Below are 72,089 nucleotides of genomic sequence, written 5' to 3' on the forward strand. Positions count from 1 at the left end.
ATGGAAAAAGTTTTACCATGCAAACAGAAAAGAAAAACGAGCTGGAGTAGTTATTCTTATATCTGACAAAATAGACTTTAAACTAAAAACCATAAAAAGAGACGATGAGGGACACTACTTAATGATAAAAGGACTGATCCATCAAGAAGACATAACAATCATAAATATGTACGCACCCAATGTTGGAGCAGCCAGATTTATAAAACAAACTCTATTAGACCTAAAGAAGGAAATAGACATTAATACCATTTTAGCAGGGGACCTGAAGACCCCACTATCAATATTAGACAGATCATCTAGGCAAAGAATCAGTAGAGAAACAGAAGATCTAAACAAGACTCTAGACCAATTGGAATTGGCAGATATCTACAGAACATTCCACCCAACAACCTCAGAATATTAATTCTTCTCAGCAGCACATGGATCATTCTCCAGGATAGATCACATATTAGGTCACAAATCAAGTCTCAATAAATTCAAAAAAATTGCAATTATCCCATGTATCTTCTCAGACCACAATGGATTAAAACTAGAAATTAATAATAAACGAAACTCTGGAAACTATACAAACACATGGAAATTAAACAGCATTCTACTTAATGACATATGGGTCCAAGACGAAATCAAGCAGGAAATCAAAAAATTTATTGAAACTAATGAAAACAATGATACATCATACCAAAACCTGTGGGATACTGCAAAAGCAGTATTGAGGGGAAAATTTATCGCATTAAACGCTCACTTCAGAAGAATGGAAAGATGGCAAGTGAACAACCTAACACTTCACCTTAAAGAACTAGAAAAACAAGAACAATCCAAACCTAAAGTTAGCAGACGGAAAGAAATCATTAAGATCAGAGCAGAACTGAATGAAATTGAAAACCAAAAAACAATTCAAAAGATCAACGAATCAAAAAGTTGGTTTTTTGAAAAGATAAATAAAATTGACAAACCATTAGCATGGCTAACAAAAAAAAGAAGAGAGAAGACTCAAATAACAAAAATTAGAAATGAAAAAGGCAATATTACAACTGATTCATCTGAAATACAAGGAATCATTCGAGACTACTATAAACAACTATACGCCAACAAATTTGAAAATCTGGAGGAAATGGATAAATTTCTGGACACACACAAGCTCCCAAAAATGAACCATGGAGACGTAGAAAATTTGAACAGACCAATAACAATAAAGGAGGTTGAAGCTGTTATCAGAAGGCTCCCAACAAAGAAAAGCCCAGGACCAGATGGATTCACAGCACAATTTTACCAAACATTCAAAGAGGAATTGACACCGATTCTTTACAAACTATTCCAAAAGATTGAAACGGACACAAATCTCCCAAACTCATTCTATGAAGCAAACATCATCCTGATACCAAAACCAGGTAAAGATATAACAAAAAAAAAAAACAAACTACAGGCCGATATCCTTGATGAATATAGATGCAAAAATCCTCACTACAATACTAGCAAACAGAATACAGCAACACATACGTAAAATTATTTATCACGATCAAGTGGGATTCATCCCAGGGATGCAAGGTTGGTTCAACATACGCCAATCAATAAATGTGATACACCATATTAATAAACTCAAACACAAGGACCATATGATCATCTCTATAGATGCTGAAAAAGCATTTGATAAAGTTCAGCACTCATTCATGACAAAGACCCTCTATAAGTTAGGTATACGGGGAAAATATCTCAACATAATTAAAGCCATATATGCCAAACCCACTGCCAATATCATCCTGAATGGGGAAAAGCTGAAAGCTTTTCCTTTAAGAAGAGGAACTAGACAAGGATGCCCACTCTCAGCACAGTAGCAGGGTACAAAATCAACACACAAAAATCAGTAGCATTTCTTTTCTCCAATAGTGAACATGCAGAACGAGAAATCAAGAAAGCCTGCCACCAAAAATACAATAGCCACCAAAAAAATAAAATACTTAGGAATTGGGTTAACCAAGGAGGTGAAAAATCTCTATAATGAGAACTACAAACCACTGCTGAGAGAAATTAGAGAGGATACAAGAAGATGGAAAGATATCCCATGCTCTTGGATTGGAAGAATCAACATAGTGAAAATGTCCATACTACCCAAAGTGATATACAAATTCAATGCAATCCCCATCAAAATTCCAAAGACATTTTTCTCAGAAATGGAAAAAACTATCCAGACATTTATATGGAACAATAAAAGACCACGCATAGCCAAAGCAATGCTGAGCAAAAAAAATAAAGCTGGAGGCATAACACTACCTGACTTTAAGCTATACTACAAAGCTATAATAACCAAAACAGTATGGTACTGGCATAAAAACAGACACACTGACCAATGGAAGAGAATAGAGAATCCAGAAATCAACCCACACACTTACTGCCATCTGATCTTTGACAAAGGCACCAAGCCTATTCACTGGGGAAGGGACTGCCTCTTCAGCAAATGGTGCTGGGATAACTGGATATCCATATGCAAGAGAATGAAACTAGAACCATACCTCTCACCGTATACTAAAATCAACTCAAAATGGATTAAGGATTTAAATATACACCCTGAAACAATAAAACTTCTTAAAGAAAACATAGGAGAAACACTTCAGGAAATAGGACTGGGCACAGACTTCATGAATACGACCTCAAAAGCACAGGCAACCAAAGGAAAAATAAACAAATGGGATTATATCAAACTAAAGAGCTTCTGCACAGCAAAAGAAGCAATTAACAGAGTTAAAAGACAACCAACAGAGTGGGAGAAATTATTTGCAAAATATACATCTGACAAAGGATTAATATCCAGAATATATAAGGAACTCAAACAACTTTACACGAAGAAAACAAGCAACCCAATTAAAAAATGGGCAAAAGAGCTAAGTAGGCATTTCTCTAAGGAAGATATCCAAATGGCCAACAGACATATGAAAAAATGCTCAACATCACTCAGCATCCGGGAAATGCAAATCAAAACCACATTGAGATACCATCTAACCCCAGTTAGGACGGCTAAAATCCAAAAGACTCTGAACGATAAATGCTGGCGAGGTTGCGGAGAAAAAGGAACTCTCATACATTGTTGGTGGGACTGCAAAATGGTGCAGCCTCTATGGAAAATGGTATGGAGGTTCCTCAAACAATTGCAGATAGATCTACCATACAACCCAGCTATCCCACTGTTGGGAATATACCCAGAGGAATGGAAATCATCAAGTCGAAGGTATACCTGTTCCCCAATGTTCATCGCAGCACTCTTTACAATAGCCAAGAGTTGGAACCAGCCCAAATGCCCATCATCAGATGAGTGGATACGGAAAATGTGGTACATCTACACAATGGAATACTACTCAGCTATAAAAACGAATGAAATACTGCCATTTGCAACAACATGGATGGACCTTGAGAGAATTATATTAAGTGAAACAAGTCAGGCACAGAAAGAGAAATACCACATGTTCTCTCTTATTGGAGGGAGCTAAAAATTAATATATAAATTCACACACACACACACACACACACACACACAAAAACGGGTTGGGGGAAGAAGATATAACAACCACAACTACTTGAAGTTGATATGACAAGCAAACAGAAAGGACATTGTTGGGGGGGGGAGGGAGAAGGGAGGGAGGTTTTGGTGATGGGGAGCAATAATCAGCCACAATGTATATCGACAAAATATAACTTTAAAAAAAAAAAGAAAAAAGAAACTCAGCACTCCAGGCAGGAGGTGATATTTAACAATTGTCCGCCCTTATTCTGACTCTACAGGATGACAGTGTTTACTGTCTCCAGTAACATAGTCATTGTAGTTGTGAAACGTTGTTATTAAAAACGCTGTGGCAAAAAAAAAAAAAAAAAAAAGAACACCATTTTAAAAATGTAAATGCTAGTCAAAAACTGAGGAAGAATATTTGTAATACGTATGTCTGACAAAAGGCTATTTCCAATTTATTATAGAGAAGACAACCTAATTTTTTAAGGACAAAACTTTTAACAGACACTTTGCAAAAAATTATATACAAATGGCCAGTAAATACAATCAAAAGAGAAAGAGAAATACCACATGTTCTCACTTATTGGAGGGAGCTAAAAATTAATATATAAATTCACACACACATACACACATACACACACAAACCGGGGGGGGGGGGGGGAAGAAGATATAACAACCACAATTATTTGAAGTTGATACAACAAACAAACAGAAAGGACATGGTTGGGGGGGAGGGGGGGAGGGAGAAGGGAGGGAGGTTTTGGTGATGGGGAGCATTAATCAGCTACAATGTATATCGACAAAATAAAATTTAAAAAAATAAAATAAAATAAATAAAAAAATTTAAAAAAATAAAAATAAAAAAAAAAGACATGGGTTGTTAGACTGAATATGAAAACTAGATTCAACTATGTGCTGTCTATAGAAGACACAATTTTGATTAAAAAATAAAAACGGGTTAAAAGTAAAAGTATGGAAAAGTATATATCATGCAAACAGCAACCAGACCGGTTGTACAAATATCAGAGAACTTTTTAAAATGTTTCTTTTAAACAATGACAACTTTTTTAATGAATATTCATGAGATACAAAGCTGACTGTCAACCCTCGTGGCATGATGTGAGAGCCAGATTCATACTGGCAGCATACCTATTACCAGAAATTGCTTTTGCACCTCGTGTCTGCCACACAATTATCCCCAACCTCCCTCCCCCTCCTCCTCCTCCTCCTTCCCCTCCCCTCCACTTTGTAGCCCAAGGAATGTTCTCTCCTTCTGCAAGTTCAATGCACTATTGTGGTCTTTCTTTCCTTCCTTCTTTCTCTCTTAGTTCCCACATATGAGTGAGTACATGCAGTATTTATCCCTCTGTGCTTTGCTTATTTCACTCAACAGAAGTTTCTCCAGGCTCATCCATGTTGTTGCAAATGGAAGTATTTCATTCTTTTTTATGGCAGAGTAGTATTCCATGGTGTTTATATACCACAGTTTCCTTATCCAATCATCCATCGATGGACATTTAGATTGGTTCCATGTCTTGGCTATTGTAAACAGAGCTGTGATGAACATGGGAGTGCAGGTATCCCTTCGACATGATGATTTCCATTCTTCTGGGTATATATCCAGAAGTGGGATTGCTGGATCGTATGGAATATCTATCTGTAGTTGTTTGAGAAACCACCATACTGTTTTCCATAGTGGTTGTACTAATTTACAGTCCCACCAACAGTGTAGGAGTGTTCCCTTCTCTCCACACCCTCTCCAGCATTTGTTATTCACTGTCTTTTTGATTATAGCCAGTCTAACTGGGGTCAGGTGATATATCTCAAGGTGGTTTTAATTTGCATTTCCCTGATGACTAGTGATGTTGAACATTTTTTCATTTACCTGTTGGCCATTTGTATGTCTTCCTTTGAAAAATGTCTCTTCAACAATTTTGCTGAAAAATGGGAAGTTGCAATGTGAAAGCAATGAGTGTAGACCACTTTTTTTAAAAGTCTAGCTGCAAAGGGAAAAATGCACAGTGTCATTTAGAGGGGTTTGTGCTAAAGGGGTGAGGCAATAGGAGGTAAAAGGAAAAGATACAGAAGAGTGTGGGTGGGAAGAGAGTTGATTGAGAAAGGTGTGTGAGCACATACTCTTAAGGATGAAGTTATAATTCCTTTCCGCAAAGAAATATAAACAAGAAAATGGGCCAGGCAGGGCCTATGGTAAACAGAAGAGCACCTGACTACACTGGAAGAGAGCAGCCATTACTTAATTGCAAGATTGTGGGCCCAGTGTTCCCAGATCATGCAGATTTATTCTCGAAGGAGAAGCTGAAATTTGAACTTGTAAATAAAATGTCACAATTTGTAAACATTGGCAATTTATTTTTAAGTGTTTAAATATTGCATGTATAAGCCAGTGTGCAACCTCTACTTTAAAGAGATTTATAGGCTGCTAAGGTGTCTAGAGCAAGAGAAAAGAGGTTTATATATTCAAAATATGAGGCTTGATGACTTCACAAGTTTGATATGTGTAAAAAGGCATTCTAAACGCACAATGTAAAGGGTAAAAGTACACATTTTAAGAAACAAGTAATCCAACAAATATGTTTCAAGAAGAAAAATTGATAATACCAGCCCAATGCAAAGAGAAGAGAACATACATTTTAGAATAACAAACAACAACAAAAATGCTGAGTGACTGCTGTTGCCAAGGACAATTGGAATGAACCATCATTCAACAAAGATAAATAAATTTTGGATGATTTATTTCTACTGTAATGTGTTTTTCATATTTTCTCCAACAAATGTGTATCATTTTTTAATCTCACACCTTATCTAATATGAAACCTGAAATGTCATCATTAGAAATTCATTTCTTTAGATCTTGAAGAATTTCATAACAAGACCTGTGTAAAGATGGTTTGGTGATAAAAAGATGGATTTCTGAGTCATGTAGATCATAAGTGGAAAGTGGTAGGAAGTAGGGAAGTAGTAGAAATTTTGTCTTAGATTTGTATCAATTAAGGATCCTATTTGCAATAGAGAGTAACACTCTCTATTTTAAACATAAACTAGGTTTATTAAAAGATATTGAACTCACTAAATCTTCAGGAGAACCCGAGTATAAAGATGGAAAGTGACGCTCCAAAAACCAATGCTGCAAATCATTCTAAATCCCTGGTGAAGACACCAGTGCTGCTGCAAGAAAAGGCTTAGACCACAGCTTTGCTGCATCTTGGCAGAAGAACTACGATTCTCCAGGAATACGATGGGATGGAAGGTCTCTAAGAAACAGCAATGAGGCCATCTACCACTTGCCTTCCTATCTTCTCCTTGTCTTTTTTGGATTTCTGATGAAGTATAGGGGTTTTGTCCCACCTTCCCCAGAACAGAGGTGCAGAATATAAAACTTCTCAGCTGACATCTACAATTGGTTCCTCAGCTTGCTTGCTGAGGAACCAATTCACAACTTGCGTTTCATTCATCTGGATTTTTTTTTTTTTTTGATATCTATTTTTTGTATCATAAATTTTATTTTGTTTTATTTTTTATAAATTTTTGACATAGAAAAAAACTGTACATAGTTTGTACAACCTGATGAGTTGGGAGATAAGTATACACCCACTAAACTATCACCATGTTCTATGCCATAAATCTATCCACCTCTCGGTGTGTAGAGAGCTGGCACCTTTGACTTACTCTTCTTTTTGCTCTCTATAAAAGTAATAAACTGTCTAAATCTAAAAGTGGCTTATTGTGTCTTTATCAGTCAAATCCACTAGGCCTTGATTTTGGCCTTGTCCCATCCTGTGTGTGTGTCCAACCCAAATTAGCTCAAACACAAGGAAATTTACTGAACCATGTAACTGAAAACTGGATCCAGAAGCTCAAATCAAATTATCATGACAAAGTTTCTCTCCTCATTACAGACTCTGCTTACTTCTATGTTTGGTGTTTCTTTCCAGAATGGTTAGCTCCACAAGATAGTCCCTGGAATATCTAGGTTCAAGAAATACTTAGAGCAACAATCCAGCAGAAACAGAGTTTATCTTTCCCAAACATTCCAATAGGAACCACGGGATTTGATTTCACAGGACTGATTTGAATTATCAATGGAACATGAAGATTGGTCAGGGCTATACCACATTCTTACCCTTTGAGGCAAAAATGGAATTTTCCCCACCCTAGCAGCATGGATTGAGATGGGGGAGGTGTGACTCATTAAAGACAATGTGAAATCTTATTACCAGATGGGTAAAATAGATGCTAAACAAGCAAACACTGGTGTTCACCTCAGAACATAACTCCTGAAGTTGTTACCAGCTCACATCACATTCAGGCGTACTTGAAAGGGAGATTGTAGTGAACTTCACAGAAAAGAGAAATGGTAAATAATGGACAAGGGTGAATATCAGAGCACAAGGAGGAGAGAGAAGAGGGCTGCTGGAGAAATAGAAAACCAGAGAACACTGACTTTGTGAACATTCCCAATACCTGCTTGGCTGACTTTGCCTGACAGAAGAGGCTAAGGTACCACATATTCCATAATGCACATATCAGAGCCTACCCTAATGCAGTTAAATAGGTAGACATCTGAGAAGTAAGAAAAAAACATATGCACCAGGTAAACAGTTGTGACAGATGCATTATATTATCATGTATAGGCATGTTATGGATTGAATTGTGTCCCCCCAAAGTTTAATGTGTTAGAGGCTTGGTCCCCACTGTGACAAATGTTAAGAGGGTGGAAAATACTATCATATTAGTTGAAAGATGGGGCCTTAAGGAGGTGATTGGATTGTGAGGACCATGCCTTGGTGAATGTATTAATCCATTGATAGTTTAATGGTGGTCATGGGAGTGGTTCTGATGACTTTAATAGGAGAGCACATGAGAACTTCTCTCTCTGTGTGCTCAGCCATCTGCCATGTGACATCCTGCTTTGCTGTGAAGAGTCACTACCCACCAACAAGGTTCTCAATTTGGATTTCCTACCCTCCAAAACTGTTTGCAATATCTTTACAAATTACCCAGTTCCAGTTATTTCTGTTATGATCAACAGAAATTGACTGATACACAGAATTAACTGGGATCTTGGTTAAATTCTGAGGCTGCTGGCCCACACTGGTAGCAAGGATCTAGGTTGCAAAAACTTATGATGGTCTATTCACAGCTTCACAGGTGGTGTGAATAAAATCTGGCTTTTTGTTGATGCTGTTTTTGACCTTTCTGCTTGGGACTCACACATCAGGAAGCACATATCTGATTAGCCATACTTGGGTCATATGGTCACCCCTTGGCCACATAACATTAAGTGATGTACCAATGAGAAAAATTTATTTCCCCAATGTCAAAATTAAACACCTGGTACCATGAGAAGAAACAGTGGATGCTGAGTGGTTCTGCAGTGACTAGGCACTAAGGTGCACTCTGGAATCTGAAAATAGATTGCAAATCAGAGCTCTTCCACAGCTGCCAGGTATACCATACCCACAGTGATGTAGCTAAAACAGTGCTGCACAAGCTATTCTCAGCCCATTTTTAAACATTTCTGTCTGCACTGAAAAGATTAAAAGGCACAAACCAACTTAAAGTATTCAGCAATAATTACAATGCAGTCATGACAACAGGACCAAAGATATCAGCATCCACAAAAGTGCCCAGTGTTATCATACTCTTCACTGAGTTGCCCTTCGGGCCTCGGTCCCTGTCCAGGAGAAACTGTTTATTGCCCCAAGAGAGCTCTGTTTTTTACTGACAGGGCAAAGTTGTCTCTTGTTCCAGTAAAGAATTACTTTTTCTTAGTTGCCAGCTTAATCATATGCTATACTTCCTACCTCTTACTCACAACTCTTCATTGACTCCCATGACCTTCTCAGCCCAAGGTTCTATCTGACAGAACTGCTAGAACCACAAAAACAACAAAACAACAGCAACATTAAAGAATGACTACTTCATGAATTAACTGTATTAGACTAGTCTCTAAAATTTCACATGTACTACCTCATTTACTACACAGTGTGTGATTTAGTACTGGTCAATTTAGCTAAGCTGGAACTTCATTTCCCACACTCCCTTACCCGTGAAAGTTCAAGGTTAAGTGCGGCCACAGAAAAAGATTTGGGTGAAATTTGTTGAGATGGAAGTGAAGTGGCAGCCATTATGCTCTGGTCATCATTAGTTAGAGGTGGTGAAGGACAAAGGAAGAGGTGCTGGTGGGTTCCAGTCTATTCTTGATTTTCCCTGCCACATGCCTGGTTTTCTGTCCCAGAAACTGTCTGGCTCTGCTCACAAAAAGTGGCCACAAGATAGGGCTGTCAGATTTAGCAAATAAAAATACAAGGACACACAGCTAAATGTTACTTTCAGATAAGCAGCAATTTTTTAAAAAGCATAAGTATATCCCATGCAACATTTGGAATATACTTATACCAAAAGATCATTTACTGTTTATCCAAAATTCAAATTTAACAGAGCATCCTGTAGCTTGTCTGGTAAACTACCCAAGGCCCATCTCAAGGTGCTTTACAGAGGCAGCAGCCACAAGGAGCCAGTCACCTTCTACAGACTTCTACAGCAGCTGGATGTACCTATATTCTGGAAACCTCTTACTTATTCACCCATGCAAGGGCTGGTTAACAACTTTTTTGTTATCTTTTTCAGAACTTTACTTCCCCTCAGTTGTATAAGGTTAATTCCCACAATGCATTCTCCATTTGATAATATTCATGAGGTTTCCATTTCTCTGATTAAATGTTAACTAATCCTCACTATGACTTTAAGAAGAAGGTGGTATTATTATTCCTATTTCACAGGAAAAGAAACTGCAGCACAAAGTGGTAAATTGACTTGCCCAAAGTCACATGCCTGATAAGTATTAGAACTAGGATTCGAACCCAGCAAGTCTGATTTAATAACTGGGTGAACTAGCATAGCATAGCATATTGCTATGATAGTGTATATATTATATGTATATGAGAGGTATTATATAACAGTATATACAGAAATATAATATATATTATGCAGATCTAGTATATGTCATATATAACATATAGCATGCATTTTAAGTATTATAAATCATATAAAGTATATAACTAATTAGGTATAGATATAGAAATAAATATTTACCCTATATATAAAATTTAGCTACAAAATTCATAGAAACTGATTTTTCAACTATTGCTACTAGTGGATACCAAAATACCAACTGTGCGCAATTGACAATATAAATACACACGTATTCTCAATTGTATACATGAATTTCTATATCCATTATGGACAAGAGTTGAAAAACCAGTTTCTATAAAATACTGAAGCTAAATTGTCATATAAACAAAAAGAATGGATGGAAATGGTTTTTTGGATAATATGGGTTACTCAAAAAAAAAAAGAAAGAAAAAGAAAAGGACTGAGCTCATTAATGTTCAAATGAGGATACATTTGAATAGAGAAGGTTAATGAGTACTCAGCAGCATGGGAGGAGCCCTGAGACAGTTTAAGGCTGTGAAACAAATGCAATGTTTAGGAGAAAATGATAGATAATTCCACTTAATGAGTACACAGCAGACCAATTATTGTACTGAAATATATTTAATTAAAAAGAAGACTACTTTCTAATGATTATACTGACTGTAAGCCAGTTTGGAAAATCTCAAAGATAGCTACAGACAATATGTATGAAGGCTGCAGGGAATGTTTACACAAGGGAAATAAGTATATTTGTTTATTGTTATGGTTTAAAATTAGTATTCTAGCAATCCTAGCCTCTTTTAATATAATTTTTTTTATTTCTTAAGGCGATGCTCAGATGAACAGGAGAGAGGAGAGTATCTGGAAATAAAAGAAAGTCATAGGAGAATCATTATGATGCATTTTAATATTAATTTGGGGAAAATACATTTTAATACAAATTTGTTTTAAAAATGTGAAGTTATAACAAGTTTCTTTCAGGTAATCAGTGATAAAATTCGTTCATGGAATCAAAATATCAACCAAGCCTGCACAGCTCCAGTTTGTGCTGGGACTTGAGAATGATATATAAAGCTTATTTTCACAGTCTACTCCACTCCAAAAGCCACTAATACCTCAGTGGACAGGGACCACTGTCCCTGAGCAACTGGAGGAGAGTAGAACTGGGGGTTTCAATACAGGGATACCAAAATGTGATTCTTTCTACCTGTGATTCCTATGTGTGCATAATTGTGTGTGTGTGTGTTTATGTGTGTGTGTTGGGATATGGGTAGTGTTATCAGATGTATCTTCAAGAAAATTTCAGTCTGGGGGGAAATCCATAAATACTCTTCTTCTGGGCCTAGTCTTCCCTTGATCCACCCTCTTCTCTTGCTTCCTCCCAGACAAATGGTGGGATGGGAGCAGCAGTGTGCAGGGGACAGCCTGTACCAGCTCATGAGAGCCAGATGTCAAATTTTTAAGTAACTTACAGGCTTCACATTACACAAACATAGCAGTTATTAACATTTAAATTATAAAAACTACAAGTACATAAATAATATTAGAAATAAATATAATAAATATCCAAACACTTTTTAAGGGGGCTGGCCAGTTAGCTCAGTTGGTTACAGCATGGTGTTATAACACCAAGGTCAAGGGTTTGGGTCCCTATACCAGCCAGCCGTGGGAAAAAAAAATCAAAAATTTTTAATTATTTTATTATATTTTTATTATCTATGCTCTCAAGGTTATCCACATCTATTGTATCTGTAGTGTGAATATACTACGTACTACTGCACACCTCTTCATAATTCCACTTTCAGTGGCTTCACATCGTAGCATGAAATTGACAATGGTAGAAATATTTACACCACAGAAATCAGCATGTGCTACAAATTACAGCTCCTCTCTACCTGAGATGGTTGTTAAACATCAGCACATCACTGGATGGATATTATTATGGAGAACTGAACCATGGTGTGTGGATCCTACATCTGGAGGGTGGCACTTGAGGTCTGGTTGCTGTTGAAGCAGAGGAAAGTTATAAGATGTGAGTTTGCAGAAGGAACCAAAGAGATGTGATCTCAATGGGTTAATATTCTGAGGAAGCTGGACAGAGACAAATCAAGACTCTAGCTAGGAGTTATTGAAATGAGAATTTAGAAAGCCAACTAAAGCAGGAAAGTATAAAGTAGTAAATAGTGAAACCACAGAAAAATTATTCAACCAAGAGGGTCAGAAGATTTTATCAGGTGGGTATCACGCATAGACAGGGAAGAAGCATTTAAAAACAGGGATACTGATTTCCATATTTACCTATATCACTTCAAACAAAACTCTGTTTTTCTGAAATTCTCCCTCTATACAAAACTCTTCAACCTTCATTATCTGATCTACATTAAAAAAGGAAGGAAACTAGATTAAAACAATTTACACTGAGGTATGATTAACATTCCTGAATACTAGGATGAATGTTCACACACACACACACACACACACACAAACACACACACACACACACATCCCTTGGCTAAAATAGCATTCATTGGTAACAACTACTGGAAATACAATTAGTAGCAGATCTGTAAGTTGCCATGATTAGAGACACATTGGCCCCTCCCCTGATGTGATTCCCTGCTATGATATGGCAGAAATTTGGCTCCATCTGTATCCTGCCAGTGAAGTATTCATGGGTGATTGGAAGTAGTAGTCTCTGCCCTGGGTGCTGGGCTCTAACTAAGCCTTGTAGTTTCAGTTATATTATACATCAAACTAGCAATAGGAGTTGCAACATCAAGATTTATTGTTGGGGACACATCACTCTTTTCCCTGGCATGATTAAGGTTTGGAACCCAAGCCTTGCATTCAACTAGGATCATCCTAAGAGCTGGGACATAGCCAGCTACCATGGCGTTTGCAAAAGGCCAGCTCCTTTTCTAGGAGACCAGTTTGCCCAGAATCATTCTTGGACAAGTTTATCCTTATTTCTCCTTGACGTATTACCTAGATTCCCCAAGAGACTCTTGGAATGTAATAGATGAATTAGTCAACATAGATTAATTAGTGTCTATTAAGTGGACAGTCCAAGGAGTTTCCTTTTCTTTAAGAAAATAGGTCTTGCCTTGACCACTGTCTCATAGAATTCCTCATGCCCCTACCAGAAGAACAGTTCTTGACAACTTAAAATCTCTTGCATGAACACCTAAGACAGGGATAACAGACTTTTTTTCCCAAGTGCCAACTGCTCCAAGCAAAGGAGTGTGGTAACTGATTACTAATGTCTGTCATGAATATGGGAGTAATAGGTAGAATGACATGTGCAATATATTTGTCATTTTAAGTATTTGACAAATTATTTTTCCTATTTTAAAACCTGTATATTTTTAGACATCTGTTTGCAAAATCACAAGCTAGACAATAGAATATTATTCAGTACTAAAAAGAAATGAGATATGAAAACTTAAAAAATCATGAAGGAAACAAATGCATGCTACTAAGTGAAAGAAGCCAATCTTAAAAAGGATGCATATTGTATAATTTCAACTATATGACATTCTGGAAAAAGCAAAACTGTGAAGACAATATAAAGATCAGTTGCTATGAGCTGGAGAGAAGAAGGGTGAGTAGGCAGAACACAGAGGACTTTGGGGGGAGTGAAAATACTCTGTATGACACCATAATGATAAATACATGTCATTATACATTTCTCCAAACACACAGAATATGCAATACCACAAGTAAACCTTCTTGTAGACTATGGACTTTGGGTGATAATGATGTGTGAATGCAAGTTCATTTGTCATAAATGCATCACTTTGATGAGGGATGTTGATAACGGGGGAGGCTATGCATATGTGGGGCCATGGGGTATACGAGAAATCTCTGTGCCTTTTACTCAGTTTTGCTGTAAAACTAAAACTGCTCTAAAAAAAAAATAGTCTTTTAAAAAGGAAACCCCACAGGCTACTGACCTCTGCTATAATCTTTCCAAGGGGTATGACTTCATATATGATACAATTAGAGGAAAATTAGATTAATAGGCTATATTTACTCTTGAATAATTTTTTAGTAAGGTCAAATTTGATTATGTCTAAGGTTTGAAGAACATCAATAATACAAATTCCTTAGGAAGAGGTTTATTTCTCTCTTTTACTGTGACAAAGTGCTCAGCGTAAAACTGGACATCTGAAATGTGTTTTCTTCTGTAAAACTAATGGTAACATCTGTTCTCTCTTGCCTTCATAGACACAAACACATTTCTTTATTTTATGGATTCTAAAGTCATTTTCTATAAGGTAAATTTAAACAATCACCAAAATGAAGAGCCAACATTATATATATTTCAGTAATAATTTCTATGATGCATGCATTATTACTAATGATGTTTAGCACTTATTAGGTGCTTGCTATGTGGTAGGTACTGGGATAAGTCCTCTACAGCTATCAATCTGCAGAATAACACTGCCTTCTTACAGAAGTGTGGTTAAAATATAAAGGCCAGGAGCCCATTAGAATAAGTGACATTCTGTGAAATGTGAAATTAGAATATTTTCCCACAAGTTTAATAATTTTTTTACCCTCCACCATGCTTGGCAAAATAATTGAGCATTCACTAAGTATTTGTTACAACATCATATGTGAAAGTATCCTACAATTAAAATCACAACTATTTCATTCTGCCTCGAAGGTGGATAAAGACAGGAAAATAACCTCCATTTTACAGATAAGAAATGTGCCTCAGGGAGGTTAAATGATTTGTTCAAGCTAAGCAAGTCTGTTCCCTCCAAAGTTTGTATATTTAGCCCCTCACTATACTGTTTTCCCAATTGTTGTTGGATGATTTCAACATCTGAGTGACAATTTATTCTGCACATAGCACCTGAGTTACCTCTAAAGTGTGTGCCTCATAAGTTTACTCCCCTACTATAGTTCACACTGTTCTTATAGAGTTCTTAGGATAAATTCTATACTCTTAAGCATGAACTGTAAAGCTCTGGAAGACCAAATCTTCTTGACTTTCTTCATCTCAAAGTACATGGATTTCACTCCATTTCTCACTACCAAGCTTCTTTTTGAATAAGGGCCTTCACATATGCTTTTGCCTTTGTTTATAACACCCCCTTCCTCCTCCACCCTTCAATCAAACTAGCTTTTATTCATCCTTCAGGTCTACAATTAAGCCACTTACTCATCAAAGTTTTCCCCAGCTTCCCACATTAAGGGAGGATTTTCTGTTATTCACTCATACACTCATATAACTCTCCATATAAAAAGAAGATTTGTTAAGGTTTTTTTTTTTTTTTTTTTGGCTGCCCAGCATACGGACCAAATCTTTATTTGCTCAGTTTTTTAAAGTACAAGTTATGGTGGCAAATAGAGCCCACCTCTCATTACGGAAGTCTGAAAGTAGATACCCATGCTCCTAGCTTTCCTTTCAGCTAGACCACAGATGCATGAGCTGGGTTTAGCTCGTTAGATGCAACTGCTTCCAGCTTTAAAGGAGAAGCTAGTGAGTGGCTCATAGAAGCATGGGCATAAGAGGATTGATTCTCAAGGTGGTTAAAACAGTTACATCCAGTTTTTCTGAGGGATTACTGAGGTAGCAAGGGCACTGGTGTTGATGGTAGAATCTTTGATCCAGTTCTGACAATGCAAGGACCGCAAGTCATAGATTCTGGTGACTAGTGGAGTAGCAAGCAGTGTCCTCACTAGACGAGTTTTGTAGCTTAGTTTTGGGCATGACTTTGGCTATGCATCTGTGTTTATTCTTGTCCACTTTCTGAATTTAGTTTCTCAACCTTCCTGCTAAGTCTGTAAACTACAACATGTCTTTTCAATAAATTATATTTCTGTTTAAATCATCCAGATTCAGTTTAGAACCCTGACTGATAAAAAACATTCTTTCCCTTTACAACACTTACCACAATTTTTAAAAAATACTTATTTTACTGATGACTGCTTCCCCAGCTGAGCTATCAGTTTGATGTAGACTAGACCTCTGTCTATTTTATGCACCACCCATATCTCTAGTGCCTGGACAGACTTGTCACATAATAGATACAGAATAAATTTGCTGAAAAAAATGAATTAATATGTGAAAAGCACTGTGCTTAAATGATCAATAGGAAAGAGATGTTTATAATGAATTAATGCATGTGTACATATATATATAGATGTGCGTGTGTGAGTATGTATGTGTGTGTGTATGAACTAATGAATGATCATTACATTATACTTTCTATTACATAACAATAGAAAGGTCAAAAGGGAGAAGAACAGAGGGCATTGTGAAAGAGGTGGCTTTCGGGCCGAACCCGTGGCTCACTCGGGAGAGTGGGGCGCTGGGAGCACAGCGCGCTGGGAGTGCCGAGGCCGCAGGTTCGGATCCTATATAAGGTTGGCTGGTGCGCTCACTGGCTGAGCACGGTGCAGACGACACCAAGCCGGGGGTTACGATCCCCTTACCAGTCACAAAAAAAAAAAAAAGAAAAAAAGAGGTGGCTTTCTGGCAGGATCTCAAAGCATTTATCAAATTTGAATATTCAAAGACTGAAGAAGGGATTGTTCATGTGAGTCAGGACAAATGGAGGCATGAACTGGGACACAGAGGTTGGAATGTGTAAAGTTATGAGGTATGGTAAGTTGTTCAGTTTGCCAGTTACTTAGGATGCATTGGACAGCCATCAAAAGCTATTAGGAAGGAAAATGACACGTCTAGGCTGTGCTTTGATAAAGTCAGTTTGATAGAACTATCTAAAATTTACCAGAGGACAGAAAAACTAAACACAACAAAAATCAGCTATTTGAAACAAATGAGAGGTACTAGCAAATTTTTCTGAGTGATGGAAATGAATGAATGGGATATCAGAGATATATGAGGTATCAAAGCGGTGGGATTGCAAAGATTTGGAAACTGCTTATAGAAAGTACAATAGAAGAAAGGTGTTTTCATTTTTCAAGTGGTATTAAAGACTGGGTAACTGGAAGTATAGTAATAGCAAAAACAGAAGGAAGAAACCCAGGAGAAAGGTAAAGTTTAATAGAGAGGGATAAAGTTTCTTATAGGACATGTTGAGCTTAAAGTGCATTGCATTCCAGCAGACAACTGGAAGTAGAGGTCTAAAGCTTGAGAGAGAAACCAGTTAGGGATGCAGATTAGAGAGTGAAGCAAATGATGTCATCGCTCTCCCAAGTCCCTTCGAATCCCTTTACACCATTTCTGTGTGCCCTTGTTCCCACTTTGGTGTGGGTTTCATCATCGGCACGTGTGGCTCATTTTTTGAAAGACAACCTTGAGCTAAAAAAAGGCGCATTGCCTGCATGCACAGAGAGCTGGAGGAGTTTGGAGTTTATGCTCCCTCCTCTCTTTCCTCCTTAGCCTGTCTCAGTGACAGTTAGGTGAAGAGGTAGGAAAGCTTTGCCTGCATTGCACAACGTTGAGCTATAACTTACATTCCTGTTTTTCTACAGGATCAGGTTGACTTTTGCCTGAGACCATACCTTTGCCTGGCTTCCTCTCCTCCCTTGTCCTGCTTTGTTTACTACTTTCCCAGGCTCCCCTAAGAGTACTTCATTAATGCATCACTCAGGTAGGAATCCATATCTCAGAGGCTTCCTCTGGGGAGCCAGATTGAAGACAGGGAGTTGTTAAATGGTGTTGATCAGTCTTCTGTATTGCCACTGACTTTCTGTTTACTTCCTTTATCAATTATTGAGAGAGAGGTAAAGAGATCTCTGATTCCAATTGTGGATTTCTGTATTTCTCCTTGCATTTTATTATTTTTGTACCATTTATTTTAAAACTGTTATTATTCTTCTCGTGCTATACCTATTTACATCCTTTTACTTCTAATATATTTGTGCCTTTATATTTAAAGTAAGCTTTTTCATAGGTGATAGTATATAGTTGGATCTTGCTTTTTATCAAACCTGATAGTCCCTACCTTTGAATTAAGGATTTCAGGGAATTTACATTGAACATGATTATTGGATTTAATTCTACCCTCTTTCTATTTGTTTTCTGTTTGTTCCATATATTCTTTGTTCCCCTTTTTTCCTTTTTAATGACTTCTTTTGGGTTAATTGTGTATCTTTTGTGATTCCCCTATACTCCTTTGTTGGCTTATTTGCTGTGACTCTTTCTTTTTTGTGATTTCTGTAGGTTTATACTATACATCTTTAATTTTTCACAATCTAACTTCACGTACTATTATACCACTCCAAGTGGAGTATAAGAACTTTGGAAAACTCTATGTGGCATTTCACTCTCAAGACCTTTATACTACTGTAGTCATACATTTTATTTTTACATACATTATAAATCTTAAAATACATTGTTATAATTTTTGCACAATGATTTTTTGTTTTAATTTTTAAAAAAGAATTTTAAAGTATCTTGTATTTACCAACATACTTACCCTTTCTGGCCATTTTCTTTCTTTGTGTTGATGCAGATTTCCACTGGCAATGGGCTGGCTGGTTAGCTTAGTTGCTTAGAGCACAGCCAGCATCAATTTCCTTGTGCCTGAAAGACTTCCTTTACTAATTCCTGCAGTGCATTTCCTGCTACCATCAATTTTTTCCAGCTTTTCCATATCTAAAAAATTCTATTTTTCACCTTCATTTTTGAAAGATATTTTTTCTATGTATAAAACTTTAGATTGAGAGCGTTTATTTTCTTTCTTTAGTAACTGAAAGATGTTGTTCTACTCTCTTCTTGCCTAAATTATTTCCTATGAGAAGTTTGTCCCTATTCTTATCTTTGTTGCTCTATATGTAAAGTGTCTTTTTTGATGGTTACTTTAAACATTTTCTCTTTATCATTGCTTTAAAGCAATTTGGTTATGATGTGCCTTGGCTTAGATTTCTTTATGTTTCCAATTCCTAGGGTTCATTGAGTTTATTAGATCTGTGGGTATAATTTACAAAAAAAAAAACCTTTCAACCATTATTTCTTTAATATTATTCCTGTCTTTCTCTCCCTTTTCTTCTGAGACTCTAATTACAAATACATTAAAACACTTGAAATTATCCCACTGCTCTCTAATGCTCTGTTCATTCTTTTTTTCATTTTTTCTGGTTTTTTTAAATAGTTTCCATTCCTATGTTTTCAAGTTAACTAATCTTTTCTTCTGAAGTGTTTAACCTGTTGTTAATCCTCTGCAGAGAATCTTTCATCTCAGACACTGTAGTCTCCACATCTAGAAATTCAATTTGGTTTTTTTTTAATCTTCTAGGTTTCTGAATGATGTGTTCAACCTTTACTGTATTTATTTTAGCATATGAAATACATTTATAATAACTGTCTTAATACTCTCTCTGCTAACACAATCATTTGTGGGATTTCTGGGTCTGTTTATAGTTAAAGATTATATCCTCATTATGTATCATATTTCCTGCTTCTTTATATGGCTGGTAATATTCATTGGATCCCAGACATTGTGGATCTTATCTTGTTGGTTGCTGCACATCTTTGTATTCCCATAATATTTTTGGGCATTGCTCTGTGATTCAGTTGAATTACTGAACCTTCTGATACTTTTCATAAAGCTCTGTAAGGCAGGATCAGATCAGCCATTTGTGAAAGGCTGACTGTGTGCCAGTACTGAGGCAATACCTTTCTGAATACTCTATCCAATGCTCCATTAATTAGGAGATTTGCCACTCTAGATGGTGGAAACATAAACTATTCCTGGTCCTGTATAAACTCCCATGATTTTTCGCCTGCTCCTTAGGAATGTTTCTTCCCTGGCTTTGAGTAAGTTACTTACTTTCATGTATTGAGCAGCACTCAGCTGAAGATTTAAGGGGAACCCTTTGCTGACCTCCCAATATCTATCTTTCCTCTCTAGTACTCTATGCACTGTAGTTCCCTTGACCCCCTCAAATTCCCAGCTTCACCACCTCAACTCATGGTGACTGCTTACCTCTATCAGCATCTCTCCTCCCTGTGCTCTGGAAACTCTCTCCAAGCTGGGAAAATCATAGGACTCACATTGTTTCTTTCCCATCTCCAAGGTATTACTGTCTGGTGTGCATTATTGCAGAGCCTGATGCTCAATGTCTGAAAACTATTGTTTCCCATAATTTCTCTGGAATTTCAGTTGTTTTGTGCAAGGAAGGAAGGTAAACCCAGTGTTTCTTATTCTATTTTGGGCAGAAAACAGGTGTTGCTGTGTTTGATTATAAGGGAAATGTGTACATGTTAACAGAGGGAGAAAGATTGAGTGTAAAGTGGAAATGGAAAACTGAAGAGAGAGAAGGAAAAATTAATGAGTTAGTTTCTCAAAGAAGGTTGTTCTGGTTCACAACTCCTACGTTCCAACTTCCACAAAGTCCTAGGGCATGGACACAATGCAGCCACACTCTTTGCCAGTTCACAGCAAGGGTGATCTTTGCCCAAGTTTCCAAAACAAAACTCCTTCTTATTTCTATCTGAGACCTCCTCAGAATGGTCTTTACAGTCCATATTTCCATAAGCATTCTGGTCACCACCATTTAACCAATCTCTAAAACTTTCCCTGGTTTTCTTATCTTCTAAACTTTCACTAGCACCTAGGCTTTTTCTAGCGTGTGCCTCCAAATTTCTCCAGCCTCTCGTCAACACTCAATTCCAAAGCTGGTTCCACATTTTCAAGTATTTGTTACAAGCAAAACCCCACTTCTATGGTACCAATTTTCTATATAAGTCTGTTTTGTGTTAATCTTTTTAGCATCATTGAATTTTTCTTCTGAAAATACTCTCTTCTTCTCTACCACTTGTCCAGGCTGTACAATTTCCAAATCTTTACATTCTGCTTACCTTTTAAATTCTGGCTTTATGTTGTGCTTTTGCCACCATATCTCAGCATAGGCTGTTGCAAGTAGCCAGGAAGCTTCCTTAATGCTTTGCTGCTTAGAAATTTCTTCCACCAAACCTTCTGGTTCACAACTCTGATGAGGTCTCACACTGCAAGATGGTGGAAGCAGAGAACGCAGAGAGAAAAAGACAGACTCTCCTCTTCTTCTAAAGCTCTCAGAACCACACCTCTGGCCATCATTTTTAATCCGTTGACTACTGCACAGTCCTACAATCCAATCACCTCTTCAAGGCCTCACCTTTCAATTACCATAATAGGATTTCCCACCCTCTGAACAGTTACAGTGGGGGCTAAGTTTCTAATACATAAAACTTGGGGACACAATTCAAGCTTCAAGGAATTGGGGGGGCATAATTTAATCTACTACATAGGTACAAAGGGGAAATAATAAAAAAACTAAGGTAGAGCCCAACTTTGCATATAAAAAGAAATACTTCTTATAAAACAGGAAAAAAGGAGGACAGTAATAGCAACAAAGCAGACAAATTTACATGCAGAATTCATCTGGTCAGCTGATATGACTTGAGCTCCTGTTATGTAATTTGAATAAAGCTCAGCTACTTCCTGAAACGAAGGAGGGGGATGGAGGGAGAAAATGAAGTGTGATTCCCAGCACAGCCTCCCCTCCACCAAAAAACCCCAAACAATCCTCCTTCCAAATCCTCTCATTCCTGAACTTTTCATATTCTTGATAGAAGTGAGGAGCTTACAGATTATCTAATGAGTTTTCAATTAGTCCACTTTAAAACCTCTGGTGGTTGGGTTCACAGATCACATTGGTTTGGTGTCTGATATCTACCATCTTTTGGTGCCTCCACTGGTTTTTAATTTAATATCCTGTTACACAACACTAGCTAAGGGATATGAGACAAGTAAAAGTATAATTTCAATTCAGTGAGGTAAATGTTCTGTGTAGTGTAAGCACAGAAGGTTATGGAAATATGCTGGGTGGAAGGGGGCCCTACACAATCTTGAGTGAGCAGAGAAAGGCTGCCAGAAAGAACTGTCCTTATGAGCCCCCAAATTACACAGGAAATAGTTTGGGAGTACGGGAATGGTAAGAAGAAAGGATGTGGAGGAAAGGGAGGAGAATGTAAAGGTTGGAACAGAGAGAGTTATTGGAAATGGAGGTGGATCAATAGAGCTGGTGGGGTGGGACAGCTTATCAGAAGCCACACCAAGAAATACCTTGACTGTATTCCAGGGTGTTTGGAACTGATCCTTTGAAAAGTAGGAAATCCTACTAGATTTCCTAGAGGGAAATTGTAAGTAGAGGAGTGACTATGGTTAATTCTTCATTTAGAAGTCATTCTGATGACAGTGTGGCGAACACAGAGGAGGCAAAGAAGATTGCTAGAGTATTCATTATGAGAAGAGATAATGTTCTGTGATAAGGTGAGAACAGTGGAAATGGAGAGGAGTGGATATATCCCAGAGAATAAAATGGCAGAACTACCAGAACCTGGTAACTAATTAAATATGTGCCATGAGAAAGAGGTGCAAGGGAAACACCCAGGAGTTTGTCTTGGATAGCTGGATTGATGGCCATGTTTTCAATGAAACAGGTATTACTGGTTAGATGTTCCAAAACTTCTTGTAAAGTAAGAGAAAATAGGAATGGTTGGAACAGTCTTGTTTTCATTCATTGAACATATTTTTTACTTGTGCCAGCCACAAAGACTGGAAAAGTGAAAGAAGCTATGGAAAAGTAACAGAAAGAAATGGGGAGCTTAGAGGAAAAAGACAACTGGGAATCTCTAAGGCCCAGCCAAGGTTAGATAACATGAATTAGTAGTGGAACCAATACAAAGAGTGCAGATGTAGATGGCTGGTAGAACTCAAGAGGAAGAACATGGAGCAGTGCAGGTAAGTTTATAGTAAAGTACAAGATGGGAAACAATATGTGGGACTAATTAATACGAGCACCACTAAAATGCCTTTCCATAAGCCAGGACAGATAGGGAAGCCAGAAAATCCAGAATGGGGCCAATGACAGAAGAAGAAGGAGGTGAATGGCTGGAGGCCAATGCCTTGGGAATAAAGGAGAGGAAGATGAATAGGAGACAGTCATCAGAAAGAATGTCAACAATGTCAGCATTCATGGGAAAGGAGGAAGCAAAATTCCAAGTAGTAATATGGGTCCAGATGTGTTTCACCTCATTGGAGGTAGCAAGTGGTTGTGAGGCAAGATTGTTTGAAAGTTTAAAGATCAACACTGACATTCCAATAAATGGGGTCCAAAGGAAATCTATGAGCAAGGTTAGTCATGCTGGAGGTTGGCAAATCACAGAAACAGCATGCGGAAAGAGCAGAAAGGTGAAGCTGTTAAGAGCTCATGGTCAATTTTGTAAAGGAAGAGACAGAGGGTTGAGGTGGGGATGGGAACAAATGCTTTTTCTTCCTTGGATTCCAGAGGTGTTTCCTTCATTAGAAGAGAAAACAGGTGTAGGTAGTAATAATGAGAGGAGAAAACCATTCTAGGAAAGGGTTCATTTTCAATCAAATAATATGTTACAATAGAAGAGGGCTCAATGACAATCTTTTTCATTCTATTGATCATTGTAGAAACAGGTAGGAGAGGCAAAGCAGGAATGACCGCGGATCCATGGTAGAGAGAGAAGGGTGCTGGAAAGGACACAGTGAAAACTTTCTCCTTGGTGGCAATTTTTAAAATAAACCCACTTGAGGATCTTCCGAGACATTAGCCCTTCTGAAAACTCCAAGGTCATTTCAAGTTTATTCACTAGAATATTTTGGGCACATCATAGTTGCCGAGCATTTCCACAATTAATTCTTTGAAGTGGTCTTCCCTTTCAACATTCTTTAAGTGGTTATTGAGAAGTCTCAGGTGAAAAATAAGATAAAATAAAACAGATCATTCCCTGCCAATCAGGGTCTAAACACAGAAAGGGTTCATTGATCAAACAATCAAGGTGGAAAACTTTAAATTTCCATGCCACACATTAAATGCCAGACGGTGATGACTAAGAGGTAGAGATGATAGGAAGTACATACCAAAGGTTTCACCCACACCCTGTTTTGTGGCTTTTACCATAAAGCCACTACCACACCTATGAGTTTCGCTTATTAAAATAATAAAGAGGTAGAGTAACTAATACCTTCTCATCAGTGTATAGAGCTAAAAACAGTTTTTCAAAGGCTAACCCTGATAGACAAGATCAGGATTCAATCTGAAGAATGTCTGATGATGTTAGTTAATATTTTCTCCCACCTGGTCTACGTGTGTATGCTGATATGTGTAGTTTTGCTCATCTTCAGGTGATCTTTGAGAAATTAATCTTATCTCCTTTATTTCACTTACAAAATGCTGAAATTAAAACTGAGGTTAAAATGCGGACACCTTAGGATAAATAGGACAGAGGATCCAAACCATACATAGAATCTATTTTTTAAATCCTTTTAAGTATTTAAAAGTCAATAGCAAAGAGTAAGTTTCAGACAGTTGATATCAAGACCTGAAGTTCCACGTGGAAAATATAACCTATGCAACATCGTGTGTCCATCCAGCAGTAGTAAATGCTCATGTGAGAACTAGAAAAAATAGCTGTCAATCTGTCAGCTGCCATTTAAGGCGCGCTGACTACGCGCTAAACTCTCCCCCCGTGACATCATCTAATCCGCACATCCATCCGAGGTAGAGACCCTCATCCCCACTTCACAGAAGGGGACACCGCGGGCTCACAAAGCAGTCGGTTACGGTGACCTGCCCGGCAACCAGCGCCTTTGGGTGCTGGAGCTGAGCCACTGACTCCAACGCGCGACACACCGCTCGAGTGGCATTTGAAGAATCCCTCTAGCGTCCCATTTAATACGAACCCCACTTTTTAGGTGTGACTGTTTTTACCTTCTGAGTCACAGTCAAGACCTGTCTTCCTGTCAGTTGAGGAAAGTGAGCGAGGGCGGGCTGTGAGCGCTGGGGAGAGACAGGTGAGAACAGGTGGAAACTAAGAGGAGGGGCGGAAGGTCGGGATGCAGCCGGGCTGCGGGGCCGGGCGTTGACAGGCTCGGGAGAGGAGGGGGCGCGGCCGCACCTGTGCACCACGTCGCCGGCGCGGGCGCCAGGGCGGAGGCGCGCTCACCTGGGTCACGTGACGGGGCGGGGCCTCGCCGGCGCAGGGCCGCGTGGCCACGCCCCCTCCGCGCGGCGCGCCGGGACCCGCGGACCCGAACGGCGGCGACGGCGGCGGCGGCGGCGGGAGCCCGGGTGGCGGGGGTGGGAGGAGGGAGGCGGTGGTGGCGCGCGGAGACGCAGCAGCGGCAGCGACAGCATGTCGGCGGGCGGAGCGGCAGTCCCGCCGCCCCCGAACCCCGCCGTGTCCTTCCCGGCGCCCCGGGTCACCCTGCCCGCCGGCCCCGACATCCTGCGGACCTACTCGGGCGCCTTCGTCTGCCTGGAGATCGTAAGTGGGGCAGCCTTGGAAGCGAGGACAGTCAGCGGCATCCTCACCCCGGGGGTCTCCTTCTGCGTCCGCCCCCAGCCTCCTTCCCTCCGACGTGGCCTTTTCCCGCGCCCCTTCCCGCAGTCCTCTCCGTGCCCGGCGCGGCCGCCCGGGCCCTTTCGCCTGGCACCTGTTACGCTGGCACCTGCTCCCTCGCTGGCGACGGAAATGGCCCCGAGAGAACGAGCAGGTGGCCCGGCAGGGCAGAGGACCGGGGACTCTGCGGGGAAAAGGGTGTTTGGGTACTGGAGGCGCCTTCCGAGACTCAGGGCTTGGCCGGGGGCCGCGCTTGGCTGGAGCAAGAGCCGGCGCTCCGGGCCTCGCCTGTTGCTAACCTGCCATCTTGTTGGGCGGTGTAAAGGTGTCGCCGAGGACTGGGTGACCAGGAGGCTGCCACCATGCGGAAAGCGGGGGCGGGAGGCAGCAGGAAGAGGAAGAGGGCGGAAGACCTGGGCATGTTTCCCACTCCCGTCACCCTTGCCATCATTAGTGCCCTTTGGATTGGGGAGAGAAGCAGGGCTCGGGAGGCAGGGCAGGGGAAAGGTGAGGTATGTATAGTGAGAGCCTTTGGCAGATTCTAACCAGTGGGTGTAAGAACGGTAGGGGAAAGGTGGAAACGTTGTCACGTTCTTCTCTGCCTGTCTTCGCATGCTCTCCCTAGTCTACCTGCACAACTCCAAACCTTCTCAGCACATTTTGTTGGACCCAAGTAAAGGTAGGGTCACCTGACCTGTTGTTCAACCTTCTTAGGCTAGATACTTGAACTTTTTGAAAGGAATTTTATGGAGTTGGCAGCTTCCGAAGTTCGTGGTGGACAAGGGGAAAATGTGCAAATATAAATTGGGCAACCCGAGGTTGCATCATGCCCTGAGAATGTCAAATAAAGAGCGAAATGTTAGCGAGTTGTGCCTTTCCTGCAGGCCGGTTTTGTTTGCTTAGTTTGGGGCTTTCATCTCTTCCCTCACTCCTTTGAGTTTGCATAACCTGGATTTGGGTTGCTTGGGTTTCATTTTTGTGCTTGTGGGGCTGGAACGCCTTGTGAGCATTGGTTTTCTGCCCTATTATGCTAAGGTGGCCAAGCGACCCTAAGTTTAGCTCAGATTTGAATCTGAAAGAGGAGACACAAATGAGTTACAGGCTGTGACATCAGTAATCAGATGGTGACTGAGAGGCTAGAGGAGGCTGGTTTGAGTTTGAGCCCAGTGGAAAAGCATCTTAATGTTTGTGATGAGGCTGGGCATCCATATGAGAAGCGCAGAGAAGATGGCATTGGGCTGGCTGTATTGCCGTGGGAGACATGTTTGTTTAGCACAGTAAGATCTGGGAAGAAAGATTTCGTTGGTTCTGCACTATGTTAGTTCTGTGTTCCCCAAGCTCCAGTTGTTTACCTGCTTCTTTACGAAGTTTTTTGCCATATCCATATCCGTGTTCCACCTGTACTAGAATTTACAGAATGTTCACTTAGACTTACTTTCTAAACTTCAGTACCTACGTTAGCCTCATTCTAAGCAATAATATAAATGAAATCTCAAATTTGATATTCTAGTTATATTTTTTTAATATTTATTCAAATATATATTTACAAGTGTATGTGTAAATATATATCTTTACAATATATCTTTACCCATTTGTATTTACATATCTGTGTAAATACAAGCATATTTACACATACATGTATATGTATGCAAAAAAGACTTATCTCTGTGTGTGATCAAATCAAGTACCATCTCAAGAGCCACCTGTGGTCATGTCATACTTTTGGAAAACACTGCCTAATTCTGAAGGAAAAAAAAGTAGAAGGTGACTTACTCAATTTTCCCCTCTTCCTCCCCCATATCTCTCTCTCTCTCTCTCTCTTTTAAAATCTAGCCCAGTGGTTACTTCTCGACTCTTTCTGAACTTAATAAACTTGGGGAGCTTTTAAAACTGCTGTTGCCAATGGGCTGGCCATTTAGCTCAGTTGGTTAGAGTGCAGCGTTACAACACCAAGTCAAGGGTTTGGATCCCTGTACTAGCTAACTGCAAAAAAAATAATTAATTAAATTAAATACTGTTGCCAGCCCAGGCTAATTAAATCAGAATCTCTGGTGGAGCTCCCAGAGTCAGCAATTTTTGTACTTTTATTTTTTCATTTTAAAGCTTCCCTGGAGATTCTAATATACAGTCCTAGCTGGGAACCACTGTCAATAAGACAACTCTTCTCTTGCAAATGTGAATCTGCTAAAAAAAATTCTGAAAATTCTACCAATTCCCTATCTGAGGAGGGATCCCAGACTTGCAGAAGTGTCCAGTTCATCTCTCTTATCTCTTCATTTCCTCTGGCTTCTTACCCGCTGAAACATGTCTTGTACTCTTACCTGGATACAACAGCATCACTTCCAAAAGTCATTTTAGTTTGCTTTTCACTTTTTATGTGCAAACATCTTAATAGGCTTAAATTTTAGGCCCCCGTTACCTTTTTTACTTGAAAATCACCTCTCTCTTCCTCCCCCCTTAAAAAAAAAATGACCAAAATGATCCAGTGATCATAGTGACCTTAGAGAAACTAGAGATCACTTTGGAGCCAAACTGTAGCTCCTTCTTGGCTCTCATCCTTCTGAATTGTTCAGAGATATCAGACTATATGCTTTAAGAGAGCAGAGATCAAAGCTGCCTTGTTACCCCTCTATCTAAAATGCCTACCTTGAGTGGATGTACAGATGGGAGCTAAGTAAACACTTTTAAGCCCTCTTTGCTCCCAGATTTCTCAGTTTCCCTCTAATTTTCCAATTCCTTTAAAATGTTTGGTCTCCCATGGCTCCTCTTCAGGAACTCTTCACTCTGTAAATTAAATGTGAGAATTCCCCAGGCACAGTCCTAAATGCTAGGTGATCTCCATTCTGGGGACCCATTATTTTAGCCTCTGTCAGTGTTTCTGGATATCCCCAAACTCCTTCTTAATTTCGACCTTCTATTCAAGTCTATTTGTCTTCAAGACTTCTTTATTTATGTATTTATGTATGTATTCTCTGCTATTGACTTCTGAAACTTAACATGTGAAAACTGTATCTGATGAAGATGGACAGGGCTACCAATAGTTGACTAAGCTAATGAGACCTTGATCGTAGAGTTCAGTTCTCACACTAACCAGTTAACTTTGCTCAAAAAACTCAATTCCAATCCCCCTTATTGTACTCCATTCACAATCTCTCCGGTATAAGCCATTTTGAAGGGAGATAATGTAAAATATATAAATAGTGTCAACCTAACAGCACCAGGTAAAGTAATTTATAGCACTGGCTTCACAGGTGGAAAATATTACAACCTCACATACATGGTGTGGCTTTTGACATAGGTGTGTTCCGCTCCTGGATACCTAAATTGTCAACCCTTTGCTTTATGGTCTGACCTATACTTACTAATGTGTGCTTGCCTTAAAGAGTTTAATACTAAGTTAGTATTGCAAAGCAAAGACTTTTAGTTCAGAATAGAAAACATAACCTTCAGAAGTTATCACTTTCAGAATCTCTCGCTATTTCCTGAATGAATATTTTCTAAATCATTCATCAAGTGTTTATTGAATACCTACCATGTACAAGACACTCTTTTAGGAAGAAAGGTGTTTACACTCTTCCTCACCTGAAGTACCTTATAACCTAGTTGAAGTGATATTCACAAAAATAACTACCATTCAGGGAAGAGAGAGTTAAATATGGTAAGTAAATGATAAAGCATTTTCCAGGCAGGTCTATAAGAAAATGACATTGGATCATCTGTCCTATTGGGCTGAACAAGATATTTAGAGTCCCTGTTCCCAATGAGATTATCTCATAAAACACACAGGAGAGATTGAATGTAACAGTGTTAATCATTAAAAAGAATAACAGTCATTGTTGAATTCAGTGTGTTTCATAGTTTGTGTTTAGGAAACTGTCTATATTACCCAAGTTATTCATTCACATTTCTCTTTATGGGAGATGTTCTAGGACTCTTTTTCACATGCTTCCAATTGCAGTGTGTTGGATGCCACAATAATTTTCACTTATTTAACATATAATTAAGAACATAATATACATCAGACATTTTTTATGCCTTGGGAACAAGATAATGAATATAGCTATTGCCCTTAGAAGAAATTACTGTATGGTAGAGTATAAAGTCAAGAAAGAATTATGATGCTGTGTTTGAAGTGCTAAAATAGATTTCTAAAAAAGTACTGTGGAAAAGCAGGGTAGAATACGTCTTGCTACTGGAAAAACCAAGAATGTCAGCTTTAATGGGGTGCGACATTTGAGTTTAGCTTTCAATGATGAGCAGGAGTCCAGTAGACAGAAAAAAGTGGGAAAGAGATTTTCAGGTAGAAACAAGGGCATGTGCAAATATCAGAGACAGGAAAGATCATGGCATGAAGGTTCTGATAATTGTTAGTTTTTTGGCATGATAGGTGGGAAGATGGCAGAAGAAGGAAAAACAGCAGGTAGGTTTCAGGTTGTGGTTTGCTGAGAAATGCTAGGCCGAGGCACTGAATTTATTCTGTTTTTGATGGGGAGCTGCTGAAGGACAAGGATAAACTTAGATCGGTCTTAGAAATCTTTGAGTAGTAAAGTGTTTTTGTAAAACAGAGCTATTGAAGGCAGAGAGATCAGTTAGGGGGCTTATTGCAATAGTTTAGATGAGGGATGATGAAAACCTGAAATAGGGCCAAGGAAAGAAGGATGGAGAGGAGAGAGAGGTTTAGGAGGTCAAACAAGTATGTAAAGTTTGATGTATCCTGAAACGATACTAGATCAGACTTAAAATAAGATGTAACTCAGAGGAATTATGCCAGAAAAACAAATGTTAATGGAAAGATGACGGTGATGGAAGGGCTGTGGAGGAGGCAGGTGCAGTCATGGGGATAAATCTATGGAAGGAATTTCAGGTTATTTTCAACCAAAGTTTTGACACTAGACTAACATATAAATGTTCTATTGTATAGGGCTTGCTAGCTTGCTTGCTTGCTTGCTTGCTTGCTTGCTTGCTTGCTTGCCTGCCTGCCTGCCTGCCTGCCTGCCTGGAAAATAGATTTTGATTGCATAGGGGCATTGTGTATTTGCAGTGGGCAAGAAGGGGCTAGCTGTGGATGTATTTGCCTCTCTAAATGGTTTTTAATCATACAAAATAGGATTTTTCCTTTTGCCTCTGGATTAAAAATCTCCATCCGCATGGAAAGAGCCTTTAAAATTTCATAAGAGAAAATAAACTAATGCTCCTGACAAAGGTTATTGTCAGTAATTGTTTTCCCTGACTGGCAGCCCTGTAAGAAATATGAAGAACTGAAATGTGGAAAACTTAAAACCAAGTTGCTGAAAACATTGACCTTGAGCTCTAAAGAAAAAGATCAAGGAGAGGAGATTTGTTTTGTAGAGCTCAATAGAAATGTTGTACCTGGTAGTAGGAGCTGTGGACATGGTGTATCTGCATTGATACGGCTGAACAGAAAGGACCAAGTAATGGTAAAGGACAGGAATCAGGTTGGCGTACCCAATATTGTGCACGTGCAGTACTTAGCAAATGCTATTTGATTGTCCTGTAGTGCAAACTGAAAGGTGAGTGAAAATATTCTGGAGAAACTGACTGTCATGGAAAAGAGCAGCTTTGGAGTAAATATCCTCTTAAGTCTTGCCCAACTCTTAAAATGCCATGATTCTTCTCCAGGTATCTAATTTGACCTGAATTTCCCAAGTGTCCTATTTCATATGAAAGGGCTATGTCTTTTCATAGCTACCGTATGTAACACTCTTTTGTGTAACAGCTTTCAGAAGAAGATAGGTAAAAGAAAGAAAAGAGGGAGTGACTTGTAAGGTTCCTGCAAATGTCAGGGCATTGGCATGCAGGAACATTTCTAACCTCTGTGATAACTAGTCACCTGCAAACATGAAAAAGATTTTTAAAATCAAGGGAAATTATAAACAAGAATAAAGTGGGGCGTAACATAATTTCTCCTCAATAGTATGTGCTTTCCATTTTAGGGTTAGCATCAGCTATTTAAGAAACTGAAATGGAAGTTTGAGTCAGATGGGAAGGAAGAAAAAATAATGCTTTATAGTGCTCTTGAATATATTTTTAAAGCTTTAAAAAGTAATGATGAAAATCAAAACTTATTTCTCAATTAGTATATTTTGTTTATAGGCTTTTCCTATACATCATGTCTCATTGCTTCCCAGAATTCATCCTGTTTTCCTTTCCCTAATTAAAATAAAAACCTTGCAGACTTGTACCTCTAATTCGGACCTGTACCAGGACTAGTCCAGGACCAGTTTGGATGAAAGTCAGCATGGTTAGAGGGCAGATGGAGATTAATGGAGGAGGTCAGGAGGGAGTAGAGTAAAGCACAACACTCCCCCTGGTCAAAATCAGTGGTAATTGCAGTAATAATAGGACATCTGGGCAAATTTGAGGCCCAAAGATGATTTAAAAATGGGGTGTCATAAATGAGACTGGCAAGAGTGCCAACTTTCTCATAACTTTCTACCTCAGCTTCCTGAAATCTTGTACTAGGTGGTGGGTGTTGCCAACAATAACTTAAAAATTGAGAAATACATGCTCCTACCTCTCTAGTCTTCCTGCCTATTTTTGAGCATCCATCATGTACGAGGGAATGAGCTGGGCTCCAGACAACAGTGCAGTCCAAACTACACTTCTGTAGCATTTTCTTTCAGAACCATTTGTTACATACACTGGTTGGTTTGCATTCATTTCAAGGAAGATGCAATTGACCATCTTCTGTAGAAAGCACTGTGCTTGGTTCTGAGCATGAAGTTCAGAGATGTTTAAGGCAATATTGCAGACTCTAATCTCACAATCAAGCGGGCAAAAAGCATGTGAATTCATGATTTCAATCTAGCTGTAAAACTATGGAGGATACATGCATCAGTAACTGTGGAAGCACCAAGGGGTGGCATCCAGCCAGGGAAGTCTTTCTGGAAGACTTGGTACTGGAGTTTAATTATCCAGCAAAAATTTTAATGGAGGCTAGGTCGGCAGAAACATGGACAAGTGTGGTCAGTTTTCTGTGTGTTACGAAGACTGGAGTGCAAAGGATTGTAGGAAACAGAATATTGCTGGGAAGAAGGTGAGCTTGGGGAGGTAGGCAACAGTATTCTCTAGTATTGTTACATTTTTATAACATTAGCAAAACATTTTTCTAACATTTTTCTAACATTTTGTTATATTATTGGGCTGCAGTTATATTATTAGTGAATTTACACTTTTGTGAGTTGCTACCAGTTATTATATTGTATCTGTTGACTGAAGCATGTTTTCAGTTTTCTTAAAAGAAATCTTTCAAAATACAAATAGTATGTAACATGCAGCTACTTGTAGGTAATCTTTTTTCCCCAGATGATAAATTTCTGAATATATCAAGCACTTATATAACTGTATGTTTCATGTGCAGATACCCAATAAATCAGCATCCACTAAAATGGGTGGGGGAGGTTAACAAGTAGATAATGTGTTCTGAACTTTTGGGGGGCTACAAACCCCTTTGTGATTTTGATGAAAGTTGTGGACTGTGTTCTCAGAAAAATGCATATGTACTTATCTACACAATTATATATGATTTTAGGGAATCGTATGGAAAATGGATAGAAACCCTGTTTTACAATGAACACTAAACCTTGAGAGAGTCAGAATAGCATCAGGTTAAAAGCATAAACTCTGAAAACCAATTTCCAGGTTCAAATCTCACATCTAATGTTTATTAACTATGTGACTTAGGACAAGTTATTAATTGCTCTGTACCTCACGTAATTGTAAAATGGGAATAGTAATATCAATTATCACTCAGAGTTTGTAAGGATTAAATCAGTACAAATAAAACCCTTAAAATAGTGCTTGGGACATAAGAGCATGATAAATGTTAACTAATATTTCTGTTATTATTAGCATTAACCTCTTACTCAAACTATAAGCCAAACTGGGAAACAATTTTTTTTCTTTTTTCTGCTAGGCTGGCTGGATGTTTATTCTCATTGCAATTGAGTAACAAAATGTCCAATATGTACATAATAGGAGAATTAGAAAAAGGGGGTTATATGTTATATACAGAAAGTTCTAAATAATGAAATATTTTTCCTTAGGGATAGTCTGTCCAGGCTTTCATTTGTTTAGATTAACTTACCTTTCCCTGTTCTCGTTCCAAACTTTAACTTAAAATAGGTCAGAATAGAAATTAGCCCGCTTACCTAGTGCAATAATAAGTATATACTAAGACGGATGTATCAAATTGGTTTAAAAATTATTAGCTAAGATATTGGAGGACATGTTTAAAAGCAGGTTATTAGGAAATAAGTGACTTTTGAAAAGAAAAAGCATATTTGCAAAAAAGGAACCCTTTGGGAACATAAGAAGACCATCCAAATAGGAGACAAGTTGAGAAGTCTGTAATCCATGCACCCAGAATTGTAATAGTTGCTGCTTGCTCAACTGTGTTTTCCCATGGGATTATGTATTTTTACCATTCCACATTTTCTAGTTTTTTTTTTTTTACTAGTCCACATTTTCTAGTGAGAACATGTTTTAACTCCAGTTCTGAGGGTCCAATTTAGTGTGATTTGTGGATGAATACTTCCATGGTTTTCTTATGGGAGGGATGTAGCCAAGCCATACCTTTCCGGTGTGCAGAAGCCAAACTAAAGGGACAAATATATGTTAAACCACAAAGAAGATCAGTTGCATTACAAATGTGTAGCAATTTAATAAGTGAAACACAGAATATATTTGAGTACTTATGGAGTGTGCCAAGTACACCTAAAGTTGGACTAAGAAGATAATGGGTAACTGAGCCTCAGGGGAAGGCTGCTATCTACTTTTACCTTTGCATTACCCGGAAGTAGGGTATTTTTGTGAGAGCTTGAGGTTCAGTGTTAGGAGCCCTGACTTATTTTTTAAATAAATTTCAAATTGAGATGTATTCGGCTGCTTTATACATAATTATCAGACTTTCTACAATACTAAAGAGCAAGGGAAGTCAGTGGTAGGCAAGAGGTCAGAATGTGGATTCTGATCCAAGATGAGAACATTGTGGGCAAAACATGGCATTCCTAATACCTTTCTTTGTACTGTGCATTCTTGGCAGTTGCTATGATACTTTATCAACTATTCTCTCTTAGAGTTTAACCATTTGTGTGCTATGCCTTTCATCTCTGAAAACATGTTCCTCCAGAATCATCTCTACTAAATGGAGACACTTATAATTACACTATGTCTAGTAAATATTCTGACTTCTAAAGCCCAGAATGAGATGAAGTGAATATATTAACATTGGTAGTTGTATTAGTCCGTTTCTGTTGCTTATAATGGAATATCTCAAACTGAGTAAGTTATGAACAGAAGAAATTTATTTCTTATAATTTTGGAGGCTGAGAGGTCCAAGGTCCAGGGAACACATCTGCTGAGGGCCACCTTCTGGGTAGAAACTCTCTACAGGGTCCCGTGGTGACCAGGATGTTATGTGGTGAGAATGGGCTAAGCAAGAGAGAATTAACCTTGTCACTTGCTTTCCTTGTAAAGCCATCTGAGCCATGCCTATTACTGCATGAATGGATCAAGCCATTCACAAGGGCACAGCCCTAAGAAACTCATCACCTCCTAAAGACCTCACCTTTCAAATACCTTAATTGGATTTCCCAACCTCTTAACACTGTTACAATGAAGATGAAATTCTGAGTACATGAACTTTGGGGGGACACATTTGACCCATAGCAGTAGAGCTGTTAAAAGCTCAATTTTAAAAGTTGGAGCCAATTTGGGAAACTCAGAAGGAAAGGTAGCTTTTGTCAAAAGGAAGTCATTAAGTAAGGAAGAAATAATTGTGTCAAGGTTATAGTGACTCATACACCAGCATCATACTCTTGAAAGGAGGAAGATGGCTCTCCAGAGTGGACTTAATTATGTTCCCTCACCCATCCTCTATCTTCCAAGGCTAGCCTGGTGAGCAGGGCTTGCATATAGATTTCATAGAATCTCTGACCTAGAGATGCAGTGTATGTGTTTATGTGAGAGAAAGGGAGGGGTGTTCACACACCCCTTCTTCCTCCCTTTCCATGCAACACACACAACCACAAATGAGGAGGCGAATCTGATCACTTTTCATATAAGCACTTAGTTCCCTTTCCAAGCCTTTGAGGGGCTGGAAGGGCTATAATTTTGAGTGCAGCAAGAATAGTTAATCTATACTGTTTCACATTATAGCCTCACTGTCAAAAGTTTTGGTCTGTCTTGAAAGCTCACTTCAAAACCTGCCTACCTTCCGAGATTCCACCCATTACATTTTTTTCTCCCCTCTGCCAGTCTCTCAGAGTACACTATGTTGAGCTCTTTTTATAGCATGTACCACAATCTGCTCCTGAATCAGGTTTAATGGTATCTATTTCTTCCTTATTTAGAGCTCTTGTAGATGGAACCTTGCCTTTTGGGGTTTTTGTTTGTTTGTTTTGTTTTTGTTTGGTTTGGTTTGGTTTGTATTGTTTTTTTCTTGAGTATTCTTCTACAGTACCTAGCACTAGGTTTTACACTGACCTGTTTGAGGTCCAGTCCAGGTTATTAAATACCATGTTTAATTACAAAGAATCACGTAGCCTCTTGTTTAGAGGCTGTGTGAATTTATCACAATCCCTACATCATATTATTATGCATATCTATTTGGGTCTGCTTATCCCTCATAAACAGTGGCCAACTGTTCTTCTCACTCTTTATACCTGCAGAAGATTCTCAATAAATGACTCTTAAATTAAGAGATATTTAATAATGACATTTCTTAAACTGTTAAGTCATGTAGGCTATTTGCAGTGGGCAGATCAAAAAGACTACCAGAAAGAAGAAGCTGCAGGAAAAGTAAAGACTGATGCATTGAAGACATTCTTATTACCTTCAAATATTTATTAAATAGTATGAAAAAGCAGATTATCTTTTACCAGGAACAAGTGCTTTTCTTTCATAGTCACTGATAAGGTAGTGATTAAAATTTTTAGTATGTATTAGTATTTATTACTTTTATTTTATTAAACTTTCTGGATTGATTGTTAATTTTTTACTTGAAATTAGGACTTGACTACACCACAACTGTAAATTTATTAGAATAGTGCTTTAGTTATCATTGCTCAAGTGATAACTTATTATTTTTTCAAAATGTTTCATCAAAGCTGTAACAAATTCTATGAGTAAGCCTTTTTTTTGAAACTTAAATAAAAACTTTTTTTTGACTTTCAGTGATTTGTGCAATTTGGGTATTTAGATACTTAAGATGAAAGATACAAATGATTATTGGTTTTAATATTTGGAACTCAAACTGTACTCATACGAGCACTAGTTTGTTCACTAAACAAATATCTGTGTGGGGGGGAAGGAGGGGGGGAGGAGAGGAGAGAACAGGAGAGGAAGATTGATTCCCATGTGCCTGAGGTGTTTTCAGGGCAGGTGTATAGTCTAGGTTTTTGTGTTGCCAAATCTAGCATAGTGCCTGACTGATAATTAGAAAGGATTATTATGTAGACTAATAAATGGCTTGAGATTCAGAGACATATCAAGCCATATGCTGCCAGGAAGTTCTGATGGACTGAAAGCCAGGGGGAGTCCATTGCAATGTGTCTCATCCATGTAAAAATCCTTAATAGGGAGGTTGCCCGGAGGAGCAAGGGCTAACTGAGCATAGTGTGGAATTCAGAAAAAAAAAGATTTTTTAGATGATGTGCTGAATATTAGGTATGAGTGGAAGTTTCTCAAATACACATGGGGAGGGAAGGACATTTTGGGCCGACAAGCATCAGGCTACTCACATGTGAGAGAGCTTTGTCTTTAAACTATGGATTTTCACTCCCCACCCCCTACCCCATAATACAGAATGTGAGGGACTTGGTAGCAAGAGACAGGATGGAAAATACAGGTCAGATCACAAAAGACTTGGGATGCCATACAAAAGATGTGTAGCCTTTGTTGCTTTAGTGGTAGTGTAGAGGAGACTGATGGTGCTAAATTAATAAAGCTCATTATCTTCACCCCTTGTTTCTCCTCCTGTGTTTCCCCACCTAATCCTAGTTGCCCAAACCAGAAATCTGGGCATTCTGCTGATCTGTTCGTTTTCTGTCATGTCCCACATCTGTCAGTCATCAATTACCATCATGGCTACTTCTAAATTTTTCTGTAATCCATTCCCTTCTCTCTGTCCTCAGTGCTCAGATTCTCGTTTATGCATCGTTGCCATAGCAGTCTCCTGTGTGGTCCCCCAGTCCTCTACACTTTCCTTTCCATTCCATTCTCACACTCTAGCTGGACAGAAACTTCTAAATAAAATCTTGATCGTGCTAGTTCATGCTCAAGATGATCATGGCCTTCCTGTTGCCCTTGGGTGAAGTCCAGCTCCTTAGGTTGGCCTTCAGGACCCCTCAGCTCAGCTGCTCACGCTCTCATCATTCCCCACTTGTTGCAAGGAGCTGCTGTCATGCTGAGCTCTGCTCCTCACCTGTGCTGGGCTGTCTCTCAGCTCCCACCCTGGAACACCCTTGTCCTCCCTCTGCTTTACCTCCTAGCCATCTCCTTTGGATTTTTGCTTCTAAAAAATGTTTACTGACTTTTCAAATCTGGATTTAGAGCCCTTGCCATGTGGAGCTGTGGTACCCATTATTTGCCCTATGGTGCCATTCATTAAGCAGCATTTCAATCACTTGCTTAGTTGTCTCTTTCCTATAACAGACGGAGTTCTGTAATGGCAGAGACCAAGCGTAGCTTGTTTGCCATTTTATTCCCAGCAACCTAGCACAGTGCCTGACATGTAGTACATATTTATTGGCTGTTAGATCCATAAGTATCTGAAATACGTATTCTTGTGTCCGGCACATAGTAGATACTCAGTAAATGAGGGTAGCTTTTATTTACTATCATGTACAACTGCTGCAACCATTGTTCTCTATATAGGCAATAATATCAAACATACAACTAGGTCATGATAAAGATGGAAAAATGGCCATTATATGTGACAAATTAGAAACACATAGTTGTTTTTTGCTAATTAACTCTCTGAGAAGTGGTGAGAGCAGAAACCAGTTCATAGTGATTTGAAGAGCAACTGCAAGGAGAGGAAAAGTGTAGACCAAGCAACAGTGAATTTTTTAAAATGGTTGAAAAGGAAAATACATTGAAAGGGTCGTAGTTAGAGAGGCATCAGGGTCAAAGGAAGATGTTTTTAGGTGACAAGAGAATGCAGGGCATGTTCATGGGCTGAGGAAGAGGGTCCAATATGGATACACAGGTGTGAGGTCGGATCAGGCCTCCAGATAGAAGGACTGGTCTTTCACCTAAAGAAGGAAGGCATCTGGTGTAATAACAGAGAAAAGATGGTGGGTGGGATTTCAAGATTGTGTGCCTTGACCTGGGGGTGAAAGCAGAATGTAGGTGATGCAGGCATATTTAATACCGTTGCACAAAAGGTATCTTTTAAGCAAACCTATTTCCTTCTTTCTTTTTTTCTTTCAGTTGTTTGGGGGTCTCGTCTGGATTTTGGTTGCCTCCTCCAACATCCCTCTACCTCTGCTACAAGGATGGGTCATGTTTGTGTCCGTGACAGCTTTCTTCTTTTCCCTCCTCTTCCTGGGAGTGTTCCTCTCCCGCATGGTGACTCAGATTGATGCCAACTGGAACTTCCTGGTAAGGAATTTTTATTTTAAGCCTTTGCAAGAAAATGTGAGAAACATAAATATCTCATTCTGTTCTGAAATGCCAAAGTCCCTGTTCTGTTTGTTGCCTCTAATGGGAGAGAGTAGGTCAGACTGCAGGGGCTGCTGTGGTGCTGTGGTTGCCTTGCTAGACAACAGGGTCCTAGTTTGTGAAATTCACGTTAGTAGAACTGAGAAATTATTCTGTTACTCCTTTATGACTTAGATGACTTTTACTCAAAAACTATTTCATTTCATACAACAAATGATTGCATTACAGTTATTAAACTATTGAACCGATGCCTTTGGGAGATGAATGTTATCACATGTATCTTGAAATTTTCCATTGATTTCTGCTTCAGATATTCAAATATATATATTCTTTTCAGAAAACAAGTGGTTATATATTCTGTTCTCCAAATACTTAGAAAAGAAAAGGAAATATTTTATATTTATAATCAATTCCTGTCCTAAATTAACAAAAATTGATGAGTTTTGAAAAATTAATTTGCAATCAACACAATTTTTAAAATTATGACACCATTAAATTGGATCAGTTTACTTTCCACTTTCTTGTGCAGTATATGTAGTCTGTCTTTCATGCTTGTGGTGATTCATTCTCTGGGACTATTTCAGAATGGCCCAGTAGAGCATGAATTCCAATCCATGGTGCACAATGCTCTAGCGAATTTCATGAAGAACCTCTGTTAGGTTCTAATCACACTTTGATGTTTAGAAGCTTAAATCAGACCATCAGTCAGGCTTTAGCTATGTTCCTCTCAAGGATAACAGCATTTTATTCAGCAGGTTTAGGAAAGATGTTAGAGGGAAATATCTCTTCTTGTTTTCTTTATAGATCATAAGGGGAATGGTAACCCCAAATGTCATCAGCAGTGAAGTCTAGTGAATTTGTTTGCCCTTTAAGCCATCCCAGAGGTAAATGGCATGGCTTAGTATAAAGCTAAGGAAGGAAGTAGACACCAGTGGTTACAATCATGCACAGGCTTTGAGCTTAAGTCTAGTTTGAGCAAAATAATTAACCTCTCTGAATTTTAATTTTTTCCTCTGTAAAATGGTTATAATAATACCAACCTCACCAGATGCTGTTAAAAAATAATGGAAACAATTTATTATAAAGTGCTTAGCTATGTGTCTGAATTACAGTAAGCCATCAATAATCATTGTAATTCCTTAAGCATGCTGAGGCTTGCAGTTTGGAATTTTCAAAGTCCTTCTGTTTCTTAGATTGTTGATATACTGTGTTCCTACATTTTTGCCTTAGTTTTCCATTAATGATGAAAAAAATATTTCTAATACTTGGTCAAGTGATGAAGATCAAAGATCCCTATTTAGGTTACAGATAGATGTCTAATCGCTTCTTTCTAAATGCCTAGTTTTCCTATCATAGGGTACGAATGAATCAGTTGATCTCTAATTTTGGCAAGGGGCACTGGGTTCTTTTAGTATGCAGCTTAAAGATGAGGGCAGAATGTACTACTATAACCCTACTGGTACTTCATTTCTGGTTCTTCAGTACTGGTTAATACATAGTCACTGCCCCAACTTACCACCTCTCCCCAAATGCTTTGCCACCCACCACCATTTGCTGTTTCCCTGGGACCTTCGTGGATCTCCTAATAGCCCAGCAACTAAAGGGTTAATATCTGGAAAAGTGGTGTCTCCAGGATACTGCAATATCCAGCATTCTTTCTAATTGGTTGATGAACATGCCTTAACTATGTTTAAATATTTTTTGGATGTCATTCCTGGTCTTTTTAGACAAATGTCTATATCATCTCTTTTCCATTTGCTTGAATTTAGTCTTATCTTGGTATTAATGTCTTTATTAGTACAACATTAATAGCTTTACTGACTAATTAGTTTTTCTACATTTGTATTTACCACCCATTTGTAGCATTATATCTGATGTTCAGACAATAAAATGTAAAAGTTTTTGTTGTTTTAATTATACCACTCCATGAAAGTGACAACTGAAATTGCAAAGACCTATATCAGTCAATAGTCAGCTCCAGAGGTCACCTGCAGAGATTATCCTGTGGTTTTTTGTTAAGGAGTAGTCCACTCTAACTGAGGCAAAAATTGGGAATAGCAGCACACGCCACTTGGTACAGTGGTTGTCACTGCACAGGGCTCATTTGGTGGGTATCCTTTCAAAGAGCCAGCTCTTGCCTTCAAGGAGTTGATTAAATACTTTCCCTGTATAGAAAAGGTTCCTTTTCACCTCTTCTTTTGTGATTTCTTCATTCTCAGTCATTTTTGGTTACATGATTTGCTTTTGATAGGTCTGATAATATATCTTGTACACTCTCAGCCAGGAAAATGTTTGAGCCATGCATATTATGGAGTTGTCACCAGATGGTTACAATTTTTAATTGCTGCATTCTGGAACTGTTAGACATTAATTGCTCAAAAAATAATTGTTTTCCCTAGTGATAATAGTTTAATGTCACCTTATACCAGGCTTAAAGGAAGTAAGAACATATTTTGATAAAGAATTTTTTTCTATAAATAATTGTTGTAGGATACCAATTACTATATTCCACTTTTTCTTGATCATGAAATTAAATTAACATTCATGGTATATACATGGTATTTTTTCCCTAGCTTTCTAACTTTGGTATAAATGGTGATATAAAAATACAATGTAATACCATATATTAAATGCTATACATATGCATGTATTAGCATATACATATATTTAGCATATATTAAATGTTAAAAGCTTATCCCATTCTAATCTGGGGAAAAGAAGATTTGGGGTTTGAAATAGTTTTTATTGTTTTGTGTATGTGTGTGTGTGAAGAGGAAATAATACCATTTTACCTACATGTAAAGAAGAGATTCCATATGTATGTTTCCTTTTTTGGGGGGGGGGGGTTGCTAAATAAGGATATATTTTAGAAAAATAAGAGCTATTTTAAAAATCCTGTATAATAAACCATGTATCCCTTTATTCCCCCAAAGTGCCTGTTAAGGACATCATTTAATATCTTAAACGTCCTGAGCTATATTTTCTGTCTCCACATTCATCTACTTATCTGACATTTATGACAGTTCTTTGCGGATGACAAGTATTATTGTCCTTATTTTTACAGATGAGAAAACTTTTACTTCACAGTGGCTTTTCTTTTTTCATACTGCTGTATGTATACCAGCATCACCCTATATACAATGCAGCTTTTTTCTTTTTTTAACTAGTCAGTGAAAATTTCACCCTGAATTGAAGAGCAAAGCATGAGCTCAAGACAAGAATCTAGAGCATAGTCACATGTTGCTGAAAAACAACAAACTATGTTGGAGGCTGAGGAGGTTGTTGTCCAAGGAGAAGGGGAAGGCAAGAGGGCAGTACTCTGGGTGTGTAAGAATTGAAAAGATGGGTACAGGAGCAAGGGGTGTGCAGGAGACTAAGAAAGGGGCTGGGATCACCTGCAAATGGGCAAGTGCCAAGAGCTTAGGACAGTGGTTCACAAACTGTGGTCCTGGCAACACCTGGAAACTTGTCAGAAATGCACATTTCGGATTCTGCCCTGACCTAGTGAGTCAGAAAACTCAGGGTGGAGTCCAGTTGTCTGTGTTTGAACAAGCTCTGCAGGTGATGCTGATGCATGCTAACATTTGAGAACCATTGGCTTAGAATAAATGGTCTGGGTTGTCCAAAACAATGAGGAAGCCTTGCAGAAGACCTTCTTGCACACGTCACACACATAGCAGAAATTGGAATGACAAACCAGAATGGCCAAATATAAATATGGGTGTAGCTCTCCAGTGGCCAGGGATATTTATTGACTACCTGGCTCTATTTGCACTAGGCCTTAGAAACACAATAGTGAACAAGACAGGCCTGGTAGTGGCTCTCAAAGAGTTTGTTTTAGTAGACAATGGCAGTGAAGAAATTATTATACAATAAATGCATTAATTAAAATTATGTTAATGGCCAAGAAAGGAAATCTTGGGATGCCAGAAAACCATACGTGTCATCTCAGCTCCACTTGAAAGGAGACTGAGATGGATTTAAAAGTATAAGAGTTTTGTTATGTTTTGTTTTGTTGAGGGGGAGGGGAGGAAATAAAATCAGTAAAAGATAATGGGGACCAAAATAAGATTAGTCAGAAAAGTCCCAGATTGTGATACAGATCGACAAAATCTTGACCACATCAATGAGAAGCTCCAGGGCACAGCCTGCCCTTTAAGAGTTTCATGTTGGACACAGGTGGCCAGGCACTGGTATCCCCACTGTGCTGTCTTTCATTAGTTGGGAGCCACCCAGGAAGAATGAGGCCTTGGCTCAAACGCCTTAGCAGATCCCAGATCCCCTGAGGCTAGAGGCTGCATAGACTCCCGCCAGCTGAACAGCAAGTTTTTCTTGAAGGAAAATGTGTGCAATGCCCAGTTACAGATGCTACAGTCTACCCCTTGCACCCCATGATCCACTTCTCTGTACATATTTGGGGAGTTGCTCCTCCAGGATTTTAGTGTAAGACTTAAAAAAGAAAGGGATTAGAGGGACAATGACAGCACCTTACACTGGAGTTGGTCTCGGGGTCACAACTGGTACCATCTCCCTCTTCCAACTGACCATTTTGCACTCCACCTACCTAGTTCCCATGTCTGCTGGTCTTGGTGGCTTACCTCTTGGTGTATCCAAACCCTCATCTCTGAGGGAGTCCGAGCCCATGGTAACTACACCCTTTTCAGGCCAGTGTGGCTGTACTTGTCCATTTTTAGTCACAATTGGAGAACTTTCAAACACGAGTCCTACATATGTTCCCTCCTGCCCTCCTTGTGGTACATATGCTAGGGCCACACGTACTCCTCCCTGCCCTTCTGTCCTCCAGCAGCCCTCCCTTGTCTTGAGGATAAGGGTCAACTACCCTTGTCAAGATGGTAGCTCCTCTTCTTGTCTCTTGGTTTCTGGATGCAAGAGTCCAAAGTGGCTGGAAAGTAGCCATAGCTTGTGGTTCAGTGGGACCTTCGCTGTATCCTATAGCAAAAGTACACCCCTCTGGGGACCAGGACCTCTGGCCATGCAGAGCCCAGAGTTGTGAGGACAGAAATCACAAAGTCTTTCAGCAGGTTGTGGGAGTGATGATAAGTGTAGAAACTCCTACTTCCACCCCTTGGTTCCCATTCTTCCAATGGGGACAAAAAACCATGTAGAAAACTCTTCTTCAGTGTATCTACTGCATCCTGGTGGATGGCCACCCATCCTTGCAGACTAATGCCTCCAAGCTGTGGCAGCCTTCATCCTTCAGCCAGCCATTCCATTGTGCCAACAGGCCAGCAGCATCTAGATGGTGCTGCAGTATATCACACAACCCATGGTTGTGTACCCATTTCCACTCCTCCTTGGCTGAGAAGTTGATTACTTGGCTAGAGGCTTTGTTGAGTCAATGCCTATGGATCAGGAATTCTGTAAGTCCCTGGATAGAGGTGGTAGCTGAGGCTGTAAGGAAAGGAAAAGCAAATCCATATCCTGGGTATGTCTATTCTTGTGAGAATGAACCTTTATGGGTATCTGTTCTTGTGAAAATGAACTGTTATGTTTTTCAGGAAGGTAGGAGCTCAGTTTTCATCAGCTCACTACATATGGCTGGTTGGTCCCCTTGAGAATAATGCCAGTATCAGGGGCTTAGAGTTGGTCTCTGTTGCTGGCAGGTTCAACATTCAGAGGAGACAGTAGCTTGATCACCATTGATAATTGAGAGTCCATTCTATTGGGCCTTTCCATAGCTGCCTTCCCCCAACCATGGTCACTCTGTTTATGTGCCCATATGCCAGTTATGGGGTGGCTGATGACAAAGGCTGGCTGACATCAAGTGGCAAGGTCATTTTATCTATGTGACATTCCATGGTGATGCTTCTTCTTCTTTTTTTTTTTTTTTTGTCTTTTACGTGACCGGTAAGGGGATCGCAACCCTTGGTGTAGTGTCGCCCGCACCGCGCTCAGCCAGCGAGCGCACCAGCCATTCCTATATAGGATCCGAACCCGCGGCAGGAGCGTCGCTGCGCTCCCAGCGCCGCACTCTCCCGAGTGCGCCACGGGGTCGGCCCCATGGTGATGCTTCTGATGGGCATTACTGTGTGTCAGAAAGATCTTCACACTTCATGCCTAATCCCACATCCCTTCCTTGTCTCTGAACCTTTAATCTTTTTTCTCCCATGACCCTGACCAGCCTGGCAGGGTATTCACCACTGACCATGAGTCTATGTATATTTTCATCTTGGGGCACTTTTCTTTCCAAACAAAGTGGGTGACATGTTGTGCCACGCATAGCTCCACCCATTGTGAAAATATTTCCTAACCACTGTTCAAAGCTAACCTTGAATGTGGCTATAATGCACATGTAACGCAGCCACTGTCCCTGTCACCTTGCAACCACATACCAGGCCAACTCTTCCATAAACAAAGCTTAGCTTTTTTTCTTCCTCCTTCAGTTGGACATAAGGGAATCCTGCCTCCATGTGGCCACAGGTATGAGCAGAGGAAGAGGAGCACTTCCACTCTGGTAGTTGATATGGAAGCCTGAGCTACCTGTTCATGCAGCTGATTCGTGCCATCTGGCCCTGCTCAAGTTGATCTCAGATGTGCCTTTCCCATCTTAAGAAGATTCCTGCTGGCCTGCCTGACTTTGTGACTTGGTGGCTTCTGTAGAATACAACTTATAATAAGCAGTTCTGGGTGTTTGGTCATGTGGTGTCTCAAGATCAAGTGTTTCTTCTCTACTGAGGCCCAGTAGTACACCAGGAGCTGCTTTTCAAAGACTCGAAATTCTCCACTGCAAGTCACATACGTCTAGAACTTCAGCAGCCTACATAGTGGTTTTCCCCACTGGCCTTGCCTTACATTTCACATTACATTTTTCCCCCAACACCATGAGGTATATATGACCCTAAGGATAGCTAGATAGGATGACACAAGCATATGGAGTTAGGAGTGCAAGAAGTTTATTGGGTAGTAATCCCTATGAAAGGTAAAAGGGGACGAAACAGGATTGGATAAGGAAAACCTTCAAACCACAATTCAATGCTGATACTCCTGAGAAAGAGGGAAGAAGTAAAATTGGGCAGGAATAGAAAGGAGGAAGGGCAGGTACAAGCAGTAATTGCTTGTGGAAGGAATCTTTCCAGGCAGAGACTGTGTAAGAGTGTCATCCTTGAGGCATAGAGAGCTTCCTAGGCACCAAAATGAGGTGAAAGTCACTGATGTTCAGAAAGTTATGAGCCAGTGGAGAAGGCAAGGGCCAGATTATGCTAAGGGTTGCAGGCCATGTTGCCAAACTTTTTCCTGCCAAGAAAAAATACACCATTTCTGAGGATCTACCTTAGTAAATTAAATGAGTGCCTAATGATCTCAAAGATATTTTCTCATAATTTTTATTACTAATTAGGATCTAGCTCTATTACATTTAATCCCTAAAAGTGGTGACATTTGAATTTGGACCTACATCAACTAGCATTTGTTGAATAACCACATGTATATGAGAATCTCTCCTATAGATTAGACATGTGGCCAGTATGTACTACTTTTCCTAAATCTACTGAGGGCATTGCTGGGTCAATCCATGAATGAGAGATGTTTATTAGGAAGCATTTGTAACACTGGACCTTCGTAATTCTCACACCTGGTTAGTGAAATTTGTCCTAGCATATTATTGTAGGCATAAGAACAATTCCTGTGGACAATGTTATTTACTGCAGAGGCTTATACAGTTCTCTTTTTTAATATTGCTATATCAATGATAGAGATCGTTTGATAGGAAAGAAAGTGGCCTTTAAAAGGAACACTTGCACACTGTTGGGGGGAATATAAGTTAGTGCAGCTATTATAGAAAGCAGTGTAGAGATTCCTCATAAAATAATAAATAGAAGTACCGTATAATACAGCAGTGCCACTACTGGGTAAATATCCAAAGGAAATGAAATCAGTCAGAGGTACCTGCACTCCCATGTTCATTGCAGCACTATTCACAGTAGCCCAGATATGGAATCAACCTAAGTGACTATCAATGGATAAATAGATTTTTTTCAAATGTGTTATATATATACTATTTAACCTTAAAAAAAAGGAGGAAATCCTGTCATTCACAACATGAATGAACCTAGAGGACGTCATGTTAAGTGAAAGAAGCCAGGCACAGAAAGTCAAATACTGCATGATCTCATTTTCATGTGGAATCTAAAAAGTTAAGCTCATAGAAGCAGAGAGTAGAATGGTGACTACCAGGGGCTGAGGGGAGGGGAGGCGGGGGAGAGATGTTGGTCAAAGGACACAAAATTTTAGTTAGACAGGAGGAGTAAGTTCAAGGGATCTATTGTACAACAGGATGACTATAGTTAATAACAATGTGTTACATTCTTGAAAATTGCTGAGATTATATTTTAAGTGTTCTCACCACTAAAAATAAGTATGTGAGGTAATACATATGCTAATTAGCTCAGTTTAGCTATTCCACAATGTGTTCATATTTCAGTACAACGTTTTACAAGATAAATGTACACAATTTTTATTTTTCAATTAAACTAATTAATTTTTTTTAAAGTGAAATTTGGAACCAGGTAGACTATATGGATGTGCATTCTCCCTCCAAAAGTTTATATTTCTGTGGCTTTGGGACAGTCATTTAACTGAAAAGAAAGAAGAAATTCTCTGTAAAATGGAGATAATAACTGGGGCTTGTAAAGATGAGTACTAATGCGTATAAAGTACCTAGGATATGGGAACTGTTAAAAGTAAACAGCAGTGTGTTGATGGTATGTTAATTCAGGTAAGAGTGTGAATTTTCATAGAGTTATGCTTCACATTAATGCCAGCAATATATAGAATAACCTAATAAATAATTGAGTTCCTATATTTTCTGTAGAAGTATATATTTGATATTTATTTTTAATGAAATATAGGTATTTATGTTATTGAATTCTATGATTTAATAAATTTTCTGTATCTTTCAGTGTATGGAATAATGATCTAATGATGATAATTGCTCAAAAGTAAAGTACTCAATTATAAAATGTGTGTATATATATATATAATAACTATAATAAAAAGATGTAATTTGAATGCTGTTTTATTTGAATTTTCAAAGACAGCATATGTTGCTTCTTTTTTATATTATGTTAATTAATATTGATCTCTGTGACATCTTAATCCAAACTGAAATTATATACTTTATCATGAAATTCAGTATATCGGAAGGCTTGCCACTGTTCCAATTAAGATGGGATAGGTGATTTTCATTTAGATTCTAATAGCCTGACATTGCTAAAGCAGCCAAAATAAACTATGAGTGTAGTCAAGATTGTCTGATTAAATGTTCTGATCCTCCTGACCCTAAACTTCATCATTTGAAATAAAGAACACACATAAGAAATCTTATTATTTTTAATTGTAGACATCTTGTCTTTTCTCTTTTCTCTTTCTTTTAGGATTTTGCCTACCATTTTACAGTGTTTGTCTTCTACTTTGGAGCCTTCTTATTGGAAGCAGCAGCCACATCCCTGCACGATCTGCATTGCAATACAACTATGACTGTGCAGCCGCTCCTAAGCGATAACCAGTATAACATAAATGTAGCAGCCACAGTAAGTATGCAATGAGTACAGCTCACCAGCACTTCCCCGCCACTGTTAAGGTTTCTCGGACACTCCTCAGGCAGCAGTAGTTCTCTTTAATAACAGCCATTAGCATTAAAATATAATAGCTATTGCTCTGCACAGTAACCCTACAAGCAAAGTACTGTCTCACCCCCTGTGTTGTGGATGATTAAACTGATGCACAAAGAGGTTGACATTCATGTGAGATTATAGAGTCAGTAGTGTTGCTTGGCTTTGCACAGCAAAGTCTCCTTTGTAAAAATTAACTGTGCTTTCTACTTCTTATAAATTTCAGACATGGTAAGAGAGATTTGTTTCCAGCTTTGCTTTTTCTTATTCAATACCTATTTGTAATTCATCTTAATTCGGTGAATACTTAGCATGGGCCTACCATGTGGCAGGTAATTTGCTGGGTGTTTGGGGCAGGGTGAATAAGTTGCAAATATGCTTTGGGTGAGTCCGGGAGGCAAATATGCTAGCCGTTGTGACAGATGATATACACATGAAATGCATTCCCTGAGGAAATTTTTTGAATTTTTTTTATCCTCTTTAATTCATACACTGGAGTAAATTTGTCATTTTGTATTGACATAGGTCATTTGAAGAAATGATATATCATTTTGGATTTTATAGACCGTTTATAAGATGTCAGACGTTTAAATTATTTATTGAAATGCCTTGATATTTAATATGATTATATAGCTAGTTTTTTTTACTGTTGTTTTACTGTTTTACCCAGGTAGCCTGTAAATAACCTAATATTTCCATATAGTTAATGAAATCTATCTGGAGTGGCACGGCCCAGTAAAACTTTCTACAATGACAGGAACATTCTATATATGTGCCTATGGTACCCACTAGCCACATGTGACTATTGAGCAATTAAAATGTAGCTAGTATGACTAAAATAATGAAGTTTTAATGTCATTTAATTTTAATAAATTTAAAGGTAATTTAAATCAATTTAGCCGCAGGTGGCTAGTAGCTATTATATTGGACAACACAAGTCTAGAGTCTGGTTTTGAAGTGTAGACAACAGATGATTTCAAGTCCTATTATTATAAGTTTCCCAAGTCTCTGTAAGGATTTGTCAGAATTTGCTGAGTGCCTACAGTGGATTAGGCTGAAGGTAGCATTGCATCAGAAATGAGGCATGGTTCTAGCTTTGTGAAAGGTTTATAGTTTAGATCAGTGATTTTAACACTTTCTTTTATAAGAAATGAAACCATTTTATTTAATGAAATTTTACTTAAAACCCAGTAAATGTAGAAGATAAAAGTATAGCTGCCCTAGGTGAAAGTGGGAGAAAAGGGCTTTGAATGCTGCCCTTCCTTTCTTTGAAACCAGGTCTCCCCACCTAATCATCCCTGAGGTATTTACATGAAATCCTTATGATGTAAAGATCACAGTTCGAAAACCATTGGTTTTTAACAATTTTACAAAACAAAGTTCAGAGACTTGGAGTTGACCTTTATTCTTTCTATTAGTTATCAATTCCCATTAGGATTTTCCTTTACATGTTTCTTATTTCCAACCCCTCCTTTTCAGAGATGCAGGCTAAATTCTCATTACCTCTCTTGGATCACTGAAGTAGCCCCATGCAGGTCTACTGATAGTCACTGTAAGATCCTACTTTCTTCACAGAATAGTAGGTACACAAGTACATAATGATTGGCTGATGTCATTAATTTCTCACCAACGTGACTTTGCTGTGAGGTCCCAGAGTTTTCAGTGTCCTCCATAGTGTAATTCTGTCTGGCTGTCCCTCTTCTGTGACTTTGTCCCTGTTATCCTTTCCTTTCTGTCTCCACCTACATGAAGCTTCCTTAATAAACCTTTACATGCATCAAGTTCTACATTAAGTTCCATTTCATCCATACACTCCGGTCTAAGTAAATCTCTAGTTTCTGAGTTTTAATAGCACTAAAATGCATCAGCCATTCATTTGTGACATTAGATTGAGTCCTTCACTTTTCTTTTTCTTTCATTATACCTGAAAGAAAGGAAAATTCCCTTACACTAATAATAGACATCAGAGGTGGCTGTTCTCATTCAGAGGATAACATCTAGATTAGAAATGTATCAGAGAAACGACCAGCAGAAGGGCGGGAAGAATAGCAGAATGGTAACTAAACTGCGAAAATGTTCTATAGGTGAATCTGGTATTTCTTCCCAGAGCTAGTTTCCTGCTTAAGAATCCCCACACTTAAATCATAATGTTTTATCACATTGAACTGCTTTGTCTCAGAGTTCTCTATAGATCATGAACCCCAAAACAATGAGGACAATATCTACTATTTGTTTATATGCACCCAGTGTAGTAATGCACACATAGTTGGTGCTAAACAAATCCTCATTGAACACTAAGGACAGCAGTTCAGAACAGAGTGCAGAACTGCACGTGAAGACTGTCTCCCACACACGAAAGAGCCAATGTGATGATGCGTTTTTGGGGGCTTTCTTTGTTGAGTTCTAAAGCCACTTTCCATTGTCACAGAAATGATTTGATACATCCTCATTTTCTCATACTTGCGATCTTCCTCGGCTGTGAAGCCACTGTCTCACTAGACCTCAAACGGAATTTTTGAGTACAGTGCCTGGAGTTTCACAAATAATTAATAAGCAAGCCCAGTATGTGAACAAATGTTCAACATAAGGCTGTCTACAAATTATTATTAAATTATTAGTGATGAGAATGTTAAAAGGAAGGGGTGATGGTGTGAGGGGGTAAAACAGTTGTACAAATCATCCAAAAAGAGACCAGTATAAAATATTTTCATACATGTTGAAGTGTCTTTAGGTGGGTTGATCAGTCTTTATAATATACTTGTCCCTTAGGATAGTATTTTCTTCAAGTTAGTATTATAAATCTGATGTTAATTTTTGTTTCTTTCTTCTTAGATTTTTGCCTTTGTGACGACAGCTTGTTATGGTTGCAGTTTGGCTCTGGCTTTACGAAGGTGGCGACCGTAACACTCCTTAGAAACTAACAGTCGTGTGTTAGTTTTATTTGTCTACTTTGTATCTCTGATCAGTCTGGATACCATTTTATCCGGATGTAACAACCTTCCAGTTTGTTTAGTGTAGAAAGAGAAACTAAGTGCAAGTTTTGGTTTATTTCATGGATGGAATTTTAATTTTATTTTGATATTAAGTGGAGAAATGGCCTTCAATTTTATATCTGTTTCTTTCTTTCTTTTTCTTTTTTTTTTTTCTTAGAAAATTTTCTCTTTGTATTCATATTGTTCATAAAAAGTAGTATCCCTTTGTTTGGTTGCTGAGTACCTAAACCTTAATTTTAATAGGTACCTAAAGCTCCCTAAACACATTTCAAATAGACTTCCCATTGAACTCAATCTTTTAGTGTAAAACAGGGACTGGCACATTTTTTCTGTAATAGGCCAGATGGTGAATACCGTATGGGCCATACAGTCTCTGTTGCAACTATTCAATTCTGCTGTTGTAACTTGAAAGTAGCTATAAGACAATACATAAATGAATGTGGCTGTGTTCTAATAAAACTTTATTTACAAAAACAGCAGGGAGGCTAGATTTGGCCCACAGGCTATATTTTGTTGACCTCTGTTGTAAACTGTAGTTATTTATGTGTTCTGTATTTTATTTAATTGATCATGAAAGGTTATAAACCTAATTAGACAAGCCACATAATATTTAATCTCATATGCAATAATCACATTGCCTTTGTGTTGTCAAATACCCTTGGAAGGGTATATAGTTTCTCAAGCTAACTCAAGCAATGTTTTGGGTATAGGAACAAGCAATATATTAAGTGAACCCTAGTTGTTTAATCAAACTAATGATCTCCTAACAACTGAGCAAGACTCTCATCTGAGAGTCTTTAAAATGGGATCGCTGGAGACCATTAGTCACTACTGGAATGGTATCTAGCTACTTATGATTTACATTGGATTTATTTATGCTTCAGAATACAGCTGTTTCTTCTGTGCATGAATGTTCAAATATTTGTGTGTGGATATGTGAGCCTTTTCCAAATAGAGCTCCCAGAAGAGTTAACTTTTTACTTCTAATTATTTTGCATTACTTTCTCAGTTAAATTTGAATGAAGTATTAAATATAACAAAGTTATAGATTCTTATGTTTTGATAATATCCCAGACATCTGTATTTTTCATTTTTTTATTTCCCATTGGTGACAGATAGGCAATAGCAATTTTAAAACAATAGTCAGCACAAACGCTGTCTCTGGCTGAATAGCACAGAAAAGTATCTTAACCCACCTGTAAAGATCCTTGTCATGGAAATGTGCCAAAATGGCTTGAATGGAAGAACAAGTTAGAGTTAGACCACAGTTCTCAATATGCTATCCAAGCAAGGTATGTGTCTCTTGCCCCCAGAAGACTACTTCTGGGATGAGAGGGGTTTTGGATTGCACTATTCTTTCAGCTCTTTGCTTTCTGTCTGAATTATCCCCTGCAACTGCCATGTATAAGTTAGGCTATTAGATTTCATGGAACATAGAATAGCCATGAGTGAGTAGCATGATCAGTGCTCAGTAATCAAATGCTGTTTATCTAATAATCCCCTAGAAAGAAGAACCTTGTTAGAGCTTGGCTTCGTGCATGATAAAGTTATGAAGACAAAAGACTGTGTTTCAATATGTGGCTTGAGGAAATCAGTCTTATGACTTTATTGTCATGTTATATCTTTTGTATAATATCAGACTAGGTTTTTCTAGCTTCATACCACATACCTAACCCTGTATTATGAATTACACATTACAAAGTCATAAATGTGCCATAAGGATATATAAGTCCATTCTAGTTAGAATCATTCAAAATTAATCTGCTAGAATTTAGTTGTGAGATTTTGTTTTTGTTTCCAAAGTATAAGAGGTCCATGCCATGTGGCATTAAATTAAACAATTTCGTTAAAATGCTTTGGTGGCACTTTTGTAAATGGATTGCTTCTAGATCATTAAGAACCAAGCCTAAAACTCATCTAACTGTGAATACTTAGATTTATAGATTAATAGCATTCTAGCATTCTAAATTTGTGAGCTGAATGACAAAGGACTTGAACAAAAATTATGGCATTTATGAATTTCTTTACATATTTTAGCGATAAAAATGACAAAGTGTTGGTTGGTTTGAAAATCTGGTAACTCCATGATGAAAAGAAATTTATTTTATAAGTGTTATGACTCTAATAAAGTATTCATTTGATAATCTTTTTGGTCATCTATTTTTTATACAATTCACTTTGAAATTCAGTTAAAGGTTTGATATAAAGTTGGTGGAGTTTCTAGTTCATAATGTATAAAAGAGTTCTGTTTTAAACATTTCTGTATCAAAGAGAGTCTCGGGAAATGTCAGTAAATCCTTTTTCTTTGATGAAAGTGAGAGAGGTAAGTGTTTAGAAGTAGTATTACAAAGGACGTTCAAATGAGGATCATACTCTGTTTTATTTAAAAAGCATTTATAGAGTGCTTCATATCTTCCAGCCAGTGTTCTAAGCAGTTTTTCAAATATTAATTCAGTCTTCATCATAACATCTCCATGGGCTGGATACTACTATTCTCTTTTAAAGATTAGGGGATTAAAACACAGACTTTAAGAAACACCCAGGGCCACCTACCTACCAAGTGAGAAAGCTGGGATTTAAACTCCACACTGTGGCTTCAAATCCAGGCTCTCAACTGCTGTGTATGCCTCAGTTTTCCCAGATTTAACATATATACCTAAATATGTGACCCTTTTCATCCCCAAAGAGATTTTTAGCAGAAGGTTTAACAACATAATTGTTTATGGTAGGTGTCATCTTTTAGAACCTTTTTGCCATAACCAGTGACTCATGATTTTAGCAGTTAGAATTTAGGCCATACCTGCACAATGGGGAAGAGGTTAGGCAGCTTTAGTCTGCACAGGTCCCTAGGAGTGCTTGATGCCTGAATATTTCTCCACTCTGTTAATTCTGGAGTGGACTATGGAGCTTCAGTCAGCTCCATTACCCTTACATGGACTCAGCCTTTTCCTGAATTACCCTGGCTTCCTAATCGTGCCTGGAACTGACTTCAGAAGGGTTCTCACACCTGAGATACACCATTCGACCTTTACACATAGACTAGGAATTTCCATCTCTGCATATTCCAGAAGCTGGAATTCTAGGTCATTGTTACAAAGTTTCTATCCTTAACATCATTCTTCAAGTTTGATACTCAGTGAGCCATCATCCCTGGTGGCAACTTAAAGTATTCATGGGGATGGGGTCCAGAGTTTGGGGAGAGGTTATCATCTTTAGAATTCACGGGTACTTCAGAAAGTTCGTGGAAAGATTCATATTATCTTTTCATTGTATATTTCCACAAACTTTTTGAAGTACCCTCATTTTTTTAATGTTTTGAAATTGCAGCTTTATAAAAAGAGCATGTTGCTTGTACTTTTATTAGGCTATGCCTCTAGTAAAACATCAGTGCTCTTTTCTCTCTCTGAAGCACTCTTTTCTCTAGTACTTATGTGGCTTGCTTCCTCGCCCTCTTTGGGCTTTTGCTTAATTGTCACCTTTGCAGAAAGGCCTTACCTGAGAACCATGTTTAAACTTGGATCCCACATAGCACTTCCTGTTCTCCTTTCCTGCATTTTTCTCCATGGCACTTATGACGTACTTTATATATAGTGTATATGTATATAGCAATAACTTGTGTATTTACTTTGTTCTCCTCTCCACTGGAATGTAAGGTTTGTGGACAGTGATCATCTGCTTGGTTCGCTGCTACCTCCCCAATGCCTAAAATAGAGTATAGCAAATAGCAGGCACTCAGCAAATATATGTGAATTAGTGAATGAATGAATATTAATGGCAATACCTTACTCTCATGTTGCCTTCAATATATTCTGTAAAAATTGATGTTGTTTGCACTTGAACATTTTTAGTATTAAAATGGCTACTTGTTTTAACCTAGGTATGGATGTAATTAGGAGTAAAATCTAACCTTAAGGGGTGTCTAGTAATTAAATATATGTGTGTTGTAAAAACACTGTATAATCAGTTCTCTATATCAGAATTGTATGTATAAAAATTAGGCATCCCATCTAAATTCATTAGATCTTTATTTCAGTTTTTGTCATGACTAAAGACGTCACTGTAGACTCAACTGACATAATCTTCGAAGTGTCATCAGAATTAAGAACTAATGGTTAAAGGCTGTAATTGTTCTATACTTGTAATGGGAGAGGAGGGCTATGGCTAATACTTTGTGTGAGAAATGATGATAGACATTGTTCTAAATATGAAATGAGGTGGAGATATCTATATATGTAATGTAGAATTTTAATTTTGAATGTTTTCCAACTCCATGCTTTATCCTCGGGTATGTGTGAGAGATAGTCTAGATAAAGGGTATTGTTGAATTCCTTATCTTTGGTTTTGATGTATCTTTCTAAGTGTGTCTGATATCCTGGGTCATTACACAATTTAACTAAAGTTCTGACGCATCAGTAGACTGAGTCACCCTGCCTTTTCATGAAATTGTGCATGTTGTTGACAGTTAAATATGCATCGTACTAAATACACCAAAACTTTTGTGTGAAATTTTTTGGAATGTGAATAATCTTGTTTATTTATGTACATAAGTATTTAAAAATTTTTAACAGTGACTCATTAAAGATTTGTTACTTTTAGACTAAGTTTTAACAGTTCTCTCGATTTTGATTATACATACCCTAGTATTGTATGTAGAAAATATGAACTAATGTCAACTTATTTTGACTATTAGTAATGCATTTAAATTTATAGATCATAAAATATAGTTTGATTGTTTCCTTTTGTCACCCTGTGTAATTTAGTATCTTGCATATTTCTTAAGGTGTATATACTCCATTTTAGAGGGCAGAGGAACAGAGCAGTGACCTGGAGGTCAGAAAGCTGGACTTATCTCCTTTGCTGATTTGATGGAAGTGTTAAATAAGATAAAAAGGTGATAATAAGATAATAAGTTCTAATGTAGGGTCTGGCAGCCATAGACATTGACTTTATCAGTACCTGTGGTTTGGCTTCCCCATAAGATGATAGGTACTACATTTCTTTAGAGTGACAAAGTTGCCTGAACTCTAATAATTAATTTTTGGCCAAATATACAGGGTTTGTTTTTTTTTTTTGAGTTTTATTTTACTTTTAATTGACAAATCATAATTGTATATGTTCATGGGGTACAGTATGATGCTTCAATACCTGAATACATTGTGGAATGATCAAATATACTTTTATAGAACAAATGAATTCTCAATAAATAAATATGTTATGCTCTTTCCCAATGTGACATGACTAAGTTGCCCAGTTTTGTTGTGATTTTGTTTTGGCTTCACTTTAACAGTTGTACTTTAGGAAATTAGGAAGTATAACTTGCACAGCATTGACACGGACACTAAATGAATATTTAAGTAGGAAAAAATATTCCTCTTAACAGCTGTGTTAGAGGTGAGTCGATTTATCCAAGCCTATACTCTCATTTGTCAGTGGTGATTACACTTTCAAGCCTATGAGAGTATGTCCTTTGGGAAAAAAGAAGCCAGGATGGAGCTAGAAGTACAAGATGTTTATTGGAGGTAATAAAAATCCTCCAATTGCCTATGAAAGATGAGGAGGAGAGGCAGCATGAGTAGGAAAAAAAAAATCCTACGGCCCCTGATGCAGGTCTGGCTCTTGTGAAAGAGAAAGAGAAGTAAGATTAGGTACAAAGAGCCTCAGAATGCACTGTCATTCTGAGGAAGTCTCAACCAACCTAACAGTGAGCTCCAGCACAAAGATTGCCCACAGGGCAATCTACACCAGTCCTACAACAGCTAGAAATGAGGAGCCCTTGTAAGAAAACCATGCCCAGTCATGGGCTGTGGATTGCCCAGAAAGAGTGGCCTTAGTTCATTGGCTCAAAAGCTCGAGGAAGATCCTGAAGGTGTCTGCAACTGGAGATTGTCAGATAACTGCACTCCCTGTGGATGGTTCTCTGTTGGAGATCTGAACAGCACACTTCATGACTGTTGCTTTTTGCTCCTTGTGCCAAATAAATCCCTTTCTCCATACACATCCTGGGAACCACTCTTCAAGTAGGATTCTCATTCTGAGAGGAAGAGTTAGAGAAGGGAGGTTAGTGGGACAAATTGATAGCCATGTCAATCACTGCAGCTGGTCATGGGGCCACAGCTGGTGCTCATCATCTCTGTCCCCAGCTATCCAATCTGAATTCCCCTGGCAGCTATCACCTACTTCTATAGCTCTTGGTGGATTATCTGATGGTGTGATCCAAGCGCTCATTCCTGAGAGATCTGAATCACTGATAGCGCTACCTTTTTCATGTGGGAGTTGCTGTACTTGTCCATTCACAGTCACAATTGTACAAGAAAGTACCAAAAAGGTGCCCAAATGGATCACCTCATTTCCATATTCCTGCCTGTCTCCATTGTGCAATAACAACCCTACTCCCTTCTGATCAGGATCAATTACCCCTGCAAAGAGGGTGACTCCTTGCCCACTGGCTTCTGAAGAGTCCAAAATGCCTCAGCAGCAGCTACAGTGTGTAGTTCAATGAAATCTTTGTTCTGCCCCTTGATAAGAACGAGCCTCCTTTGGGGATCAGAATGGTAACCTGCCAAACCCAAAGTTGCAAGACAGGAAGTACCAAGTCCACAGTGAATCACTGGAAGTGATGATAAATGGGGCTACTCCTATATTTATCTCTTTGTTCCCAGCCCCATGATTTCTTCCTTTTGAAGACACAATGCCCTATAGCAGTCTCAGATTCAGTGTGTAGATGGAATCCAGGAAAATGGCACCCCACCCTCACAGGTTATTGCCTCTGTGCTGGTGCTTCAACTGTGTTTTCAGCAGGCCATTCCAATACTCTGTTAGGCCAACTGCTTCAGGGCCATGCGTTATGTGATATGATCAAAGACCACAGTCATGGGGATATCTCCTGAGTTAGATGCTAAATTGAGTGTGATTTCGTGCTTGTGGATCAAGCTCTTCATAAGCCAACTGTGCATGACCATAGTATATATTCTACTCCTCAGGACAGGTTTCTTCCTCAAAAGGTGCATAAGATAAACTCAGAGAAAAAAACAAGGGTAAATCCTCATGACCTTGGATTTGATCATGGATTCTTTCACTAAAAGCTCAAGCAACAAAAGAAGAAATAAATAAATTGGACTTTATCAAAACTAAAAACTATTGTGCATCAAAGGACACTATAAGGAAAGTGAAAAGTCAACTTACAGAATGGGGAAAAAATTATATATATATATATATATATATAGAGAGAGAGAGAGAGAGAGAGAGAGAGTCTAGTATTCAGAATATGTAAAAAATTTTTACAACTCAGCAACAAAAAGTCCAACAACCCAATTTAAAAATTGACAAGGAGTTGGGAGCAGAGCAAGATGGCCCACTAGAAGTATCCACCGCTTGTCTGTCCCACAAAGACAGACAAAACAATGAATATACAAGTAAAGTTGGACAAAAGTAAAGAGCACTGGACCACATCAAAGGAGTAACAGAAATGCTAGTGAGCACAGAAAATGAGGATAGCCACATAGACAATGGAAGGAAACACTTGTCCCCCACCACCCCATCCCCCAGCAAGGAGCAGCAGGGAAGCAAGAGGAACTTCTGCCTGCAGGGGAAAGTAAAGGAGAGTTGCTCCACATACACCTGCAATCCAAGCTGCATGGAAGTCATGCAGCCCTTGCAGGCCATTAACCCTGTGTGGGGAGCTGCTGGGAGCCAATGGGACTACAATAATCCAGGGAGGAAGTTCACACTGAGCCCCCCAAACCCCAGGTTCCAGGCTGATGCAGCACCTTTTCATTTTAGGATCAGAGCCAACACCTTAGTTCAATTTTCCCTGAAGCCCAAAGTCCCGGCATCTACACAGGCCTAAGTCCCCCTCATCAGCTGGGACTCTGGCACCTGAGGCCATGTGGCACCCTGCACCCTGGAAACAGGGGGTCTGGAGCAGTGCAGAGGCCACACCCTAGACAGTGGGAGCCAGAGCACAACTTTCTAGAGCCAGAGAGCTGACCAATTGGGGCCTTCTGCCACTGGTAGTTGTCCTACTCACTGGAGTGCCTATGCACCTCTCTCAGGGGCACAGAGTCCTGCCATGGCTCAAGCAAACCCACCCAGAGCCACACGCTCCAGCTGAAAAACAGTGAAGTTCCCACACACCTCTCTCAGGGACACAGAGCCCTGTCTGCAGCTCCAGTGAGCCTGCCCAGGGCCAACCGCCCCAAGTGGGGAGCTATAGAATGACCAACATCTTTCTTGGGGGCACAGAGGCCTGTTCACAACCCCAGCAACCTTGCATAGGGCAGCACACTCCAGCTGAGGAGCTGCAGAGTGACCCACTGTCTGTCTTGGGGGTGCAGTGACATATCCACAACTCCGGAGAGCTCACCCAGAGTAGCCCACTTCAACTGAAGATCTTCAGAGTGACCCAGCATCTCTCTTGGGGGCAAAGGATCCCACCCACAACCCCAGCAACCTTTTATGGGGTTGCCCACTACATCTGAGGAGCTGAAGAGTGACCCAGTGTTTTGCTGAGGGTGTAGGGGCCCATCCACAGCCCCAGAAACCTCACCCATAGCGGCCCACTTCAGCTGAGCAGATTCAGAGTGCCCCAGCATCTCTTGAGGGTGTAGGGGCCTCCCTACAACCCCAAAAACCTAACCTGGAGTGATTCACTGTAGCTGAACTTTAGAGTAACTAAACCTCTCTCTGGGGCACATGGGCCCACCCACGACCACAGAGGCCTCACCCAGACTGACCCACTCCAACAGTGGAGCTGCAGGGAAACCCAGTGTCTCTCTTGAGGGTGTATGGCCCCACTCATAACCTCAGTGAGTTCACCCAGAGCAGCCCACTTCAAAGGCGAAGCTGCAGAGCGCACCCCAGCATCTCTCTTGGGGGTGCAGAGTCCCACTCAAAACATTAGCAACTTCATCCAGAGTGGCCATCTCCTAAGTTAGCATCTCTCTTGGGGGCACTCAGAGCTCCAGGCACCTTGCCCAGTGTTGCCCACTTCAGCTGAGTAGATACAAAGTGCCCCAGCACCTCTTTGGGGGTGTGGGGTCCAGCCTGAATCTCCAGTGACCCTACCCAGGGTCACCCACTTCAGCTAAGGAGCTGCTGAGCACTTCATTGTCTCTCTCAAAGGTCAGAATCCTGACTGTAATCTCAGCAATCTTCCCCAGGGTCACGTGTTTAAGCTGAGGAGCTGCAGAGAACACCTGTGCCTCTGTCAGGGGCACAGGATCCTGGCCAGGGCATCAGCGAGCCTGCCCAAGGTCAAACACTCCAGATGAGGAGGTGCAGAGCACCCCGCTGCTTCTCCCAGGAGATCAAGACCTTGTTTATGACCCTTGCAACCCAGCTCTATGTTGTCCACTATAGCAAGGAGGTGCCTGCCAAGTGCCCAAGACCCTAAGCCACATAGACACACTCAGACAACTCCCATATTAAATACAGTCAAAGAAATTATATGGAGACTACAATACTGCACTCACACAGAACCAAATCTTTTAATGAAGAATTCATTAAATGAAATTTTTAAAAATACAACCAAGAGCTTAGGCAATAGGCTAAGTCAAGCAGAAGAAAGAATTTCTAAACTTGAAGACAAGTGTTTTGAAACAACATAGTCAAACAACAGCAACAAAAAAGGATAAAAGAATAAAAAAATGAAGAAAGTCTACAAGAACTATGAGACAACTTTAAGCATAAAAATATCCATATTATGGGTATTCCAGACAGGAAAGAGAAGGGAAAAGACATCAAAAACCTATTTAACTAAATAATAGCTGAAAACAAAAACTTCCTAAGTATTGAGAGAGATATGGACTTCCAGATCCAAGAGGCTCAAGGATCCCCAAACAGATGCAACCCAAAACAGTCATCTTCAAGACACATTGTAGTCAAATTGTCAAAAGTTAAAGACAAAGAAAGAATTCTAAAAACAGCAAGAGAAAAGCATCAAACCACCTGTAAGGGAATCCCCATAAGACCAACAAGAGATTTCTCAGCAGAAACCTTATGGCCCCTAAGAGAGTGGGAAGATGTATTCAAAATGCTGAAAGGAAAAAACTGCTAGCCAAGAATGCTATACCCAGCAGAGCTATACTTCAGAAATGAAGGAGGAATAGTGCCTTTTCAAGACAGACAAAAATTGTAGGAATTCACCACCACAAGACCAACCCTACAAGAAATCCTTAAGGGAGTCCTACATCTGGAAGCAAAAGAATTATAACTACCATCATGATAACATGCAAAAGAATAAAACTCACTGTTAGAGCAGATATGTAAATAAGAAAGAGAAAGAAATTATATCCTATCATTACGGAAAAAAAAAAAAAAAAACCAAACAGCAAAGATAACAATAAAAGAGAAAGAAATGGACAGAAGATAAATAAAACAACCATAAAAAAAATTAATAAAATGTCAGGAGTAAGGCAATACCTTTCAATAACAAACTTGAATATAAACAGATTAAATTCCCCACTTAAAAGATATAGACTGGCTGAATGAATTAAAAAACGAGACAACTATATACTATCTACAAGAAACTCACTCCACTTGTAAAGACTAATAGTGAAGGGATGAAAGAAGATATTCCATACAAATGAAAACCAAAACTGAGCAGGAGTTTCTGTATTACTCTGTTTCTGTTGCTTGTAACAGACATACCTGAAACTGGGAAACTTGTAGAGAAACAATGTTTATTGATTTCAGTTTCAGAGGCTGGGAAGTCCAAAGTCCAGGGAACACATCTCATGAGGGCCTTTTCGTGATGGTAACTGTACAGAAATGCAGGGTATCACCTGGCAAAATGGCAAAAGCAGAGACTAACCTCCTCATGTTCTCTCCTTTTAAAGGCTTCAGAACCATACCTATGACCACCATTAAACCATCAGTTTATTAATCCATACACTAAAGTGGCCATCCACAAGCCAGGAAGGAAGCCCTTACCAGGAATCAACACTGCCAGACCTTGATCTGAGTTGTCTAGCCTCCAGAACTGTGAAAAAACAAATTTCTGTTGCTTGAGCCACCCAGTTCTGTGGTATTTTGTTACGGGAGGCTGAGCTGATTCAGCCAATCTGCTATGTAACAGCCTGTATCTGCTGCACAGTTGTTTCCTGCTCTGGACCCCACTTAAAGAAGGTTCCTTTTTATGTCAACCAGTGTATGGGCCAGAGCAATCTTCCTACATGTGGAACATGTTGCCTTCAGAAAACTCAGAGAGACCTACAAACCAAGGTACTTCCATCTTTGTGATTATGAAAGTGAAATTCAGCCATTTGACTTTTTCTTTTTTTTTTTTTTAATTTCTTTTTTTATTGAATCAAAATTGATTATACATATTTTGGGGGTTCAAGATTGAGATATGTTGATCAAATCAATATTACTAGCATATATATTGTTACAAATCTTAATTATTCTTTATGCCCCTTGTCCAATCGCTCCCCCTCCTCCTCCCCTCTACTGCTTCTAATTACCCTAGATTTCTTCTCTCCTTCTGAAAGAATAATGGTTACTCTGTTGATTTATTGCCTAGATGATCTGTCCAATGCTGAGAGGTGTGATCGGGTCCCCCAATATTATCATAGAGCAGATGCTTTTTCTGTCACTCTGAAATGGGCTTTGTGGAGAGAGACATCCTCTTCTTTACTTTATCTCTGCTGGTGACTCTTCTTGTGTCAATGCACTCTAGTGGCTGGAAGACTATCTGCGTGGTGGTTGCGGCATCTAGCCACTTTCATGGCAGCCATGGTTACTGTGGTGGCTGTGGTGGGCCACCCACGTGGAGGTGATGTTTTTGGCATGCTCCTTGGCACTGGTGGTATGCCTGGTTTGGGGGTGTGTCTGGTTGCCGGCTCCATAACTCAGATCCCCCAAGGCACTGGTACAGTATGCCTGGTTGTGGGAGGGGGTTCCAGTCCCCATCTCCATGCCTTGGGTCCCCAAGTGGGCCACGAGGTGCTGGCATGGTGTGCCTGGTTGTAGGAGGGGGTTCCAGTCCCCTTCTCCATGACTCGGGTCCCCAGGCAGGCCCCAAGGCACTGGCACAGTGTGACTGGATGTGGGAGTGGGGTCCAGTCCCCAACTCCAAGCCTCTGGTTCCCAGGCGGCCCTCAGGTGCTGGTGTGGTGTACCTGGTTGTGGCAGGGGGTTCCAGTCCCTTTCTCCATACCTTTGGTCCCCGGGGGCCCCAATGTGCTGGTGTGGTGTGCCTGGTTGTGGGAGGGGGGTCCAGTCTCTGGCTCCATACCCCGGGCCCCTGGGGGGGGGGCGAGGTGCTGACAGTGTGCCTGGATGTGGGAGTGGGGTCCGGTCCCCACAATGCCTCAGGCCCCTGGGTGGGCCCCAAGGTGCTGGCATAGTGTGCCTGGATATGGGAATGGGGTGTGGTCCCGGCTCCAAGCCTCCAGTTCCCAGGTAGTCCCCAAGGTGCTGATAGTGTGCCAGGACTGGAACTAATTTGTTGTCCTTTGCTTACTTCTAAAACAGGGGAACTTCCTGTGAGAACAAGTACATGAGCTGTGTGGTTGAGCTAAATTGCTGTTTTGCTGCTGTTTCCCTAAGGAAGGCTTTTGTGCAGCTCAGGGTTTAAGTACCTTATAGTTACTTCTGGCTCTCCAGAGACTTGGTGGATCTGGGTTGTGTAGAAACTCTGATCTGGGCCTGAGTTTTTTCATCAAACTGCACCCCATGCAATTCTGCATTCCCAACCAGTCTCCTCTGAGTGGTCCTGCACTGATTGGGGGACAGGTCAGCTGTCCTTGCTGTGTCCCAGTGTTCTCCTGGTGAGCCTGTTTCCCCCATTGCCCACGGTTCAAACACTTCCCATGGGATGAGCCCTGCACAGTTCCCTTGCAATGACTCACCAGCCTCTGAATGGCTCCCTTATTTCAGTTGTTCTGGCTCCTCGCTACTGTGTGGGTTCATGGGAAACCTGTTAGTGGTCTTGCTGTCCTGGGGGTTTCCAAGGCCCTCTTCTCCCCTGCTGCCTCCAGGCAACTCCATCTGAAGGGCACAGCTGTGGCTTCTGCCAGCTCCTGCTCCATGTGCTCAGCAGCTCCAGCATTAAAGGTAGCTGCAGCCCAAAACTCTCAAAGCAGGTTTTTCTTTCTCTCATCATGGTTTCTCCCACCTTCATGAACTCTGTAGGTCTCTCCTTCTCTTTCCCTGAGCTCCAGCAGCCCCAGCTTGGCTGATGTTACATTTTTAGAATTGTAAATTGGTTCATTTGTGGGAGAGACTGATGCTGCAGACTGTCTATTCCAACATCTTGACTGGAACTCCATTTGACTTTTTCTTGAAGGAGATGTCTCAACATGCCCTGGACAATTGAATGCCTAAAAAATTTACAGAAAGGGCAAGTCCCTGAATTTTCATAGGGTTTATCTCATGCCCTGTGGAGTGCACATCTTACCAAGGTCTTCATCCTACCGTTGTTCATCCCAATGTCATTGATGTAATGGATCAATATCATGTTCTGTGTTTATGTCCACATGGTCCAGATCTCCTAGAGTGTTTCATGACATGCAGAAAGAGAGACATCCTAGTCCTGGGACAAATTTGTAATGGGTGTTACTGTCTAACCCATGTGAAAGCAAGCTGTTTCTGATCTCCTTTTCTGACTTAAGATAGAACAAATTCCTTCAGTATATCATATCCCTCTTATGTTGTCTGGCAGGGCAGCTGCAATCAGGACCACTACTTGGAGTATTCTATGATCATCCTCCAGGATGCATCTATTTCTGCAGTGGCCAGACTGTTGAATTAAATAGTGATATAATAGGGGTGACCACCCCTGCATCCTTAAGATCTTTAACAATGGCACTAATCTCTGCCAACTCCTGGTCATGGAATGTAATATTGTTTTTTATTTAGTATATTGGCTAAATGGCTATGTAGTTGCAGAAGCTTCTACTTAGTGTATGATAGCTCTTAATCTACAGACTGGGGATCCAATATGGGGTTTACTCCAATTGCCAAGTATGGTAAAACCAATTATACATTGGGGGACCAGGAAGATGACCAAGGGTTGGTTCACAAACTAAGCAGGTTTATTGTAAGCTGGACTTTGGCTAGGTTTCCTTTATTACCTGCCCCCTTATTTATCAACTCTAACAGTGGAATAATAATGATGTTTTGGGCCTCTGAATATCAATGTCAGCTCAGCCCCTGTGTCCAAAAACACTCAAAATGTCTGGTCATTCCTCTTTACCCCATATCTATCACTTGAGTAAATGGTCGTACATATTCTGGGGAAGTGCCAAAGGAATCATTATAACATGCACTTGCTCTGGTGTTGCAGGGTCCTTCCTCATGGGGCACCAGCCACCTCTTTGGTCAAAAGTTTCCAGATCTGAAAACTGATTCAGACTGGTGAACTGAACAACAAAATATAAGCACTTGCCAAAAGCTTTCTGCTCATCAATTCTTGCCTTTATTTTATTGTGTATAATAAGTAGCACTTGCTGTCCATTTGCTTTTGCCCCTAAGGATGCCATGTTGTATTAACCATCTGCATAAATCCCTGAGGATCAAGTCTCCATAACTATCTCTCCCAAAATTTGCAGCTCCCTGGATTTGGGGGGCTCAGTATCATCATCTAGACTCTTGCCATCGTCCTCATTGTTGATGATGACTCAAGCTCTGTTGATGTCTTTCGCACCATCAGTCCCAGTCTTTAGAGAAAATCCATCACTGACTTCCTTAGTGAAGCTAGTGTTCCTCTTACCAGTACGTTCCTGAGAGCCTTGATGAATTATGTGTCCTCTTGGCCTTTCCATGGAAAAAAATCATTTGGAGAGTATTCTTCCCTCACATGACATACCATTCCAACATGCCAACTTCCATATGGTTTTAATCCCTCTTGCACTGTGCTGAAGGAATTCTTTCTTATCCAGTCTTACATTCTGATTTTCTTGATCAAACATCCTTAAAAGTCAATCCCATTGGTGATGGGTTCTGTACATGACTGGTGCCATTTTGCACACAATAAGCACCAGCACAATATAGCCACCAGCCACGTCTTCCACTCCAGCACCAAGCCCCTCCCCACTTCCCTTTACAAGAAGTCTCCTGACTTAGAAACAACTCTCCAGCTTCTGCAGCAGCACAGTTCTCCACCCAGTTACATCAACCTAATGATCGCTCCCCCCGCCATACATTTCACCCCCAACAGCTAATATAAACTCTCACAAACCCATTGTTTTTGCCATCCCCCATTTTCAGGGCAGCCCTGGGCTTTCCTCCATTTTGAGTACAAGCCAGCAAATTTCTTTCTTTAATAAAGCTTGAATGGTACCCAGCATCTTGGCTCACTTTCTTTCATTATGGTGCCAAAACCTGGGAAGGGTCCTAGCTGGACCTTTGGCCCCCTCTCTTGAGTTGATTGGCTCTCAGCTGTCTTTCCTGGACCTGCTGAAACCAGATGCCTCCAGGACTCTCTCCTTTTGCTGTTTCAGACCAATGCATCCAACACCAGCCTCAATTCAGGGTGAGTGAGTAGGTCTGTCCTCCCTACTTCTGTGGGTTCCCCCAACTACTCTCTATGACTCCAGTCTCTATGAAGCCCAGGTGCCTGGCCAAGGGAACACTTCTTGTGCCCCCCAGCTATTGGAGGATGCTCCTATAGCCAGACAGTGGCTTTTCTCTCAAAAAGAAGGTGGGCACCAAAGGGGACATCCTTTGCTGGCACTCTTCTTCTATCAGGACTGACTGCCCTTTCTCACCCTCTACACGGGATCCTCATGATCCAAACCTCCATGCTCTATGCCCTTGGGCTGTCTCCTGACCAATTTCTTGGCCTGCAGGGAGACATTAAACCTAAATGTCTCGTTTTCTACTGTCCTCCATGCTCTATGCCTCTGGGATGTGTCCTGGCCAATTTCTTGGCCTCCAGGGAAACATTGAACCAAAATGTCTCATTTTCTACTGTATTCCACACTCTATGCCTCTGAGCAGTCTCCTGGCCAATTTCTCAGCCTCCAGGGAGACATTAAAACTCAAACACCTCATTACAATGGATCCCAGTGGCCACAAGATGGCACTCGACTTAGACACTCACCGAAATGGCAAAAGCTGTAGAGATTCCTTGCTCAGGCCTTCTCCTAACTCTGAACACATTCTTCTCTCTGTCAAAACTGTCCTATGTCTCAAATTCTCCTAGCTTATGCTCGACCTCCCCTTCCAGACTTGGATCAATCTTCTCATCCGTCAGCCCTGCACATTTCTCTCTCTTCTCTCTACCTGGCCTCGAGATGCTCGTCCTCAGCCACCCAACCCCTCTTCTCCCCCTTTGTCAGGTAACAACTCCACCTCAGCTCCAGCTTTTTATAACCCTTCTGTGAAGTGGCTGGGACTGAGGGAATTGTCTGAGTCCTGTACAGGGAGCAGATCTGGATGGTGGCTCAGGTACATGCTCAAAATAATAGGCAGCCTGTGGGAGCCATTGCTGTTCCTCGCAGGGACCCAAATTGGAACTACCAGGCTGGCCACGGGGATTGGGATCTCCAGGATAATATGTTCAAACGCCTACTTCATGGCCTCCAAAAGGCTACTCACAAGTCAGTCAATTATGACAAGCATAGAGAGATCACACAGAGATCCACTGAAAATCCCAAAGAGTTCCTAACCCACCTCTCTGAGGCTTTACATGAGTACACACATATAGACCCAAGCTCCCCTGCAGGCATGGCCCTCTTATACTCTCATTTTATTACCCAATCAGCCCCTGATAATTGAAAAAACTGTAAAAGAGATCAGGCCAAATACCAGCTCCTGGCTAATGCCATCTGTGGCTCAGATACTCCAAAGCCGGCTGCCTTAAGAGACAAGCAACCCGAGAACTGCTTCAAATATGGTCAACCAGGCCACTCAGCATGGGCCTGTAGTAACCTGTCCTCACTGCAAATGGCCAGGTCACTAGGGGATTGCTATGCCACTCACCAGAGAAGGAGTGGCTCAGTCCCCAACCTACAGCATTTGGCTTCATGGCCATCTCTACCAGAGCTTCTTGGCTTTGCCCAGAGGAGGACTGATGATGCCCAGGGCCCGAGGTCCACACAGAGCTCACCACATGTGAGCCCACAGTTACTTGCCTTGTAGCAGGTAAGCCAATCTCTTTTGTCATCAATACAGGGACCATTTACTCTACCCTTCCTGAATGTGCAGGATCAACAACCCTGTCCTCTATCACAATAGTAGGGGTCATGGGATCAGAATACCATCCATGGATCACTCAACCCCTTTCCTGAACCCTACATCACACCCAATTCACGCACAAATTCTTAATAATGCCTCAATGCCCAATCCCCCTTACTGGGATGGGACATCCTTTTCAAAATCAAAGCTACTCTTAACCTAAACACTTTAACTCCAGCTACAATACTCCTGTTACAGGCCAGACCTGGCCCCTGAGGCTTCCACCTTTCCCTCCCCCTCAGACAAGGTTTTTTCCATAGTAGGAGACACTTCTCCCTCCATTGCTATGCACCATTCCCCTCTCCTTGTTAAATTGCAGAACCCCTCTTTGTTCCCTAATGTCCCACAATACCCCATCGCTAACAAACACCTAATAGGCTTAAAACCCATCATACACAAACTCCTTTCTTCTCTTCTCTCATGGCCTACCCACTTGCCTGTCAATACACCCATCCTTCCAGTTATAAAACCTAATGGCTCATACTGTTTAATACAGGAATAATCCTAACACTCATTGTTCCCAACAACTCACCTGAACAGTACTGCCTCAGGGGTTTTGGGATAGCCCCCACTTTTCTGGCCAGGCCTTATCTCGAGACTTATCTGAGCTTCCCCCCCGCCCCAACCTCTAGCACTTTAATACAACACATGGATGACCTCCTCCTCTGTAGCCCCTCCTATGAGCATTCACATGCCCACACTGTTGCTCTCCTTAATTTCCTGGCCTCCAGGGGATATCAAGTGTCCCCCAGCAAGGCCCAAATTTCTTCTCCTTCAGTTTAAGAGTCTAATTTCTTAACTCCCTACTCCTACCACAAATGGTGAACTCCTTTCTTTCTTGGGGCTTGCAGGGTATCTGCACCTACGGATTCCTAACTTTGGTGTGCTGGCAAAACCACTGGGCAGCCAAAGGGGACCCTGCCATTCCCTTAGATCCCACAAAGCCCATTCATTCTCCCTTCCAGTGATTAAAAGCCACTCTCTTCACAGCCCCAGTTCTATTCCTCCCAAACCTATCTCATCCTTTTATCCTATATGTCACCAAAACCCAAAGATTGGCAGTCGGGGTTTTGGGACAAAGGGCAGGAGATATTTTCTCCCCAGTTACAAACCTCTCTAAACAAATAGACACCACACTTGAGAATGGGCCCCTGTTTACAGGCCTTGGCTGCAGCCATCCTTTCAACACAAGAAAGCTCTAAACTAACTTTTGGACAACAAACAGTCAAGACCTTCTCAGCCATAAGGCCAAGTCAATTCTATTCCTTTCCTGCCTACAACTTATTCACCTTACCTTCATTGAAAACTCCCAGTTCTTAAACCTTGCTCTCCCTTAAATTCAGCCACTCTCATCCCAAAACACTCATGACCCTTAAAACATAATTGCATGGAAGCTTTAGACCTCTTTTTCAATCCCTTTCCACATATCTCCCTGCAACCCATCACATAGTTCATGTATGGGAGCGCCACCTCCACGCCCGCCCCCTGGGTGGGTTATGCCACAGTAAACCTAACACAAGCTATTGAGGCTGCACAACACCCAAAGGAGATTGGGGTTATACACTGCAGAGGACAGCAAACCTCCAACGACTCCATAGCCCAGGGAAACAAACTGGTAGATCTAAATGCAAAACAGGCTGCTCAATCACCAGGCCCCCACTCTTCCTCTCCTGCTCAGGTCCTTCTCATGGTCCCTACACCCTTATCCCAATACACACCCCAAGAAGTACAACACCTCCAACAGTTGGAGCACAGAGAAAGGACAACTCGTATACTCTCTCTGGTCGCTATAACCTCCCTGCCACACAAGCTGAGCAAATCCTTGTAGATTTCCATAATTCAGTTCTTATAGGCTATGAACTCCTACTATGCCTTCTTCAGCCCTTATATTATTCTCCCCACAAAAGGACATGCTATCTTCTAATGTTAGCAGATACCTTTTCAGGTTGGATTGAGGCTTTTCCCTGCACTTCAGAGGATACTACAGCAGTAACACATGCTCTCACTTCAGAAATCATCCCTTGTTTTGGCCTCCCCACCAGTCGCTCACTCACCTATGGGCTGCCCCCCTGCAAGCCCACAGGCCTCAGCCCTCTCAAACTTATGTATGGTAGGCCCTTCACTCTCAATACCTCTCCCTTCCAGCTCATCACCTTTAGGCCAGTGTCTCCCTACTCTTTGACTCATTAGGAATCTTCTTCGGGAACAGGCTAACTTACTATTACCTCATCCTTTCCCCACCACCCTCTCAGACTTTAAACTAAGCCCAGGACAGCAAATGTATATTAAGACCCAAATCCCAAAGCCCCTCTCACCATGCTGGGAAGGGCCTTTTACAGTACTTCTCGCCACCCCCATGGCAGTAAATGTACTAGGAATGGTCCCTTGGTATCACTTATCTTTGGTAAAACTAGCACCTGAGACTTTACCCAAAAAATCTGTTAACACCAAGCCAGAGTGGTACCCCAGCTCAACCCCCAACCCAACATCTCCCTACACTTTGTCCATTTTAGGACTCACAAAACTAAAAATCTCCATGACCTCCACTCTTCCCCCAATCCCAGAAAAAGGATGCTCTTTCCCCGGGCGATTATCCTCTCACTCTTGCAGGCCCACTTCATGTCCTTTGCACAAGAGCTACTATTATACTATCTGTTCTAGTACTTGCTACAGGATTGGCAGCAGCTGCCCTAAAAGAGTGTAACATTATAGGAAGATTTCTCCTCGCACTTCTTTACCTCCTATCAGTAGGATGCTTCTTGATTTTATTGCGGCAATGTGCCCTTTAAATTCTTCTGGCTCCCTAACCCTTT

General features: G+C 40.0%; 1 protein-coding gene across 1 annotated transcript; it reads left to right on the forward strand.

The window, feature by feature from the left end:
- Nucleotides 1-25,583: 25,583 nt before the first annotated feature.
- Nucleotides 25,584-52,096, forward strand: MAL2 (mal, T cell differentiation protein 2). Its single transcript, XM_063080128.1, has 4 exons — nucleotides 25,584-25,715; nucleotides 39,246-39,416; nucleotides 48,869-49,024; nucleotides 51,938-52,096. The coding sequence occupies exons 1-4, from the start codon at nucleotides 25,584-25,586 to the stop codon at nucleotides 52,007-52,009; spliced, it is 531 nt and encodes a 176-aa protein (XP_062936198.1). The 3' UTR covers nucleotides 52,010-52,096.
- Nucleotides 52,097-72,089: the final 19,993 nt, after the last annotated feature.

The sequence above is a fragment of the Cynocephalus volans genome, chromosome 15, assembly GCF_027409185.1.
Source record: "Cynocephalus volans isolate mCynVol1 chromosome 15, mCynVol1.pri, whole genome shotgun sequence".
NCBI lineage: Eukaryota > Metazoa > Chordata > Mammalia > Dermoptera > Cynocephalidae > Cynocephalus > Cynocephalus volans.

What these genes read in the sequence shown, in the direction of transcription:
- MAL2 (XM_063080128.1), top strand. Translation starts at nt 25,584, where the DNA reads ATGTCGGCGGGCGGAGCGGCAGTCCCGCCGCCCCCGAACCCCGCCGTG. An exon ending in CCTTCGTCTGCCTGGAGATC is followed by an intron (nt 25,716 to 39,245) that starts GTAAGTGGGGCA and finishes TTTTTCTTTCAG; the next exon opens with TTGTTTGGGGGTCTCGTCTG. An exon ending in ACATAAATGTAGCAGCCACA is followed by an intron (nt 49,025 to 51,937) that starts GTAAGTATGCAA and finishes CTTTCTTCTTAG; the next exon opens with ATTTTTGCCTTTGTGACGAC.